Source organism: Cantharellus anzutake (assembly GCF_015039405.1).
Source record: "Cantharellus anzutake strain C23 chromosome Unknown EI90scaffold_151, whole genome shotgun sequence".
Lineage (NCBI taxonomy): Eukaryota > Fungi > Basidiomycota > Agaricomycetes > Cantharellales > Hydnaceae > Cantharellus > Cantharellus anzutake.
The window spans coordinates 92,713-163,420 of record NW_024067101.1 but is presented as its reverse complement, the minus strand read 5'-3'; the positions used below and the strand labels follow the sequence as shown (position 1 = coordinate 163,420).

The 70,708-nt window shown below is 49.5% G+C and overlaps 8 protein-coding genes across 8 annotated transcripts in view; 3 read left to right on the top strand and 5 right to left on the bottom strand.

Moving 5' to 3' along the window:
• EI90DRAFT_3090397 (uncharacterized protein) overlaps positions 1–638 on the top strand; it is a 648-nt gene extending 10 nt beyond the window's left edge. Inside the window, exons 1-5 of the mRNA XM_039062329.1 lie at positions 1–10; positions 48–242; positions 263–305; positions 361–403; positions 550–638. The exon at positions 1–10 is cut by the window's left edge and continues 10 nt beyond it. Of these exons, the coding sequence (XP_038908590.1) occupies positions 75–242; positions 263–305; positions 361–403; positions 550–574 (279 nt within the window). The 5' untranslated portion in view covers positions 1–10; positions 48–74 and the 3' untranslated portion in view covers positions 575–638. The remainder of the gene's footprint in view (positions 11–47; positions 243–262; positions 306–360; positions 404–549) is intronic.
• A 2,158-nt stretch (positions 639–2,796) lies between these two features.
• On the top strand, positions 2,797–6,975 carry EI90DRAFT_3022348 (uncharacterized protein; the record flags this gene model as incomplete). The annotated part of the gene is made up of 5 exons (XM_039057760.1): positions 2,797–2,967; positions 3,027–3,172; positions 3,221–3,377; positions 3,432–6,815; positions 6,853–6,975. The coding sequence occupies 5 exons, from the start codon at positions 2,797–2,799 to the stop codon at positions 6,973–6,975; spliced, it is 3,981 nt and encodes a 1,326-aa protein (XP_038908589.1).
• An 11,125-nt stretch (positions 6,976–18,100) lies between these two features.
• Positions 18,101–18,388, bottom strand: EI90DRAFT_2835652 (uncharacterized protein; the record flags this gene model as incomplete). Its single annotated transcript, XM_039053652.1, has 1 exon — positions 18,101–18,388. A coding segment is annotated over one exon (288 nt), but the record flags the coding sequence as incomplete, so codon positions are not given.
• A 6,015-nt stretch (positions 18,389–24,403) lies between these two features.
• On the bottom strand, positions 24,404–25,039 carry EI90DRAFT_2830623 (uncharacterized protein; the record flags this gene model as incomplete). Its single annotated transcript, XM_039053615.1, has 1 exon — positions 24,404–25,039. A coding segment is annotated over one exon (636 nt), but the record flags the coding sequence as incomplete, so codon positions are not given.
• A 144-nt stretch (positions 25,040–25,183) lies between these two features.
• EI90DRAFT_2835868 (uncharacterized protein) lies at positions 25,184–25,627 on the bottom strand (the record flags this gene model as incomplete). The annotated part of the gene is made up of 1 exon (XM_039053653.1): positions 25,184–25,627. A coding segment is annotated over one exon (444 nt), but the record flags the coding sequence as incomplete, so codon positions are not given.
• Positions 25,628–25,651: 24 nt separating this feature from the next.
• Positions 25,652–26,168, bottom strand: EI90DRAFT_2948382 (uncharacterized protein; the record flags this gene model as incomplete). The annotated part of the gene is made up of 2 exons (XM_039055371.1): positions 25,652–25,901; positions 26,101–26,168. Coding segments are annotated over 2 exons (318 nt in total), but the record flags the coding sequence as incomplete, so codon positions are not given.
• A 744-nt stretch (positions 26,169–26,912) lies between these two features.
• On the top strand, positions 26,913–28,534 carry EI90DRAFT_3022345 (uncharacterized protein; the record flags this gene model as incomplete). Its single annotated transcript, XM_039057759.1, has 7 exons — positions 26,913–27,135; positions 27,189–27,352; positions 27,409–27,481; positions 27,550–27,593; positions 27,654–27,797; positions 27,844–28,269; positions 28,322–28,534. The coding sequence occupies 7 exons, from the start codon at positions 26,913–26,915 to the stop codon at positions 28,532–28,534; spliced, it is 1,287 nt and encodes a 428-aa protein (XP_038908584.1).
• A 38,731-nt stretch (positions 28,535–67,265) lies between these two features.
• On the bottom strand, positions 67,266–70,010 carry EI90DRAFT_3090375 (uncharacterized protein; the record flags this gene model as incomplete). The annotated part of the gene is given in 8 exon segments (XM_039062328.1): positions 67,266–67,414; positions 67,427–67,470; positions 68,583–68,584; positions 68,622–68,627; positions 68,699–68,714; positions 69,065–69,078; positions 69,769–69,895; positions 69,922–70,010. Coding segments are annotated over 7 exon segments (200 nt in total), but the record flags the coding sequence as incomplete, so codon positions are not given.
• Between the last annotated feature and the right edge of the window lie 698 nt (positions 70,011–70,708).

The window sequence follows — 70,708 nt, the reverse complement described above, 5'->3', positions numbered from 1 at the left end:
CGATCTTTCCCTGAAGCAATGCTGCTAGTGCTTTGGACTTAACTTACTGCAGAATGTGGGACGTTCGAAAACTTATGTTAATCGAAACTGGTGCACTTGTTGAGGGTGATGATGACGGCTCCAGCTCGCTTAAAGTGAAACCGCCTCCTGTCCTAGAAGCAAATCAGGAGGCTGTCGCAGATTTCCTTTCGTCAAAATCTGGTCGGGGCTGTATCCTCGGGCAATTTGAGCATAAACACAGTGTCAGCTCAGCTTTTTGGAGGGAGGAAAAATAGTGACAACGTGGTATGATGATAATTTGACAAGTCAGTTTTATTCATATCCGGAGCCACCATTTCTCACTGACCTGCGCGGAATAAGTTTGGAATCTAGATGCTTGGCTCTCATCGGGGGAGAAATTAAAGTTTCCCCAACCAATACAAAAAGCTCATACCTGTCAAACTGGACGTTGGTTGACGGTGCTGAAAGCTCAGTGGAGTCAGAATCCGTCCCACTTCGCTGTTAATTCATACAATATCCCCAGAATGACTGATGTCGAACGTTTTCTAGGTCGGATCGATGGACCATTCATTAGATATCATTGCGTACAACGGAGAGGAGATCGGGAAGCTCGCCGATCGCTCAAAGTGATGACGTGGTTCTCCGAGTGTGGTTACTCTAACCAATTGTAATTTCTTATTAAACGTACGCTGGCCATCCGGCCTAAACTAAACGCAACACTGCATCCTGCATCCCGAACGGACCAATCGCGGCGGCTCATACTGTATGCGCGATGGAACTCTGGAAGCCTTGATGTCCTGGCTATATAGGTTGAGTTTTCCTACTCCTGCTCGAAACGTTGGGATCATCTAGTTGATGTGCCGAATTAGCCTGATTGTTCAACAGCGCTCAGTGTCCTTCTCAGCCACAACCTCTCTCGATACGTTTCTATCCTGCACTGTACCGATCTCTGTCGCCCATTGTGGTATCAAGTCCAGATTCCAATGCTATCACCGTACTGTTGGGCCACATCACCTACTCACCATAATTGATGGTAGGATCAATCAGGGCCACATTGCGCGCCTTCGGACATCATTGTATTATTACCTTCTAACGCTGTCGACGTCCGAATCCTACTGAGAGTTAGGAGCGTCTTCTTGTGGGTGGTGCCTGGAAGTAGGCATTGCGCTGCTCATTGCAGGCCATATTCACATGGATCCCCACTTTGCCGTCTACCCTTATGTAAATAACCAGTCTCCAAATTTGACAAAGTCTCTTTTCTTGCCGAATAGCCGGATTCCGCCACTTGAATGATGTTCGACTCGATTCGGATATGCGTTATGTAGCGGTGCTTATGACATCATTTCATCCACTCTTGGCCCTTCCTTTTCAGTACTCGTACTCTCTCATCTCCTAAGTACACCGTGGCCGCACGGCGTCCCACACCCGTGCACTAATTAATTATAATTGGCACTTGGAAACTAGCTCGGGACTCCAAAGCCTGATTCGCGGCGTTCCCTATCCAGCACAGTATGTGGCCGCACTGGAGTCGAATTCGCACTCAGCTCTTGACTTGATGTAAAACCGATAAAGGACCGTTATCGATACACAATGATCGCCAAGCCAGTTGTAAAGATGGCACCCAACGGTTAGCGCCAGCACCATCATCTCCTAAACGCGGGACAGAACCAAGGAAAGATAATGGAATTAATGGATCGTATGAAGCTCACGACTGCAACGCTTGAAAAAATGAAAATGGAAAAATGAAGATTGTCTATTGGTGTACGACCCGGTAATGAGCAAGAGTTAATATGAGGTAGTGGTGTTGGACGACATGCATGCCACAACGACGCGCCAGTATATATACGCCCATTACGTTACAGTTCTCCACGCAACGCTACAGTGTTTCACGGGTAGCAGCGCGTGCCATATCTTATTCACGATTCCTTTCTCTGGTATTTCGTTGTTACCTTGGCTACTTATACTGCCGCGCGGCTACTTGTTATCAATCAATCTTTCCCCTTCGTACGAGCATCATGAGTGCTACGTAACGGGAGGTACGTAGTGCGTGAGCCCATAGGTGTTCAAGTTGACGCTACAGTTCCACGAGCCTGGAACCAGTGACCGTGGGACATGTACGAACCGTCACTACTGCTGTGACCTTATAAGGCGCTATCTAGTTGGCCCTAATCAAAAGGGAAAGGAAATTGGTTGCGGAGAACGATTTTAGCCGGACTTGAACAAAAAGGCCTGTATACTTGTCCAGGGCCCGTTTTTTTAATCAACGTGCACAATGCCAGCGGCCCAGCGCCCGGTCGCTTACCGGCATCCTACTAGTATAGCTCGTGTGAAAGCTCATGGCTGCGCTCCTGGACCCGGATGGGATGCTCCACTGACGCACATACGTTGCGAACGCGTGCCCTGGCACCGCTTACCGCCGGCTCTCTGTACGAAGCGAACGCCGTGACCAGTGCCTCGGTATGACGCCCCACAGTCCTTTATTTAATTCTCATTCCTAATCACATTCATCCTGCTTCCAGTTTCAGGCAACGCTGTAATACTGGCTCTCATGCAGTAGACTTAAAGTTATGTCATCATCCGCACCAATTGCCTAGCTAGTCCAGGTCATGCCGCCGCTAGAATTCGCCACTGATAGCACTGGATCAGAGGTCCGTGTGGCGTCGACCAAATAGTCTGTATATCATATTCTTCCATAACCAGACGGACGCCTCGTGGCTCTAGCTTCCGGGCCTTTAGGGGCTTGCACGTGCATTGGGCGCCCAAAGTTCTCCTCCATCCACTTGTCCACTATCAATCATGTCGTTGCGGCAAAAGGCTGAAGCCCTCAGGCAAAAGATCGATAATCTCCTCATGACTGGAGGCGACATAGCGGTCCCAATTCTCAGGGTCGTCAATTCTACCGCTGATTGGTGTCCCCCCCTAAAGATGGCGACTGGCGGTGCACTCTCCATCTTCGACGAGGTTAAAGTTGGTACTGATTCAAGCTTGATCATGAATGAAAGCTCACGCTAGTTTACCCCACGTAGAAGTTCAAGGAGGACAAGGAGCAATGGATTGGTTTTGGTGAATCCGTGGCTAGCACTATGGCGAAGGTAGTTTCAGCCATAAAGTCTTATGATATGTCAGCGGGGGAGGCAGGGTCATGGGTAGAGGGTGTCGCGGAGCTTGGGAGGTACGTTGTATTGGTTTTGGTGGTTTCCGATATCATACTTACGTCCAGTACCAGCGCCCTACAGGAGATCCAGTCTAAAATCCAACAAAGACTTACAAAATTGGAGGAACGGTCAGCTGTAAGGAATGCACTGTCCCACTATCGAGACCCTGGAAGAATTGAGGGTCTAAAGAAAGATTTTGACAAGGCGTTGGCATCATTTCAGGTAGCTTTCCTCATGGCATTGTTCCTTAATCATTCTAATCTTCGAACGGTGCAGCTTAGGACGAATTTAACAACTGGTGTCGAATTACCGACTATAAAGGACGGCTTAGACCGTCTGGAGGGTACGATTGACGTTAAAGTGTCGACCATAGAGAGCAGTCTAGGCCATATGGAGGGTGCGATTGGCGTCAAATTGTCGACCATGGGGGACAGCTTAGACCGTCTAGAGAGTGACCCAATCATCGATAATCTCCGATATCCTCAAATCGCCCACCATGATTCGACAGAGGCGTGCCTAGAAGGTACCAGGGTCGATCTCACGGAGCGTATTATGAACTGGTGTCGTAACACCGGGGATAACGAGAACCGGCTGATGCTACTGACCTCGGTCGCTGGCGCTGGCAAGACTTCGATTGTGCACACGATTGCAGATAGATGTAACAAGGAGGCTGTCCTATTGCTATGCTTTTTCTTCAGAGCAGGCGAACAGCCACGGCCGGACTGTTTATTCAGCGGCATTGCACGAGCTCTAGCAAGCCGTGACGCAGATTACCGTACCTTCATTATCTCTGCCCTTCGAAGAGACCCCACCCTCTCAACAGCTCCATTCACGATGCAGTTCCAGGAATTGGTGGCTTCACCTCTCCTCCATATGCGTCGGTATCCAAGCCGTCCTATGGTGGTCATTATCGATGCTTTGGACGAATGTGATGAAGAAGCGTATCAACCCCTTGCTAAGATTCTTTGCGAGGAAGTACCCAAGTTACCGTCTTCCATAAAGTTTTTCGTTACTTCGAGACATGTTGATCTTGTTAATCGGTCCCTCTCACGCCATTTTCCTATCGATCACCTCACCATTGATCTCCTGGGTGACACAAATATGCACGATTGTGCTGCATACATCCAATTCCAGCTACAAGATCTTAAGAAATGGCATCCCCACTTGTCGCATAAACTCCAAGACGAAGACAGTGCGGTGCAAGAGATCCGGGAACAAGCAGGTGGTTTGTTCATTTGGATCAGCACCATCTTTCGCTATATGAAGAAGCCTAGGAAGAATCCTATGAGAACACTGGAGAGCCTGCTCGACACCGGGACCAAACGATCAAAGGTGCCCACTCAGAAGATGATGGATGACCTATATACGAGGATTTTGAAGAAGTTTGATTGGGAGGATGAAGATTTTGTGCATGACTACCCGATTGTGATGGGAGCGATCTTCGTTGCTCAGCAGCCTCTGTCCATCACAGCCTGGGATGCAATTCTATCACCTTTTCTCAATTCTTCTGTTCAATATGCTTTGGCCGAACTTGCTCCTCTGCTGTCAGGAGTTGAGGATTCCCACATTCCGGTTCGCATCTTACACCAATCTTTCCGCGATTTTATTGTCGATCGGATCGATCCCCAAACAATCAGCTCTCATTTTACTCTGATAACGGTGGGGGTGGAGAATGCCAGGGTCGCCCTGAGATGTACCGAGATTTTAAACAAGGATCTCTGCTCTGTGAATGGCTTAGGACAGATTGAAAACTTGTCTGAAAAAGATGAAATGCCGCGCATTCCTCCAAAGGAGCTATCTGAGCACTTTCGTTATGCATGTCGCCACATCATCCATCACCTCAGTGGAGTCCAGGGACGGTCTGAGGAGCTTGCTGGGCCAGTCAGTATGTTTCTGAGTCAGGAAGCAACTCAGTGGGTGGAAGTCTGTGTGAGAATGGAAAACTACGTCAGTATCTCATTACTCCCTGAGTGGGCTAAGGTATGGGTCATGGATTGTGTTAAAGAAACTGGCCTCATGGTCTTCCAGTTGGCTGTTGACCACAGGGCTGTTAGCACACTGGCTGAAGTGCTTACCCGGCTTCCGTGGAACCTGAAATTTTTTTCAAGATTCCAGGAGGCATATGAGGCAGCAAACGATTCTGTTGAACTCTGCCGTTACCTTTTTTCTGTGGACTCCAAATCCTACACCCTAGATTTGGCCCGTTCACTCAGCAATCTATATCATGCTCTTTCGGATCTCGGACGGCACTCAGAGGCGCTCCCATTCATCGAAGAAAGTGTCAAACTCCGTCGCCAGCTAGTTGCCATTAACCCAGGATCATACACCCCAGATTTGGCTGGGTCACTCATCAGTCTACGTAATGCTCTTTCCAATCTCGGACAGCACTCGGAGGCACTCCCATTCATCGAAGAAAGTGTCAAACTCTATCGCCAGCTAGTTGCCGTTAACCGAGGATCATACACCCTGTATTTGGCCATGTCACTCAACAATCTATATTGTACTCTTTCGGATCTTGGACAGCATGCGGAGGCACTCCCATTCATCGAAGAATGTATCAAACTCCATCGCCAGCTAGTTGCTGTTAACCCAAGATCATACACCCCAGGTTTGGCTGGGTCACTCAACAATCTACGTGATGCTCTTTCCAATCTCAGACAGCACTCGGAGGCACTCCCATTCATTGAAGAAAGTGTCAAACTCTACCGCCAGCTAGTTGCCATTAACCCAGGATCATACACCCCGGATTTGGCCAAGTCACTCAACAATCTATATCATGCTCTTTCGGGTCTCGGACAGCACTCGGAGGCACTCCCATTCATCGAAGAAAGTGTCAAACTCCGTCGCCAGCTAGTTGTCGTTAACCCAGGATCATACACCCCAGATTTGGCCATATCACTCAACAATCTACGTTTTGCTCTTTCCTATCTTGGACGGCACTCAGAGGCACTCCCATCCATCGAAGAAAGCATCAAACTCCATCGCCAGCTAGTTGCTGTTAACCCAGGATCATACACCCCGGGTTTGGCCCAATCACTCGACAATTTACATGGTGCTCTTTCCAATCTCGGACGGCACTTGGAGGCACTCCCATTCATCGAAGAAAGCGTCAAACTCTATCGCCAGCTAGTTGCTGTTAACCCAGGATCATACACCCCGGATTTGGCCAGCTCACTCAACAATCTATATAGTACTCTTTCCTATCTTGGACAGCACGCAGAGGCACTCCCATTCATCGAAGAATGTATCAAACTCCGTCGCCAGCTAGTTGCTGTTAACCCAAGATCATACACCCCAGGTTTGGCTGGGTCACTCAACAATCTATGTGATGCTCTTTGCAATCTCGGACAGCACTCGGAGGCACTCCCATTCATTGAAGAAAGTGTCAAACTCTACCGCCAGCTAGTTGCCATTAACCCAGGATCATACACCCCAGATTTGGCCAAGTCACTCAACAATCTATATTATGCTCTTTCGGGTCTCGGACAGCACTTGGAGGCACTCCCATTCATCGAAGAAAGTGTCAAACTCCGTCGCCAGCTAGTTGTCGTTAACCCAGGATCATACACCCCAGATTTGGCCATATCACTCAACAATCTACGTTTTGCTCTTTCCTATCTTGGATGGCACTCAGAGGCACTCCCATCCATCGAAGAAAGTGTCAAACTCAATCGCCAGCTAGTTGCTGTTAACCCAGGATCATACACCCCGGGTTTGGCCCACTCACTCAACAATCTACATGGTGCTCTTTCCAATCTCGGACGGCACTTGGAGGCACTCCCATTCATCAAAGAAAGTGTCAAACTCTATCGCCAGCTAGTTGCTGTTAACCCAGGATCATACACCCCGGGTTTGGCTAGCTCACTCAACAATCTACATATTGCTCTTTCCTATCTTGGACAGCACTCAGAGGCACTCCCATCCATCGAAGAAAGCATCAAACTCCATCGCCAGCTAGTTGCTGTTAACCCAGGATCATACACCCCGGGTTTGGCCCAATCACTCAACAATCTACATAATGCTCTTTCCAATCTCGGACAGCACTTGGTGTCAGGGCACACCCGCCTGACCCGGGTCCACCCGGACCCACCCGGCCACACCACACCCGCTCCCCGCTGTCCAACCCTCTCCCTCCTCCTTCCTCTGTCTCTCCTCCCCTTTTCCTTTCTCTCTTTCTTCCCCTTTTCTTTATCTCATTCCTCTCATCTTCCTTTTCTTGTTTATTTCCTTCTATCTACATGGACCACCTTCCTTTGTATCAATGTACTATTGACCCGTCTGGCCCACACACCCCGGACGGCTCCCCGCTGTGCCCAACATGTGCGCATGCAGCGGACGCTCTCGGGATCCCCCACGGGGATACCCGGATGCCTGCGGCTGCCTCCGAGGGCGACGTGGCACTCATCATGTGACTCAAGCCACATGTACATAAATGTACCTGAAGTGGGAACCGAAGAAGTAACCTTCTTCTCACATTCTCCACTTCAGGTAAGTAGTATAGTTTTCCCTTTTAATAACAATAACACATTCTCCACTTCAGTCTGAGTGGCCAGGGACTGCTGTCCCTCCCCGGACCCGCCAGCATGCGCGCCCGGTTTGCACCCCATGAGGGCCCTTCTGCCGGGCGATACATCCGGACCCCCTCTACCCCGGACGCATCCCTGACACTTGGAGGCACTCCCATTCATTGAAGAATGTGTCGAAATCCGGTGCCAGCTAGTTGTTGCATCAGGAAACCTCCAAGGTCGATTGAGCTGATTGAGAGTTGTAAATCCCCCAAATCCACTCAATCTGTGCAATCTGTGTGACGGTAGAGTCTCAATCAGTTCAATCACACCAATCTGTCATGTAGATCCTGAAATGATATTGAATTTATGAACTAGTGTACAAAATATAATAATGAAACAAGTATCCTCAACCACCAGGCGGTGTTGCAGGGTGTCAGGAACGTGCCAGAAGCGTATCCGGGTGACCCGCGAGGCGCGCGAGGTCGTCCGGGCTCGTAAGGTCGGAGGGGCGGGACTTTAGCTTCAGCGACTCGGGTGGAGCGCTGCGCTTCGTTCTTACGTTGGTGTCCCAATTTCAGACAGAAGCCTTACGATGAGGATAAGAGTTCAGAGGGGGAATCCAAGTCGATATACGAACTGAGGTACATCCGGTGTAACCTACACGCGTTATAAACACAAGTAACTAAATGAGAGCGGCCCGGAAGGAGTGGCGGATCAAGTGCGATATTAATGAATGAAGAAAGGAACAAATAATCAATATCGGCAAACTTGGTCAACAAAAGGAAAGCAAGGAACAATAGGAGGAACAATAGTCCGCAAGCAGACAAAAGAGAAAAGGCCATCTGGCCGTCTAGCAAGCCGTCCAGCTGGGGGCGGACAACAATGAAGCGGGCAACCTAGGTTGGAAGGTACGCGCGCGAGGGAGGAAGTGCGGATGAGGGTGACGGGTGGACGGATGGGTGGACGGATGATGATGATAGCGGGAGGGACGGGCCAAGTGACACTAGGACGCGTAGAGGGAATTGTCGGATATGTCGGGTCGTGACACAGGGGTAGCGTGACGATGTTCTTGGGGTCGAGTACATTCAACGAATTAAAATTCTCCCTGTTGTTTCTGCCCAACCGCAGGTGTATACTACAGTTGATTTGGATGGGTTAGGTGTCAACAGAGCATGCCTGCTATCCAACTATTTCGTTAAAACCGTGTATAACTGTTTTCTGTGCTCGGGCTTCCGCTATAAATGATCACCTCCCTTGACAGTATAAACTGAGTTGGCCACAACTGATTCACTCGTTACGTGGGACTGAATGCTAGACATGTGTTCTTGAGTGAGACACCGGCCAGGCAAAAAAATAGAAACTACTTACATAGACACCTTCACTCAACAATGCATAAATCGATAGATCTCCTCTTCTTGGGTTGGTTTGAACCGATGCCCTGATTGATCAACCATGTTGGCGCAAGTAATGGATAGGCCATCTTCAGGATTGCACCGACCTCATCGACCTACTCCCTGAAGCCATCCCAGTCGATTTTGTCGTCGTAAAGTTGAACGAAAGCCCAATCTTCCATAAAGCATTCATCACCGGTACTGACGGAAATTGGAGGATGTGTCCCAAGATGCGTTGGCTTTCTGTGCTCCAAAACCTCGTAATCTTACGGTGGAACTTTGTCAGGGACTCGTCCGGGGTCGAGGGGGTCCGGGTATAGCGTCCAGGACCGAGAGCCTGGTGGGGGGCGGATCGGGTGTGCGTACTGACAGGCCCGATGTGGGACAGTGGTCCCTGGCCACTTAGACTGAAGTGGAAGGTTGAGAAGAAGGCTACTTCTTCGGTTCCCACTTCAGGTTCGTTTATATACATGCGGCTTGGATCACATGATGGGTGCCACGTCACCCTCGCACACAGCCATAACCACCCGGGTGTCTCCGTGGGAGATCCCGAGGGTATCCGGTGCAGGCGCGCATGCTGGGCACAGCGGGAGGTCGCCCGAGGTGCCCGGGCCGGGTACATGGTGGGCGCGCTGCAGATGGGTCAATTGTACAATGATACAGAGAAAGTCGTCCGTGTGGAATAAAGGGAGAATAAAGAAGGAGTAAGATAAGGAGAAACTGAGGAGGGGAGGATGAGGGGGGAAGAAGGAAAAGGGGGAGGAGGTAAGGAAGGGTGGACCAGCGGGGTACCGGGTCAGGTTGGGCCGGGTGGAGCCAGGTCAGGCGGGTGTGCCCTGACATCACCCCCCCCTTAAGCCGCTTCGCCTCGAAGCGGCCAGGTGGTTCTCCCTTTCTCTCCCTGGGGCTTGGGGGTGCGTCCTGTGAAATTCTTCGATTCGGTCGGGGGCATGGGTTAGGTGGTCCCGCTGGAGCCATTGGTTTTCAGAGTTCGGCCAGCCAGTGAACTTTACCAGATACCAGAGTTTCCGGCGTAGCCACTTAGAGTTCAGTATCTTCTCGACCTCATACTCTTCCTCTCCTTCTACCAGTTCCGGGCCTGGGCGTGGGTCAGCGGGTCTTTCTGCGATACCGTCCGGGAGGTGTGGCCTGACGTTCCTCACGGACACAACTGGGTGGATTCCCTTCTGTCGGGCGGTGAGCTGGAGCTTAACGGCGGCCGGGGAAATGACTTGGGTGATCTTAAAGGGGCCAAGCCACTTGTGGTCCAGTTTCTTAGTCGGACGGTCGGACGTGTAGTTGTAGGCATTGAGCCAGACTTGGTCACCCTCTCGATACTTAGGGGCCGGGTCACGGTCCCGGTTGTAATATTGTGCCATCTCGTCCGCTGCGTGCTCTAGGGCTGCCTTTGCCTCCTCTTGCATTTTCATCATCCTTGACGAGAATGCATCGGCGGCTTCCACCTTGGATGTGCACGTGGGTTCTGTCCCCATCCTGGGGTGTTGGCCGGTGTCGAGTTCAAAGGGGGTTCGGTGAGTGGAGGAGTGAACGCGGTTGTTGTAGGAGAATTCTGCTAGCGGGAGCCAATCCGCCCAGTCGTCTTGGCGGTGGTTGATGAACACCCGGAGGTAGGCCTCGATCTCTTGGTTGACCCGTTCCGTCTGTCCGTCCATCTGAGGGTGGTAGGGCGTTGAAGGGGTCAGCTTGACACCTAGGAGGTCTGCGAGCTCCTTCGAGAAGCGGGAGACAAAGGCGCTCCCTCTGTCGCTGAGGATCTCTTCCGGGAGCCCGTGGTGTCTCCAGACATGCTCTAAGAAGAGTCGTGCGATACCCTCCGAGTCCACAGTCGTCACGGTGGGGACCGCGTGGATGCGTTTGGACAGCCGGTCCACTACGACCAGGATGGCATTATATCCTCTGGACTCTGGGAGCTCCCCTATCATGTCCACTGAGATGACCTGCCAACGATGGGTGGGGATCTTATTCGGGGTAAGTTTCCCAACCTTTCGTGAGGGGAAGGGTTTGACGTGATTGCAGGTGTCGCATCCGCATACATATCGCCCGACATACTCAGCCATCCGGGGCCACCAGTAGTCACGGGAGACGAGTTCCAGGGTTTTCCATCGCCCTGGGTGTCCCGTCGCCCGTGAGTCGTGGTGTAGCCATACCAGATCATGGCGGAGCTGGGGATCTTTTGGGACATACACCCTTCCCCGGTATAGGATCAGGTCACCCTGCTTCTCCCATTCGTCCGACCTTAACGTCCCTTCACCCAGTTCTCGCATGGCCTTCACTACCTTCTCGTCATGATCCCTTGCCTCACATATCCTTCCCAGAATACCCGCCTCTTCACCTTCTACCGAAACTGCCTCTGTCGCGCGGGCTTCGAACCAGGCAGGTTGGAGAAGAGTTAGCCCCTCATTGTCGTCTCTCCCCTTCGGGTGGTCAGCACGACGGGAGAGTGCGTCCGGCTTCCCCATGAGCTTCCCAGGACGGTGGACGAGGGTGAAGTGGAAGCGGGAGAGGAAGAGGGTCCATCTGGCTTGGCGTCGATTCAGCCTTTGGGCTGTCCGGAAATAGCTCAGGGTGATCGGTGTAGATCTCAACCCTCTCTTCAACGCCTTCTAGGAAGTGCCGCCACTCTTCAAGGGCTCGGACGATCGCCAGCATTTCCTTGTCGTACACTTCGTAGTTGCGTTCTACGTCCGTGAAGCTTTTGGACATGAACGCTACCGGGTGGAACTCCCCATCCGACTGGAGCTGGGAGAGGACTGCACCGGTTGCGAAGTTCGAAGCGTCGCATTCGAGCTTGAAGCGGCCGGTGTCTGAAGGGAAGGAGAGGACGGGTGCAGTGGTGACGGCTTCTTTAAGGGCTAGGAAGGCACCGTCCTCATCCGGGCCCCAATTCCAGGCTTGGGTTTTCCGGGTCAGCTTGTGGAGGGGGCGTGCTTTCTCTGAGAAGTCCTTGATGAACCGGCGATAGAAGTTCACGAACCCTAGGAAGGACTGCACCTCCTTCACTTTGGTTGGGACCGGCCAGTCAAGAACTCCACGGACTTTCACAGGATCCATCGCCACGTTGCCCTCCGAGATGACGAGGCCCAAGTACTCAATCCGTGTCCGCTCAAATTTACATTTTTCGGGCTTCAGGAAGAGCTTCCTCCTTCGCAGCGTCTCCAGGACCTCCCGTACTACCCTCCGGTGTTCCTCTAGGGTCGCAGTGAAGATGAGGATGTTGTCCATGTAGCAAATGACGACTTCCCGGTCGATGAAATCCCGAAGGATGTCGTTCATCATGGTCTGGAAGGTCGCGGGGGAGTTGCACAGGCCAAAAAACATCACCATGGGTTCAAATAACCCCCGGTTGGTCGTGAACGCTGCCTTCCACTCGTCCCCATCTTTGATCCGGACGTTGTTGAACCCCCAACGTAGGTCTAGGGCCGAAAAGTACTTGGCGTTGCGAAGGTGGGCAAGAATGTCCGAGATGAGGGGGAGCGGGTACAAGTTCTTGACCGTGATTTCGTTCAGTTTCCGATAGTCTTGGACCAAGCGCAACGACCCGTCCTTCTTCTTGACAAAGAAGACTGGCACCCCCATTGGGGATTTGGACGGGCGTATACGTCCGTTCTGCAAGTTTTCCCGTAAGAACTCGTCCAGTTCTTTCTGCTCGGGTCGCGAGAGAGGGAAGGTCTTTCCTCTGGGTAGCTTCGCGTCTGGCACCAGGTCTATGGCATGGTCCCAGGGCTTCCGGGGGGGTAGCTGGTCAAAGGCTTCCTTAGAGAACACGTCCCGGAAGTCCTGGTAGTGCTCTGGTACCAACATCTCAAAGGGCACGGGCTCTGCCCCCGGGTCGTGGGCCTCCTGGGCCATCCGCTGGGATGGCATCGTGGTTGCTCTCAGGTCATGTCCCCACCCCAGGGGGAGGATCGCAGCATAGATCCCGTCCCCAGGCTCTACCGTGAGGTCTTGGTCGTCTCCCACTCACGACCCCCTGCAGGAGGATGGGCAGCGGGACATGACGACCTTCTGTCGTACCCAGTCCACCTCTGGATTGTGATGCAGCAACCACGAGTGCCCTATGATGAGGGATTGGCGTCCCAGGTTTGCAACTGCAAAGCGGGCCCGTTCTGTATGTCATCTGAACGTCAGGAGGGCTTCCAGTTCTTCCGTTATGGCCCCATTCTCGTTCGGGGTGCCATCAACATTGCGGACGGGTATGGGTTGTGGGAGCGGGGTGGTCTCGAGCCTGTGCTTCCGGACGAACTCAGGGCTTACGAAGTTCCCGGTGGCCCCTGAGTCCAGGAGGGCTGACACTGATACAGGGGCGAGAGAGGTCAGGGCGGTCAACGTCACCGTGAGGTTGAGTGACCTGGGGGATTGTTTGGAAAGGACGTAAATGGCGGGTGGAGACACCGCTACTTCGGGTGTTAGCTCTGGGCGTCTCTCACTTCTGTGGGTAGAGGATGCACTTTTCCTCTTTTTCTTTGCGATAACTCGATGGAATTTCTGCAGTGGCGTTGACTCGCGCACGTTGCGGTATTTACACGGGTTATCTTCTACAGGCGGCCGGGGCGCATCCCTCACCAGTCGCCTTCCTGAAAATCCTCTTCCTGGGGGTCTGGCCCTGTCTCTCCCTCTTCTGCCTCTGGTCCTTCACCCAATTGCCTCTTCAGCCCTTCCATCAACGCTCGTAGGTCCTCCGGATGCAGGCGTCGGACTCGGTGGACCTTAGGGTGCGGGCACTCTCGTGCGACATGGCCTGGGGCGTTGCAATTGTAGCACAACCCCTTCCGTCTTTGGTCAGTCCTCGATCGGTCGAGGTCCATTGGCTGTGGACCTGTTCCTGGTGTGGGACGGGTTGCGGGGGTTGGGGGTGCAGGTGCGGGCGTAGGTCGTGAAGTGGTGGGTGTGGGCCGCGCGTAGGGGGGGGTGGTGGCTAGAGGGGGTCTGGTTGATGGGAGTGGGGGTCTAGGTGGGGGTGCTCGTGGCTGGGTGGCTTGGAAATGTCGCCACTGGTTGTCGAGGAGGGTGGCCTCGCGTTTCCATTCAGCCCAGGTGGTGGGCATAGGGCGGAGACGGTAAATGCTCTCGCGGAGCCGGGTGTTGATCGCTTGCTCGAAGTGGTCGACCAGCCCTACGTCACCCAGTCTTGAGGCAGGCCCTAATATCTCGAACTCCTGGATGACCTTGTCCATGGAGTCGCTCCCCTGTCGGATGGCCGCCAGCTTCTGCTGGGTGGTGGCTTCCTGATTTGGGTCCTGGAACATGTCGTCGAGTTCCGTATTGAACTCGTCCATGGTGAGTGCCGGAGACCCTGCGGTCAACAGCGAGATTGTGCGTTGCGTTGCCCATGCTCCTGCTGGCCCTCCCTTCATGTAGGACAACACGAAGAGAATCTGGGAGAGGGCGGTGGGGAACTCGGACGCGTGGACGTGGAAGTAGATTCCACATTCGGCTTTGAAACGGTCCAGGTCCTCACTGGCTCCTGAGAAGGGCGTGGGGGGGGCGACCTTAGGTGGCTTGGGTCTGGGGGCGGGTGTGGGAGCGGGTGCGGGGATAGGTGTCAGGAACGTTCCAGAAGCGTATCCGGGTGACCCGCGAGGCGCGCGAGGTCGTCCGGGCTCGTAAGGTCGGAGGGGCAGGACTTTAGCTTCAGTGACTCGGTGTCAGAGATCGGGATTATTGTCGGAGTCGGAATACTGTCAGAGATCTGGGATGCTGTCAGAGACTGGGAATATTGTTGGAGTCTGGCAGACTGTCAGAAGACAGATAGACGACGGATTGGGTTCTGTCTGAGTTGAGGTCGGAGGTGATGCAGAGGTCTGTTGGAGCGCGCGCGCGGATATGCAGGCGGAAATATGCGGCGCGTCCGGAAGTGCTGTTCAAGGTTAGCAGAGTGGGATCGCGGCCTCAGCGACTCAGGTGGAGCGCTGTGCCCTGAGCTTGACGTTTGGGGGAGATCCCATATTTACGGACTGACACTTACAGCGGACTTCAAACAAGACTTGCAGGCGGAGCGGACCTATAGGAGGAGCGCGGACTCCGCGAGCACAGACTCAGAGGGGGGAAGCCCCCTTTGCAGAAGGAGAGACTCAGACCAGACAGGGGGGTACTCTAGTTGATTTCAGACTGAGGTCCCCAAAAGTATTTACAAGGTATATAAATAGGCAAGAGGGAATATAGAAAGGCCGGTCAGTCCGGCGCGGTCCGGCGCGGAGATAAGCGGGGATTGTCAAACTAAATAAGGACAAGAGCCCGGGAACTGGAAATGAGGAACAGATCAATAAACAATAAGTGGCAAGGGTTATTGATGAATAACTGAATGAGATCAATAACCTAGTGCCAATAAAGAGGGGATCAAATGCCAATATTGGCAGGGAAGCAAACAATGAATGGCACTCGGCAAAGAATGAATGACAAGCTGCCAAGTGACAAATGGCCGGAGGAAAAGCGGAGGTCAGTGCGCGGCGCCGATACAAGTCCGCAAATAAGCGGGGTCGGTGCGGTGCCGACACAAGTCCGCAAACAGAGGTTGATCTGCCAGCACTGTCACACAAGGACAGCATGAAGGCCAACAGAGGTACAGAGGTGTTGACCTGACCAGAGGTGTCAAGGGCAACCAGAAGTGGCCAGAAGGTGCAGAGATGGGCAGAGGGTGCGGAATGCACGGAAGCGGGGCATGGCTGTGACCACATAGCGGGAAGTGATGAGTGTGGTTCGGATGGAGACATCGGATGGAGACAAGGCAGGCATGACTGAATGCCGGGAGCGCCAAGGGCTCAGGAACTGGAGGTAAGGTCGGAATACCGGCAGGGTCTAGGTTCTGATTACTGGCCAAGTCTCATGCAGTAAGACAGGAGGCCAGACATGGGGTTGGGGGCTGGTTAGGATGGGTTTCGGGTCGGCGGATTCGCCTATCGGCATTGGTTCGCCGCTGACAGAGCCCCGGGATTTGTCGGTCGTGACACTCGGGTGGAGCGCTGCGCTTCGTTCTTACGTTGGTGTCCCAATTTCAGACAGAAGCCTTACGATGAGGATAAGAGTTAGAGGGGGAATCCAAGTCGATATACGAACTGAGGTACATCCGGTGTAACCTACACGCATTATAAACACAAGTAACTAAATGAGAGCGGCCCGGAAGGAGTGGCAGATCAAGCGCGATATTAATGAATGAAGAAAGGAACAAATAATCAATATCGGCAAACTTGGTCAACAAAAGGAAAGCAAGGAACAATAGGAGGAACAATAGTCCGCAAGCGGACAAAAGAGAAAAGGCCATCCGGCCGTCTAGCAAGCCGTCCGGCTGGGGGCGGACAACAATGAAGCGGGCAACCTAGGTTGGGAGGTACGCGCGCGAGGGAGGAAGTGCGGATGAGGGTGACGGGTGGATGGATGGGTGGACGGATGATGATGATAGCGGGAGGGACGGGCCAAGTGACACTAGGACGCGTAGAGGGAAGTGTCGGATATGTCGGGTCGTGACAATAGGCGCGGGTGCAGGCGCGGGAGCAGGTGGGGGATGGTTAAGGACTTGGTTCTCCACAATAGCCTGCAGTTCCTGGAACCGGGCTAGGAGGTCGTCGTACTGTTCTTCCGTCACCATGGCAGGAGAGGCAGGGGAGGCGGGGGAGATGAAGTTGAAGCCTTCTTCTGCTGTCAGGGACTCGTCCGGGGTCGAGGGGGTCCGGGTATAGCATCCGGGACCGAGAGCCTGGCGGGGGGCGGATCGGGCGTGCGTACTGACAGGCCCGATGTGGGACAGTGGTCCCTGGCCACTTAGACTGAAGTGGAAGGTTGAGAAGAAGGCTACTTCTTCGGTTCCCACTTCAGGTTCGTTTATATACATGCGGCTTGGATCACATGACGGGTGCCACGTCACCCTCACACACAGCCGTAACCACCCGGGTGTCTCTGTGGGAGATCCCGAGGGTATCCGGTGCAGGTGCGCGTGCTGGGCACAGCGGGAGGTTGCCCGAGGTGCCCGGGCCGGGTACATGGTGGGCGCGCTGCAGATGGGTCAATTGTACAATGATACAGAGAAAGTCGTCCGTATGGAATAAAGGGAGAATAAAGAAGGAGTAAGATAAGGAGAAACTGAGGAGGGGAGGATGAGGGGGGAAGAAGGAAAAGGGGGAGGAGGTGAGGAAGGGTGGACCAGCGGGGTACCGGGTCAGGTTGGGCCGGGTGGAGCCGGGTCAGGCGGGTGTGCCCTGACAAACTTGTTCAGGGTCTTCATCGACTTCTCCACCTCTAACTTTCCCTCAAACATCTTCCATGCCCCAGCTATCGTGGTGTCCTCACCCTCAATAGCATCCCCAAATCCTCAAGCTTCTTGAGTTTGTTCTGGTAGGCCTTGCTCCTGAGGAGGATGAGCTCGCGACAAGGCAGGCCGGTAGTTTTGCAGATGTAGAGACCGGTGCCTTCAAAGTGAGGGAAGCTTTGGGGGCGATCTGGAGGCCAGGTGCGGGAGTGAATGGGCTGCGTATGTCGGCAGTTGGATCAATGGGGAGGACATAGTTAAGGAGCTTTGGACCGGCCGACCGGGTGCTTTTCCCAGCCCTTGGAAATATTGCTGGTTCCCACCAATCATATGAAAAGAGGCTTAATGATGATGGGAATAGATATCAATACCTTAAAGGTGAGCTCTTCTCCACGCTTGTTCCAGAACAGATACCGATCCACGCTCATTTGTTCAATTTTCTTGATAACATGTTCCTTCTTCATCCCACCTGCAGTGCACCGGGTGCACCTGGGATGGTTTTGGTCCATAATTAGATGTTTGTCTGTTTAACTGCTTTAGTTTTACATCGGACATATACACTGGATTGAGGATCGATCAGACGTTGACATGGCCTCTTGAGTGTTCGTCAAGTAAGAGGTCAATGCATACATCGAGCAAGGATCCTGCTTTGATCCTGGACGAGAAACCTTCCATGAGCTCAACTTGGAGAGTTTCAATGAAAAGTACATACATAACAGCATTCGCGGTATCGATGTTGATGACCATTTTCCCAATTGCTGGATGAACACTTCTGCTGGTGAAGACTGACTTGCGGAATGTGATTTCGATGCTGGTAATCTGAGACTCTGCAAGAATCTGCTGGCAGCGTGCCGCTGCGTCCTCAGCGTCATCGCGGGAGAGAGTGCCAGGAATCACGCCCACCCAAAGGAAAAGAGGACCGGCTTCCTTTCCAACTTCAGTGAAGCAGGCAGGATCAATACTCGTCCACTTGAGGTTAACGGAATTGAAGTATTTGTAAATCTGTTGACCGAGTTTATGCCACAGGGGTGCAATCGGGTGGATACAGATGGGTCTAGCCTCCTTTGGTGCACGTCAGGCCTTGGGGCCAGTGCGCCTCAGCCAGGGGTCCCCCATGTGGTAGATGGAGACAGGGTTGGAAAGGAAGCCATAGTAGTCGGAGTAGGCCTCAGAAGAGGGGTCAGAGCCCAGCGGCCAATGAGGGAGAATGCCTCCAGGGTCCTTGGTGAGATCGAGGTTGGCAACCGCAGTGGTGGTGGGAGAGAGAGGGGATCCGATGCTGTCTCGCTCAATGATGACAATGCACTTGTTGAGGAACTCTTTTTCGTCTTCAAGAGTCACTGCAATGGGAGAGAAAAACGAAAAGGTGAGTGCGAGGAGATAGCAAAAAGCTACAGGGCTGACTCGTAAACAGTAGCTGAGGAATAACGAGAGGAAACCTACGTTCGTCAGAAAACACCTCCATAGATGCCGAGAGCCAGCCTTCACAGGTGTGTTTTCAGGAGCACTGCCAGGTATGCTTTGGTTGGCGACTGGCTTAGCATCCTCTCTGTTTCGCTTCAGCTCTGCGGGGACAGTACTCGGACTCCCTGAATGGAGCGTTGCCTTGTCGGGTATGTATCTGAGCCGATTTGTACATTGTCTGTGCACTGCCCAGAACCCATTCTGTTCGATTGAAATGGTGACATTATGCACGGTGGCACCAAAGATGATCAAGTGATGACTGAAGGATTTCTGAAGTGATGTGCCATGTGTTGAAAGTCTTCCCAAGGTATTTTACTACGAAGGGTGGGAGTGCCAATGGAGGTCAGCAGGCAGAAGCACCTGTGAGTAACGACTGTACCACATTACAAGGAGTATGGGCTTACCTCAAGTGGTATTCCTTCCCAATTATAGTTAATGATTGAGCGACATCGGCTTGTTCTTTTCTCGACATCAATCACAGCACCAAGTACGGAAATCCAAGTGAGGTGTGCCATTTCAGGATCAAACGGTAGAAGCTGTTGGGCTGGACGAATGGAGTCCCCAGTAGCTGTAACGTGAGCTCTAAATGAAGCATTGTCATTGTTATCCATATCAATGTCATTGGGCCAAGAATCACCTCATTTTCATGTGCCGCTCCAAGAAGCAGATCTAGAGCCTGAGGGACCCGATAGTGGTCCGCGAGATACTCCCAGCTTTGCGACCCTGAAATATTCTGCATACACTGGCTAAGTGACCAAGGCAGCGGTTGATTGAAGAGAACAGAACGCAAGGCCGGGTCTCAGTAGCACAGTCCAATTAGGGATCATGCAGGCTCCAGTTTGGTGGTGAGATCCATTTGATAGAGGCTGGGTTCTTTGTAAATGTCATAGATCAAGTTGAGGTAGTCAATGAAAAGCACCTCATCCCGTTCATACTCCGAAGGATGCCTGCTTTCTCCCCCACCGTTGGTACGAGATCTTGGCAATCAAAACCTATTCCTTGCAAATGTTCAGAATGAGGCGACAAATGCTGACGAGAGTGGACTTATCGACTGAGAGAATAGTGGATGTAATAAAGGACTTGCGAGCTTCCAAGGAGACGGGTGCTGTTAGAAATGGGCGGAAACAGACGACTCCGGAGTGGAATCGGAGACTTAGCGTGGAGGGACCTTGGCCTCAGCGACTCAAGTGGAGCGCTGTGCCATTGCTGTTTGTCCATTTGGTCCTTAATTTCACAGTAGGTGAGCAGGAAGTCTCTAGGGGGCATTTCAGGTTGATTTCGGACTGAGCCCCAAACGAGTATGTACAAGCGCCGATATATATAATTGTCAGGGCACACCCGCCTGACCCGGTTCCACCCGGGCCCACCTGGGCCCACCTCACCCGCTCACCCGCTCCCCGCTACCCATCCTTCCTCCCTCTTCCCTCTTTCCTCTTTCTCCTTTATTTTACTCTCCCTTTCTGTTTATTCTTTCTATTTACACGGACCACCTTCCCTTGTATCATTGTACTGTTGACCCGTCCGGCTCGGACACCCCAGGCGACTTCCCGCTATGCCTAGCATGCGCACCTGCAGCGGACGCCCTCGGGATCCCCCGCGGGGATACCCGGATGGCTGCGGCCCTCTCCGTAGATGACGTGGCACCCGTCATGTGACCCAAGCCGCATGTACATAAATGTACCTGAAGTGGGAACTGAAGAAGTAACCTTCTTCTCACGTTTTCCACTTCAGTCTAAGTGGCCAGGGACTACAGTCCCAGATCGGGCCCGTCAGTACGCGCGCCCGCTTCGTCCCCTGAGAGGGTCCCTCCGCTGGGCGCTACAGCTGGGCCCCCTCCACCCCGGATGCGTCCCTGACAATAATGGAGGGGGCAAAAGCACAAGGGATCCGAATCGGAACGAAGATGTCCGAACGGGAACAAAGGGTAGACAGAAGCGGAATGGTACCGAAGGTCATAAGACAGGACCTGTGATATGTCCGAAAGGAGGTAGGGAGGGCGAGGCCCAGAGGGGCAGGAGGATGAGGAGAAGTGGGGATGATGACTAACTGGCTAGAATGGGAAGAAGCAGCAGTCCAAATAGGGATGAGGGGAAAACGCAAAAGATACATTACAAGCGGCGAAAGTGCCGAAGGCGATCTGCGAAGCTCGGAGGTTGCGGAGGTTACGGAGGTTACGGAGGTGGGGTTGAAAGTCCGAGGAATATTGGCAATGGTGTTTACGTAGTATGAGGTCACCAATGCAATGGACTAAGACCGAGGTGGAGTCAAAGTCCGAGGTAGGGACTATGACGGAGGCTCGGAGCAAAGATACAAGCGGTGCCCGAGTACGAAGTACGGAACAGCGGTGGAAGGTCGTAACTTGGCAGGGGGTCAGCGGAAGAGTACCAGAGAGAGGAGAGAGGAGAAAGGTAAGAGAGTGGCGAGAGGGGTGGTGTTCGGTCCGAGGTGAGTATCAGAGTGGACGGAGATAGGGGAGGAGAGGGAAGGAGGAGTAGAGGTGGCATGGGGGGGTAGAAGGAGGTGTGTTGCCAGGACCGAAGGTGAGTATCGGAACGGGCAGCTGTAGGGTATGACTCCGGAGGTGGGGAAGGAGGAGGTCCGGGAGTCGGGTCGGGATCGGGTATGCACGGATATGACAGGTGCTTGGATACGCGAAATCTCCAGCATATTTTTGATGAGGCGACTCATGACATCAGAGTGCTAACAAACAAGAGGAACTCTTGTACATCTGGAGGGGGGTCATTGAGGGTGATGGACATCGAGGTGATGGTTTTATCCATTGTGGGAATGGCAATCTCATGGATTGCAGCTTTGGATCTGCTTGAGCCAAGGGCGTAAATTCTTCAGATTTGTCGGTTTATCATCGATAGAAACAGCGAGTAACCTGAAAGCATTTGTTGTATGTGGCAGAGCTTCAGGCATCGACTCACTCTAGTGGTTGCGTGTGTTAGAATGTGTGGATTCGGACGACTCCGGAGTGGAATCAGAGACTTAGCGTGGAAGGACCTCGGCCTCAGCGACTCATGCGGAGCGCTGTGCCATTGCTGGTTGTCCTAGGGGTCCCTAATTTCGGATCTAGCAGAGGGAAAGTCTCTTGGGGGGAATTCATGTCGATTTCGGACTGAGGTTACAAGTTACTAGGTACATTGTATATAAGGAGGGGTCCGGAATCAAAAGGAACAAGGGTAGGACAAAAGGAGACAAAGGGAGATGGAAAGAGGAACAACACCGAGGGTCAAGTGTTTGACTCAATGGTGTTTCCCAAAGGAGGAATGAAGGGCCAAGGCCCAAGAAGGAAGGAAGGAGGATGGGAGTCGGGAATGGCTAGCTGACTGAATAGAAAGGAAGCAGCAGCCCAAATAGGAATGAGGGAGAATAGCGGAATTGAAATGGACAATGCAATAGTTGCAAGGTCCGGAGTAAGTCCGGAAAGTCCGAACTCGGAGGTTAAACTCCGGAATATTGGCAAACATAATTAAATGGAATGAGCTAACCAATACAATGGGTATAAGCGGAGGTGGGGTCAAAGTCCGAGGTCGGAGCTAAGACCGGAGGTTCCGGAGACGGAGACGCAAACAGGATTCCGGAGCAGAGGTCCAGAGTCGGGAACATAGGTGTTGCATGCTCGTCTGGAAGGTGTCGAGGTTGGGGTCGGACCCGGAATGTTCCGGAGTCGGACCGAAGGTGGTGTCCGAGCTGGAGGTGGGATAACCTCTTGGGAGTTGGCAAGGAGAAGGTGATGGAGGGGGAGTAGGGCTCCGGAAGTCGGAGTTCGGAGTTCCGGGAGCCCGGAGCGGAGGTCGGGATTGTATGGATATGACAGCGTGCATCAGCCGCTGTTGCTAGATAACTCACCTGGGCCCGAGACCTCTCGAAGAATGCAGGTTTAATTGTCGCATCTGACCACCTAGGGACTGCTAGAAGTTCTCGAAGAGTTCAGAGCACCCTAAGTACAATCTGAGGCTTTCCAGATGCATCGCCCCCCAGGGGCAAACATGTTGACGGCCTGACGAATGAGGTTCCGACCCTCGTTCTGCATTTGTGGTTTGAGCAAGCCCACACATACCTTTCTCGCCAAAAAGAGTGAACGGGGGTAAGCTTTAATGGCATGGGCAGTGACCAAATTAGCAGTTTGCTTGACGATCGCGTCTTTGAAAGTCATGAACACCCAGGCGAATTTCTGGATATCGCCATGCACCTCACTCAAGAAATCCTAGATCAACATGCGCCACAGTCCCTCCATCACCTCAGGCAAGGGGTCGTATGTTCAAGGTATAAGTGACTGCATCTACATGACCATTTTCGCAAGGAGTACGAATGGACACCACACTAAGTTTGGGTTGGTCCCAATCAGTCCCCACACCAAGCATACAGAGTGTAGGGCAAGATCACACCAGGTTTGGGTCCACCACCAACAACATCTGGAGAAATAATGTGATTATTTATCTTCTGTCTCGTTCTAACAATCAAGTGAAATGGTGATGAGCGCAGCCAAGGTGGATGCGGACTGCTTCAAAAGTGAGTGAGCAAGTGGTGGCATGAGTGCGGAAGTTGCCCTATCTGGGATGGGGACATGGACTGGATGGAGGCAAGTGACACTAGTTGGGACAGATTCTACCACCGGAAACGATGGAAGAAAGAGTGGCTGGAGTAGGGGTTGATATGGTATGTACGAATTTTTTCGAAGCAGGTCTCGGAGGTCACAGTCAGGTCACAATTTTCCCCAAAAATGGGCACAAGTGGACATATGCCCTTGATGTGAGAAAGATCAATCACACCAGCCTTGCGCCCTCCATGCATGTCAAATTCTTGAGTGACTTGATACATCGCTATGTCTCGGCTCGGTCGCATGGGGATAGGTGAATACCAGAGCACATGCGCAAGTAGCCTGGCATCAGGATCGCGACGATGCTCATTGATTCAACAACGAAATACGAGACGGAGCTCTGCTGGATGGAATCCTGGGGAGCCAGGCGGTACAACAGGCTATGTGAGGACTCATCCCTATTGAGTTAGGAAACAAGGATAACTCACGATGTAATCCATCTGAATAATTCATCTCGACCAGGATTGGCGAGAACTGGGAATGGGGCTTATTTTCGATTTTTGCCTTGCAACTGATTGTCACGGATTCTTCTTCAGAGAATTTATCACAGGGAGGCGTCATGAGTCGGAAGTGGTCCCACACATCGACAAATCGATACTCCTTTGGGAGTCTCTCAATCCCATACTCCCACCGTTGACCAGCTGATGATCCATCATAACCATCAAGGTCTAGCATTCGGCAAATTGACGAAACTAAATCTGGAATGCCATGCGATTCCATTAGTTGATCAATAGGACAAGAACGGTGATGTGGGTCTTGCGTGATCTTAATGCTGACTCGAACATTATTGACACCAGGCCCGATACAAGCGCTAACGACAGTCGGATTGGTAGATAGACTCATATCGCTTTGTTGATCTGTCAAAGCAACTTGAGTTTGGATTGCGGGATTCTATCCATGAAGATCACCATTTTGTGACAATGAAAAGCTAGGTCACTACTCACGAATTGTGTTTGACCCAACTTCCTGGCTCGGAATGCCTCATATGATTGCCACAAAGCTAGCTGATCATGAATCCCTAGGTAGTTGATAATCTGCTCACCATATTCGTGACGATTTGATGCACAGTAGGGGTCTTTGCACATTTCTACATGCAGAGATTCAGGAGTCTCTGTGGAGAAGTTATCAGGCGTTCCTCCCGAAATGGTGTCATCGATGAAATGTCGCAATCCATGTAATTTAGGTATTCGAAAATGTCCTGCTTGGCATGCTCCTCTGTGGATAAAGATGTCCTTGTTGTCGTGAAACATAGAAAGTAGGTCACCCATCTTGTCGAGGTCAGTCTCTGAAAGCAAAGGATACTGTGCCATGTAGGCGAAGTCCAGAAGGGATTGAGTTGAACGAATGACCTTGTTGTCAATGTTCTCATGGCCCGCGATCACTGGCAATATGGATCGTTGATATGTCCGATGCTCCTGTCCAGATGCCTGTGAGATCTTTGATATCCCTCCAGTGAAGACGCGGTAGTGAAGTGGGGGTTGAGCAATGAACCGACGGTCAAGTTCTCCAGGACCAAGTAAGTTTTTGAGCCACTCACCAGGATGGTCCCAAATAAACTTGTGTATCCCATGTAAAATATCCTGCTTGATGAAGACATATGGGTCTACCCCAAGGCCTTCCCAGCATGGGTCCTCGATTGCACCAGAGAGTCCTAGCCCAAGCTTCTTCACCTCGAGTTTGAATTCATACAGAGAGGCAGTAGGAAACTTCTCACAAACGCTCCTGAGCGTGGACGTAATCATTTCGCCTGTACGAATGCCAAAACATCTGTGTTGTTCCAAATCCTCAAATTTCGCAGAACAAACTGGACAACTGAAATTCTGCACCCCAACGATAAGCAGCTGTTCCTCCAGATCCGCTATCCAGGCCATCAGAATGGCGACACACAGTCGGAGTTTGCCATCAGGTGATTGCACAATCTCATACAACCTCCGATCTACCCTCAGCAGTGCAAGTACTTGTTTCATGCACTTATGGAATAGACGATGAGAAGAAATCCCCGGCATGGATTCCCGTTCTGACTTGTTTCCAGTGAAGTGAGTCTTGGAAAACTTAGAAATAGGTATTTTCGCAAGGAGTAACCACGTGTGGGCACTTCGCCGTTTCCGAACATTCTTGGAGATATTCCCCAGCGATATATACACAGCATGCATCTTTTGGTCACCAGTAAAGTTTGTTAGGTGCGTCCGGTCTGATGCCAGGATTATGCCAAGGATTGTGGTTCCTGTGTCGAGTGACAACTGATCAGGTATGTTGCTAATGTGTGCTTACTCAATTGAAGGATGCTTACTCACCTGTTGGAGGTGCCATTCCTCTGCAGTTGTCATTTCCGTGTATACCCTTGTTCCATGTTGATCATATACACGAGAAGGAGCATACGCCATAGAGCCATCAAAATCCGGATTCTGGAATAAGAAGTGGGCACATTCCACCGGGTTGTGCCAATATAAGGTTTGTGGTTCATCTGGAGCCTCATCCAGGGTGACTATTTCTTGAGGAAATTTGTATCCGGTGCGACTACTGGACTTATCCGGAGCTCCAAATTCTTATGATGTAAACCAGCATGACTGGACAAATGACATAATGGACAAGCCTGGTATCGAACCCAGGACTTCTAGCGTGCATCCATACACTACTCGCCCGTTATGCCAGGGGGGGGTACCCCTTCCCTGATGGTTTGGGAGATCACTTGATCCCTTCCTCCAACATTTCTGACATCCAAGATGGAGGTCCTGGCATTTCTTTGACCTGCTCATACATCGCTGAAGCATTGCGCCAGCTTGGAGGGTCAGGATGTTTGTTGACCTGAATCCAAAGTTTTGTGCTAATAGTTTATAGAAGACATGCTCACATACTCATTGCAGTTTTAGAAAGCGATTTATGGCACCTTGCGACAGGCCTTCTGTGCTTAGCCAATAACACAGTTCCCATTCCTGCTTATTGCGAAATGGTGTGTATGGCTGCCCTTCATCTTCATTTCTGGACAGCATGTCCCAAAGCGTCTCTGCCTCTCCTGGGAGGGGTTTCCCAGCGCAAGGGTCAACGATTCCGGTTAAATTTGAATGGAGGTCTTCACGTTCTGAGGTCGACTCCTCAACGTTTGTCACTCCAGGTCTGAGTCCAGGAGAGTTTCTTTGTTCTCCACCCGTGATGCTATCCCAACCTTCCTCCATTCCGCTGTAGTGAGCGTTGTTGAAAGCTTGATCTGCTGGGCCATTAGGAGAGTTTTCCCCATCAGACTCAGAATTTCCCTGGGGTGCAGTGAGTCCTTGGTATTGTCGGGCCTGTCTAGTAACACGCTGCAGTTTTTGCTGACAGGAAGAGGTCCGACACAAGTGGTTTGCCAGCCCACCCCTGCGTTGACAAGTTTTGAAGCAAGATGGACAGAGCTCATAATCCTTATGAACGAGCATGGATGCTGAAGACATCGTGTCAGCGGACTTAAGGAATCTTCGATAAATATGGAGAATCACATTTAGCTTAAGTCCGCAAGTCCCTTTCTTTCAAACTCAATTTCCAACTCAAATCATGACTCATGGCACTCGCTCCTCATCTGGCATTTCAAAGCCCAAGAAAAACGATTCGGTGAATGTTGCTGACCCTGCCATCCCTCCACCCCAATCCCAGGTGCGTAGGAGCAACCGAAGTAGTGCTGCTTCGAAGGCATGGGAAACACGTCGTGTGAAACAAGCTGCTGCAGCCACCCAACCTGAACCCAGGACCATGGAATCTGCCAGCACAGAGAGCACTGGTAAGCACAATCTCTAATTCCCCTGGATGCTATCCATTTCAAATTAACCATAGCAGTTGCTGTACACCCGGTTTCAATTGAGGATAGGACAGCATCACCCGAAACACAACTCCCTCCAAATCAAGATAAACCCACCTGCCTGAAAACTACCCGTGCTCGATATCCCACCATCCCCTTCACAATTCATGAACGGTATAAGGGTAGCACTAAGGAAACGGTATACTTATCACTTTCCTGATAAGTCTCGACTGACATATACTTAACCCTTTTAAGGTTCCCAACTGCGAAAATATTACTCCATCTGTCCAAATCAATGGGGTGCCCCTTCTTCCAGAAGCAACCGAGGGTAAGCTGACAGTTTACAAGTCAGGTGTCCAAATTACATAATGATGAGTTGCGCCCCAGTCAAATCAGAATCCCCACTCTCCACCCCTTCCAGTGTTTTCACTGAAGGACAGGTGTGGTAAAGCCTAGTCCCATCTTGTGTCAAGCTGAATTTCGCCTGGTGCCATTTACAGCTCGAGGAGCTTCCCAGGGGCGTGCAAATGTCCAGTTACCAACCATGCGCTCAGCAACCCACCCTTATGCTCAGAGCTCCAGATGTGGGACCAGACAGCTCAGGATGGGGTGATCTGACGCCACCTGTTCTGATGAATGATAGAGTAAGAAATACCTTGAAATGCTACTCTACCACTAACCTGTTGTTAGAATCGCTTATCACCTGCTCTGACTCAGCTCAGTGCAAGCAGCCGTCAACCATCACCCCTCAGTTTCAACTCCAGCTATGATGACGACAGTGAGACCACCAAAAGCTCAGGAGGACTCGCCCAACACAACGGTGTCAACAGTGGTAGTTCACGTCTGTCACCATTTAGCCAAATTGATGCCTGTGAGGATACCAAGGAGGAAAAAGTCGGCCGCCCCAAGACAATCCTGCGGAAGGACATGAAGAAGGACCCCCAGCTGAATAAGGTTTTTGAACATATCCATGCTGATTTCTACTTGCACGCGATCACTGAAAATCTTTTCATCGAGAGTGCCGAATGTAGAGCTGTTGTCCAGAGGCTCACTGATGATACATTCCGCAGATCCGAAATTGCGCCATTTGACATACCAGAGTGCATTGTGAACACCGTGAGTTATTTCCCAATATTGGAGCAGTGCCCTTAGCTGAGTTCTTTTCCAGCTTGCTCGCGACATCAAGTCTTGGAGGTGCAAGCTCAAGAAGCACCTTGTGACTCTAGTCCCCGCTTTCTATGGGGTCGGACCCAGTGCAGACAGGAATACCGTGCAGGAGAACATTCAGCTGGCACTCGACAATTCAAATTTTTTATTTCGCTCATACAGTGCGGATGACAGTCAGGTAAGGCAAATATGTCCTCCTGTGCATACTAGCTAAAATCCTCACAATTTGTAGGCCCGATCTGGCACATTGGAGCATCCTGCCATTGGGGCAGTTCTGGATTACACTTTTGCGCTGAAGGAGCTACGGCCAAGTTTTCCAGTGGCCCGTACCGAGTTGAAGAATAATTTGCAATGTCTTAGCCTTGCAACATTCGCATATGCACTGACAATGGTGAGTTTTGGTTGGTGATACTTCACGGGTTTCTGACTCTACGTTGTTGCTGTTAGAACCGGGCGGAACAGACAACTCCGGAGTGGAATCGGAGACTTAGCGTGGAGGGACCTTGGCCTCAGCAACTCAAGCGGAGCGCTGTGCCATTGCTGTTTGTCCATTTGGTCCTTAATTTCACAGTAGGTGAGCAGGAAGTCTCTAGGGGGCATTTCAGGTCGATTTCGGACTAAACCAAAACGAGTATGTACAAGCGCCGATATATATAATGGAAGGGGCAAAAGCACAAGGAAAACAAAGGGTAACCGAATCGGAACGAAGACGTCCGAACGGGAACAAAGGGTAGAAGGAGCGGATAGGTACCGAAGGTCATAAGGCAGGACCTGTGATACATCCAAAAGGAGGTAGGGAGGGCGAGGCCCAGAGGGGCAGGAGGATGAGGGGAAGTGGGGATGATGACTAACTGGCTAGAATAGGAAGAAGCAGTAGTCCAAATAGGGATGAGGGGAAAATGCGAGAAATACATTACAAGTGGCGAGGGTGCCGAAGGCAATCCGCGAAGCTCGGGGGTTGCGGAGCTTACGGAGGTTATGGAGGCGGGGTTGAAAGTCCGAGGGATATTGGCAATGGTGTTTACGTAGTATGAGGTCACCAATGCAATGGACTAAGACCTAGGTGGAGTCAAAGTCCGAGGTAGGGACTATGACGGAGGCTCGGAGTAAGGTACAAGCGGTGTCCGAGTGCAAAGTACAGAACAGTGGTGGAAGGTCCTAACTTGGCGGAAGGGTGGCGGAGGAGTTACGGAGGGAGGAGAGAGGGGACAGGTAAGGGGAGAAGGAGTGGTGGAGAGGAGAGTAGTCAGGTCCGAAGGTGAGTATCGGAGCGGACGGGGGAAGCGTAGGAGGATAACGGGAGGGGCGGTGTTCGGTCTGAGATGAGTATCGGAGCGGACGGAGATGGAGTCGAAGAGGTAAGGAGGAGGTGTGTTGCCAGGACCGAGGGTGAGTATCGGAGCGGCAGCGGTAGGTTATGACTCCGGAGGTGAAGAGGGTGGAGGTCTGGAAGTGTCAGGGTTCAGCACCCTGCCTTAGGGTGCCCCGGACTCCCCACCTACTTTACCCCCTTTTATTCTTTGACTGTTGCCTTGTTGTTGCCTTTGTGTGTTGTGTACACGCGCGCGCACGGGATAGCGTGGGAACTTTCTGAGCGAGCAGCTCACCCAGAATGTTCCCACGGGTCACAGCCACAGTTCTGGGCGAGCAACTCGCCCAGAACGTTCCCACACTTACTGGGCACTGCCACCTGGATGTTCCCTCCGGGTCACACTACACAACTCTAGGAGCTGTATAGTTGTGGGCATGTGACCCATTCCTTTATATAGCAACCATGCAGGGAGATGAGACCTTTACCCTTCTTCTCATCTCATGCCCCACATAGGCAAGTGTATATATTCCTTTCTTTTACTATACATCTCATGCCCCGCATAGTGTGAGGACAGGTTAGATGGGGGATGAGGTCAGGGAGCCTCCGAGTCCGAGGCCGGGCCCTGACAGGAAGTCGGGTCGGGGTCGGGTATGCACGGATATGACAGTTGCAGGGATAACCCTTGCACTACAAATGTTATGGAAATGGGAATTTCCCATTTCTAGCCTCTTATGGGCTCTGTACAGTACAAAGTCACGTGATATGTAAATAAGAAGAACCTAACCAACAATTACTACCCAAAAACCCGATGTCAATGTTACTGTAAACACCTTTGTTACAACACCTGTTACATTAATTGTAACATCTTCTCAATGTCACGGCCCCCTCCTGCACCCGAACGCTATAGAAATGGGCCAATTAGGCCCCATTTTTATAACAACAAAAGAGTGCTCTTTCATTCTTTCATGTACATACATTGGCAAGTGTAGTTGGGGTAGTCCCGTGACTGCACAGCCACAACTATACAGCACCGTACTACAAGGACCTTTAGTGAGATTGAGAGAGGCAGGCAGGAGATTACTGTCCCCCCTGTGAGCCTGTGTGACGTTGGGATAAATTCCCTGTTACAATGTGTGCAATTTTAGATTAAATTTGCTTTGAATCAGTATGTGACTGGGACTCTTGCAGATCCCCAGCAAGAGTTCACGCACTCAGAGTATTTTGATGAATGGGAACAACTTCTGGAGTCCCTTGGAAAATGGCGGTCAAAACCAAACCGTGTGAATGATTGGAACAGGATTTCACAAGAATATGGCTGCAGAGCACTGTGGGCGATACCTCCTCATCTCATGCAGTAATTTTGACTAATTCTGTCTCTAGCCTAAAGCTTGGCCTCAGCAATACCACCTGAACTTTCGTCGTCCTGGACACTGATTAGCTTGCGACCTTTTTCTACTCCATGCACATGTAAATAATCCTCGACAAATTCATTGATTTCATCGAATCTGCAACTAGACGTGATTTCCCTGTACACATGCTGGAGTTGATTGTGAGACTGAGCTACTACCCATGGTGCTTCAATATCATCCAAATCATTTCCATTACCTCAATGATTACACCGATAATGCTTCTGGTAATTAAGGCACTTCATAGAAACGATTCACACAAAATAATGAATTGAAATGATTACAATCACCTAAATCAACTGTGGAGGTTTGCTGATGTGTTAACCCAGGAGCAAACACCCCTGAATTGGACAACTCACTCAAGAGTCTACATTAAACTGTTACCAATCTCAGACATCATTCAGAGGCATAAATGGGCCCCACTTAAGGATGTTCTCCTCATCATTACATTCCCCACATTGGTGCTCACACATGATGGGCAAGCTTGAAGTGGATATTTGTCTGGTGCACACCAATAAATCCCCCCTTTCTTTCTTTGTTTGCCCACTATTGGTCCAATATTCACAGACTTTACTGATCATGAATCCCTGGTGCATCATGGTCTGATTGTTTCCATTTTACAATCAAGAATACTTATTTCTTACTCCCATCACTCATTGCTGGACTTTGTTTCTGCATGTCACCATAAGCAATGACATGATGTTGGGGTCTGGGTGGATGAGGAATGTTGGTGCCTTGGGCAGATGGAATCAGCTGGAACACACTGTTTGATGTATCAGGTTAGGGGAATGAAAGTCAAAAACCAGGAAGGGCATGCATGGGTATGTCCACCTCCAACATGTAAGAAGAGCTCTGACTTGATACTGTGACCTTGATAAGCAGTATGTGACATATCTGTACAATCCCAACCTCCACTCCAGGCTCCGGGAACTCTGAAACCAACTCCAGAGCCTGCATGTCAGGGCACACACCCTGACTAGCCCGGACCCGGACCCGCATCCGGACCCGCTTCCACCCACTGCGCTTCCTGCACGTTGAAGGAGGGAAAAGCCAGTAGTACCCTGACACTGCTATATCATGGCCTGCAGACATTACCTAGTGCCTGACACACAGTCCCCCAGTCCCCCAAAGCCCATTGAATCTCCCCTATCATCTTCATATTTTTTGATAATTTTTCAGACCAGGTTATGGCCCACCCGGACATGTTACCGGGCCGCTTTCCCAGTAATTTCACCATATCTCCCCCGGTTCTTCTCCGATCCGGACGCACTTGGCATCGTTGGAAAGATACCATCAAGACGAGTAGAACGAGTCCAATATCGGGAGATTTGGTGCAGCCGTTGCGGAGATCGTCGGAATTTATCGATTGTGTGGCCGTTCCTATATATTTTTCATGTTTTCTGTTGTTTTCTTTGTTCTGTGTTGTTCCATCCGCTTCTGTCCATCCCTAACACCATTGGATTGCTCGGACTTTAGTTTGGATGACCATGGTTTATATACAACATGTATCTAGTATGATACAGGGATTCTCCCCTCTGCTCTGCTAAGTACTAGGTCTGTATGCCTGGGGTGGTGTCTGAGTGCTTGTAGTCTTGGGGACAGTGCTTCACAGGCAGTACTGCTAGCTTGTCTTCCAGGGAGGTCCACCTAGTGTGTTGAGATTTTTAGGCTGAGTTAGTCGGGACTGGGGTCACAGTGAGTCCGAAACCCTAGGTGCCCTTTCCACCCCCCCCCCTTCTTCTTTCCCTTTGGTGAGGGAGCAGCTGTGAGAGTGGTGACGCGACCCTTGACTGTGGTCTAGCCATCCTCCCCACTTGCAACATGCGCATGCTCCAGGCCCGGTTCCTACCCCTTCATGTGACTTCCGGGTATCCCCGGAAGTTTTCCTGATATGGTGGCCACTGTGGGAAGATGAGGAGTTAGCTTCCTTCTCATCTTCTTACCCACAGTAGGTTGTGCCCTGGATAGGGCTGGTTACACCATAGGGCTGTGGACCATAGGGGAGGGTCATGGGGACCCAGGAGTTGTCCCCTGACACTGCATTATCCTACTCCTCTACATCACCGCCCTGCAACATTACTATGCCTTGTCTCTGCCCTCCCCAGTGTTCCACCCCATTGTCAGGGCCCAGCCTCAGACTTGGGGGCTCCCTGACCTCAACCCCCATCTAACCTGTCCTCACACTATGCAGGGTATGAGATGAGAAGAAGGGTAAAGGTCTCATCTCCCCGATGGTTGCTATATAAAGGAATCGGTCACATGCCCACAACTATACAGCTCCTAGAGTTGTGTAGTGTGACCCAGAGGGAACACCCAGGTGGCAGTGCCCAGTAAGTGTGGGAATGTTCTGGGTGAGTTGCTTGCCCAGAATTGTGGCTGTGACCTGTGGGAACATTCTGGGCAAGCTGCTTGCTCAGAAAGTTCCCACACTATCCCATGCACACGTGTACACAACACACAAAGGCAACAATGAGGCAACAATCAAAGAATAAAGGGGGTGAAGTAGGTGGGGAGTCTGGGGCACCCTAAGGCAGGGTGCTGAACCCTGACACCCATTTCTGCTCCCACCATCCCTGTTCCAGACTAGCCTTCCACATCAGCACCCACCCCAGATACTCGGACCTGAGCTGGAACCTTCGGAGCCTCCAGACTGCCCCACTCCCTACTGGAATCCTGACTCTTTTATCATATCCATTTATATCATTCCCCTATTCTTTTCATTTATTCGAGTCACCCAATATTCCTTGGATGTGTAACTCTGGCACCAGAGCTAGCCATGTTCATTCCTGACTCTACCCTTCACTTCTATTTTTGTCATTCCACTATTCTCTCATGACTGTCTACTTCTTTTAATTCAGTTGGCTAAGTTTAGTTACCCATCTCTTGTTCCCATTTACTCTCAGCCTTCTATTCCACTACCCTTGACCTGACACCAGGGTTTCCTGTTCAGGCTATTCACTTAACCTGCCCTCAGTACCTTTTGGTATCTTTCAGGACCTTTTGGACTTAGTCCAAAGTCCACTTCCCCACTTTATATAACATGTAATTTAGAAAACCTGTACCTTAGTTCTGATTTTGACCAAAACACCCCCCTTGCCAAACTAATATGTTTTCCACATACAAGAAACCTCTGCCATCCGAAATTAAGGACAACTGAGTTCATAGCAGAGGCACAGGGCTCCCTTCCAAGTCACTGAGGCCGAGTCCCTCATGGATCTTGTATCCATGCAGACTCCAACACCTCTGGAGAAGCCTCGGACCACTGTTGGGCTTCTGGAAACCTGTCAGAGATGGGCAGGATTTCTGTTGGAGTTGGGGTCGGAGGTTGTGGCAGAGGTCTGTTGGAGTGCACACATGTGGATGTGTGGGCAGAAATATGCGGTGCATCCAGAAGTGCTGTTCAGAGTTAGCAGAGTGGGATCGCAGCCTCAGCGACTCAAGGGGAGCGCTGTGCCCTGAGCTTGACATCTGGGGGAGATCCCTTATTTACAGACTGACACTTGCAGCAAACTTCAAATGAGACTTGCAGGCAGAGTGAGCTTGTAGGAGGAGTATGGACTCTGTGAGCACAGACTCAGAAGGGGGGAAGCCCCTTTGCAAAAGGAGAGACTCAGACCAGACATGGGGGGTACTCTAGTTGATTTCAGACTGGGGTCCCTGAAAGTATTTACATGATATAAATAGGCAAGAGGAAATATAGAAAGGCTGGTCAGTCCAGCATGGTCCAGCACAGAAATAAGTGGGGATTGTCAAACTAAATAAAGGACAAGAGCCCAGGAACTGGAAGCGAGGAATGGATCAGTAAACAATAAGTGGTGAGGGTTATTGATGGGAAGAACAATAACTGAATGAGATCAGTGCCAATAAAGAGTGGATCAAATGCCAATATTGGCAAGTTAAGCAAATGAATAAATGGCACTCAGCAAGGAATGAATGGGAAGCTGCCAAGTGACAAAATGGCCAGAGGAAAAGTGGAGGTCAGCATGTGGCACCAATACAAGTCCGCAAATTGGGATGCGGGGTCGGTGCAGTGCTGACACAAGTCTGTGAAGGGATGTGGAAATCAGCATGGCACTGATAAGTCCACAACAGAGGGTGGTCCATCAGTGCTGTCACAAACAAGGACAGCATGATGGCCAGACATCGGATTGAGGGCTGGTTAGATTGGGTTTTTGGTTGGTGGATTCACCTATCAGCATTGATTTGCCACTGATGGAGCCCCAGGATTTGTCAGTTGTGACAAAACCCCCAGTTGAGCTCATCTGCACCAGTCAACCCTTTCCCCCTCTTAGGCTTTCTGATAGAGCCCCACTTCCCTTTCACCACCCTCTCCTTGCTGACTCCCAAGAGGTTATCCCACCTCTGGCTCCAACACCACCTTTGGTCCAACTCTGGACCATACTGGGTCTGACCCCTACCTCGACACCTTCCAGATGAGTATGCAACATCTACACTCCTGACTCTGGATGTAAGCATGGTTATAGGTTGAGTTCATGAGTGATCTAGCGATAGTCAGGTTGCCTCACTCCCAGTCCATCAGATATACACTGTATGAAGATATATTATCAATGAGGAGTAAAGGCTGAGGAAGCCTTTACCCCCTCACATGTAGGTCATATACATAGTGGTAATTACATGTGATGAATGCAGCTTGGGACCACATGGTAAAAGTGAAGGGTTTGGGAAGAAGTCTCACATCGGGTACAAACCTGACACTGCAAGCGGGCTAGAGATCTAAATGCAAGCAAATTCGTGGGGAGGGAGTCTAGGATGTCCTCAGCTCGTCCGAGGTTTGGTCTGGGTGCTAACAAAACAAAAACAATCACAAAAACTCTTTAAGAATTACGTACCCCTGGTCCGTCTTGGACAATCATCAGGGATTCCTTATAATACTCAAGGAGTCAAGCTTAGGGTTTCTTTTCTTCTTGGATCTCTCAGCACTACAGTCTCCTTTGTAGTCAAAAGGGAGGTCGCTTTTCCATTCCTACATGTACAGAGCTTTTAAACACATGGAATGGCAATAATGTGGAAAAACAAATGAAAAGAAAATATAAAACGAAAGATTGTTGTTATGGACACCATATGGACCATTAAGTATGGCCGATAAGTCCAACAGCTGATGTGTGTTAGAGACCGGATGCGAGATGAAGGAGATGTCTCCGTGGCAGAGGGCTTCGGCCTCAGCGACTCAGACCAGGAGCACTGTGCCTAGTTACACATCTGTGCCCTAATTTACTTACTGGCAGCGAGAACTAAAAAGGGGGATTAACTCTAGTCGATTTTATCACTAGGGTGTAACCTATCTACAAGTTATGTATATAGATGGTTACAGCAAGGGCGGGCCCATGAATGGTGGGACTGAGTGGAGCAGAGTGTCAGGGCAACCACACCTGACCATACAACCCCAGAACCACCTTCCCTGACCTCCCCCCACTTCCCTGATCTTCCCATCTTTACATACCTCTCACAACTACAGCCCACATGTGAACCCATGGGAAAAATCACGTGGGTCAAGGTGAGCAACTCGCCTTAACCCATGTGACACCTTTTCTGTATCGCAGGAACATGCTCAGCTTCTACCCATAGTCATGTTATGAACTGTACAGTACATTTCCCTTTTATAGCAGCCAAGCGGGGAATAGGGAAACTTACCCTTCTTCTCAACTCAATCCCCACTTAGGCAAGTTGTAGCTACCTTCCATAATACATGACAACTCAATCCCTGCTTAGTGAGTTTGAGGAGCTTGGGATAGGATCCAGCACCTGGCTGCCTGGGACACCGCAAGTGTCCAGCTCTGAGGTAGGGCCACCCCTGGATGGAGGCCAGGCCCTGACACGGAGCTAACGGGGTTAAACATTAGCCGACTGAATATTACTGATGAGTCGGGTTACAGGGTTAGTGGAATGGTGGGCTATAACCCATAAACGGAAAGGAGGGACAGGCCTGAAGGTAGACTTGCAGGGCAAGCAAGTGAATTGCCCAGCAGGGGCAGGAGTACGCTAGTGGATGTTGGAGCTGTCTGGAGGCCTTCGGGGTTCTGTACTTAGGGAGGTGTAGGTAATATATTGAATTGAGGGGGTGATGACCATTGAGGGAGTCGGATGTGGTTGCGGAAACCGGAGGCTCCGAGGTTAGTGACAAAGGAGCGGAGGGAATCCAGAGGACTGGAGGTGGTTGAGGATGATGGCTGTGGGTGGATATGACAATGTGGAAGTTCAATAAAAGAAAAACAGGAGTGATAAGCGGGCCATATCCGCTAATAATTGCTGTCCTCCACCAATTTCCACCATCACACCACACTGATCCATCTCTTCCTACCTGTAGTGTCATATCCATACCAACTCTGCCTAACCTCCGACCTACTCTGCCACCATTCCAGTTCACCTCCAGTTCATCCTCTCCCTCACCTCCACCATACCCTCCGGTATACCTCTGGTCCACCTCCACCTCCAATCTCTGGTACCTTCTCTGGTACCTCTTATCCTCATCTTAGATGTTTATTAATATTTCTACCTACCCAATATTACTACGGACCTCCTAGGACCTCTGCCAACCCTGCAAAGGTTTTCCCACTTTCCAATAGCTGTCACTAATTCCACCCTTCACCTACCCACTCCACGATGCTCGATAAGGCAATTCTCTCATGAGCTCGCTGACCCGGCAAGTGGGTAAGTCCCTCTTGGGTTTTCCCTTTGTTCCAATTTGTCTTGTATTATGTATATAAGTCATGTACTGTAGTTGATGGCACCTCAGTGCAAAATGACTATTCCCCCAGAGTTCATGCCCCCCTCATTCTGAAGTTAAGGACCAGACACTAAGTGTTACTGAACGTAGGCACAGTGCTCCCCTCCGAGTCGCTGAGGCCACGGTCCTTCCACCCATCCTGTCATATCCACCCACAGCCATCATCCTCAACCACCTCTGGTCCTCTGGATTCCCTCTGCTCCTTTGTCACTAACCTTGGAGCCTCCGGTTTCCACAACCACCTCTGACTCCCTCGATGGTCATCACCCCCTCAATTCAATATATTACCTATGCCTCCCTAAGTACGGAACCCTGAAGGCCTCTGGACAGCTCTGACGTCTGCTAGCGCACTCCTGCCCCCGCTGGGCAATTCACTTGCTTGCCCTGCAAGTCTACCTTCGGGCCTGTCCCTCCTTTCCATTTATGGGTTATAGCCCACCATTCCACTAACCCTGTAACCTGACTTGTTGGTAATATTCAGTCGGCTAATGTTTAACCCCATTAGCTCCACTCCACTCAGTCCCGCCATTCATGGGCCTGCCCTTGCTGTAACTATATATATACATAACTTGTAGATAGGTTACACCCTAGTGATAAAATTGACTAGAGTTAATCCCCCTTTAAGTTCTTGCTGCCAGTAAGTCAATTAGGGCATGGACATGTAACTAGGCACAGCGCTCCTGGTCTGAGTCACTGAGGCCGAAGCCCTCCGCCACGGAGACATTTCCTTCATTTCGCATCCGGTCTCTAACAGTATTTTATCACTCCCTGACAGTACACATCTGTCAGGGCACGCCCTGCCCGACCCTCGCTCCGCTCCCCACTCCGCACCACTTCTCCCTCTTCCTTTCTCCTTTCCCCTTTCTTTCTTTCTTTCTTTCTTTCTTTCTCACATGGACCACCTTTCCTGCTGCTCAATGTATCACTGGCATGCACGCCCATTTCCCCTCTTGTATCTCACTGTTCCTATATCGCCATCATCGCCGCCGCACTTACCCCACACCCACAGCGGGCCCTCTCGGGATCTCCCACGGAGCCACCCGGAGAGCCGTGGCTGTGTGCGAGGGTGACGTGGCGCGCCCCACGTGACCAATCCCGCATGTATATAATAACAGCTGGAGTGGGAACCGAAGAAGTAGCCTTCTTCTCACATTCCCACTTCAGACTAAGTGGTCGGGGATGCTCACCCCGTGACAAGATCGCTGCTACGCACAGCCGCTACTCATCCCACCGAGTCCCGCACGCCGGGACCTCGCCGCTTTCGGAGCTGTCCCTGACAACATCTTGTATGGCACCCAAAGTCCCTCGCACTTGTTTGCAACTACACACATTGGTTCCTAACTCTGCCTCACCTTCTCCTGAACTCTCTCAGCCTGGTCCTAGTCGTCTGGCAAGAAACCCAGTTGAGTTTCCCAGCTTCTCTAATTTAGAAACCCCTCTCCCGTTGACTCCGATCATGCATCCTGTTAGAAATCGATCACCAGTTGCAGATTCCGACTTCGGAGATGCCACGGAACAGCCCATAGATCCAGTCCACTTCTTTGGACTCGGCTCCTGTCAGGGCACACCCGCCTGACCCCGCGCTGTACTGTTCTACTCTGCGACCCCCGCTATCAGCCCCGTCCCTCCTTCCTCACTTTTCCCCTTTTCTCTCTATTTCTATTCTACGGTCGACTTCCCTTTTCTCCATGTACCACTACATACCTAACCCCATTTCCCTGATCGCCGCACACGCCGTGCATACTCCTGCCTACTGAACGGCCGCCTCCGGGATCTCCTGCGGAGACACCTGGGGAGGTGCAGCTGTGCGCAGAGATGACGTGGCCTCCTCCACGTGACCCTGACCGCATGTATATAATAGTGCCTGGGATGGGAACAGAAGAAGCAGCCTTCTTCTCAACTTCCCACTTCAGCCTAAGTGGTCGGGGATGCTCACCCCGCGACGGGATCACCGCTACGCACAGCCGCTATCCGTCCCACCAAGTCCCGCACGCAGGGACCTTGCCGCTTTCGGAGCTGTCCCTGACAGCAGAAGAAGGCTTCAACCTCATCTCCCCCGCCTCCCCTGCTATGGTGACCGAAGAGCAGTACAATGAACTGCTGTCCCGATTCCACGAGCTCCAGGCCATCGTAGAGAGCCAAGCCCAGAACCAGCCCCCAGCCGCACCTGCACCGGCGCCAGCCCCTGCACCAACACCTGCACCCGCCCCTAGACCCAAACCGCCTAAAGTCGCCCCCCCCACTGCCTTCTCTGGAGCAGCCAAAGACCTTGACCGCTTCAAGGCCGAATGCGGCATATACTTCCATGTCCGAGCAGCAGAATTCCCCAACCCACTTTCCCAGATCCTCTTTGTCCTGTCCTATATGAAGGGAGGGACTGCAGGGGCGTGGGCGACGCAGCGCACCATCACGCTACTGACGATGGGCTCCCCCCGACTCACCATGGACGAGTTCAACATGGAACTCGACACCATGTTCCAAGACCCGAACCACGAGGCCACAGCCAGACAGAAGCTGGCCACTTTGCGACAGGCCAGCGACTCCGTGGATAAGATCATCCAGGAGTTTGAGATCCCTGGACCCGCCTCGCAGCTAGGGGATGTGGGGCTAGTGGATCGCTTCGAACAGGCGATCAACTCCTGGCTCCGCGAAAGCATTTACCGCCTCCGCCCCATGCCAACCACCTGGGCCGAGTGGAAACGCGAGGCCAGCCTCCTTGACAACCAGTGGTGGCGTTTCCAGGCAACACAACCCCGCTTAGCCCCCACCAGGCCCCCACTCTTGCCCCCAAGACCCCCACTCCCCGCCACTCTCCCGCAGCCACGCCCCACACCCATTGCTGCCGCACCTCAGCCCTCCGCGCCCCGCCCCGTGGCAGGAGCAGGGCCACAACCCATGGACCTCGACCGCTCAAGGATCGACCAGAGGCAAAACGGGCTGTGTTACAATTGTAACACACCAGGGCACATCGCGTGGGATTGCCCGCAACCGAAAACCTGCCGAGCCAGACAGATGCACCCTGAGGATCTCAGAGCGCTCATGGAGGGGCTGAGGAGACAGTTGGTAGACGGACCAGAGGCAGAGGGAGAAGGGCAGGAAGCGGAGGCCCAAGAGGATTTTCAGGAAGGCGACTGGTGAGGGACGCATCCCGGCTGCCTGCAGGCGATAGTACCAACTCGTGTAGATACCGTGAGGCACCTAAGTCGGCACCGACGTCTAAATTCCACTGAGTCATCGCCAAGAAAAAGAGGAAAACCGCATCCTCAAACAAAGAGATACCAAGCGCAGCGCCGGAGGTAGCGGTCCCGCCACCCGCTATCTACGTGCTGTCGAAGCAACCCCCCAGATCCCTCAACCTAGCCGTAAAGCTAACCACCTTGACCTCCCTTGCTACCGTCTCTGTATCAGCCCTCTTAGACTCAGGAGCCACCAGGAACTTCGTGAGCCCTGAGTTCGTCAGAAAGCACGGGCTCGAGACAACCCCGCTCCCCCAACCCATCCCCGTCCGCAACGTTGATGGGACCCCAAACGAGAATGGGGCCATAACTGAGGAGCTAGAGGCCCTCCTGACATTCAGACGGCACACAGAGTGGGCCCACTTTGCCGTCACAAACCTGGGGTGGCAGTCCCTCATCATGGGCCATTCGTGGTTGCTGCACCACAACCCAGAGGTAGACTGGACACGGCAAAAGGTCAGTATGTCTTGCTGCCCATCCTCCTGTCGGTCGATGCGAGGACACGCCGACCAGGACCCCGTAGTGGAACCAGGGGACAGGATTTACGCCGCTATCATCCCTCTGGGGTGGGGACACGAACTGAGAGCGACCACGACTCCATCTCAGCGGATGGCCCAGGAAGCCCGCGAACCAGAAGCAGAGCCTGTGCCGTTCAAGGCGCTGGTCCCAGAGCAGTACCAGGACTTCCGGGACGTATTCTCGAAAGAGGCCTTCGACCAGCTGCCCCCACGGAAGCCCTGGGACCACGCAATAGACCTGGTGCCAGATGCCAAGCTCCCAAGAGGGAGAACCTTCCCCCTGTCACGACCAGAGCAGAAGGAACTAGACGAGTTCCTGCGCGAGAACCTGCGGAACGGGCACATACAGGCGTCCAAATCCCTGATGGGAGCCCCAGTCTTCTTTGTCAAGAAGAAGGATGGAACGTTGCGCCTAGTCCAGGATTACCGGAAGCTCAACGAGATCACGGTCAAAAACTCGTACCCCCTCCCTCTCATTTCGGACATCCTCGCTCGCCTCCGAAACGCCAAATACTTCTCGGTGCTAGATCTGCGCTGGGGATTTAACAACGTCCGCATCAAAGACGGCGACGAGTGGAAGGCGGCGTTTTCGACCAACCGCGGGCTATTCGAGCCCACTGTCATGTTCTTTGGCCTGTGTAACTCCCCAGCGACCTTCCAAACAATGATGAACGACATCCTCCGGGACTTCATCGACCAGGAGGTCATCATCTGCTACATGGACAACATTTTGATCTTCACTGCCACCCTGGAAGAGCACCAAAGAGTCATCCGAGAAGTTCTGGAGACGCTGCGGAAGCGGAGACTCTTCTTAAAACCGGAGAAGTGTAAGTTTGAGCGGAAATGGATCGAGTACCTCGGCCTCATTATCGCTGAGGGAAGCGTCACGATGGATCCTGTGAAAGTCTGCGGAGTTCTCGACTGGCCAACCCCAACCAAGGTCAAAGAAGTACAGTCCTTCTTGGGGTTTGTCAACTTCTACCACCGGTTTATTAAAGACTTCTCCGAGACCGCCCGCCCCCTCCACGTGCTGACTTGCAAAACCAAGGCATGGGCCTGGGGACCAGACAAGGACCACGCTTTCCGTGCCCTTAAAGACGCCGTCACCTCCGCCCCGGTCCTTGCCTTCCCTGCCAATACAGGTCGTTTCAAACTCGAGTGCGATGCCTCCAACTTCGCCACTGGAGCAGTACTGTCCCAGCTCCAGACCGACGGAGAGTTCCACCCCATAGCCTTCATGTCCAAAGGTTTCATGGATGTGGAGTGTAACTATGAAGTGTACGACAAGGAGATGCTCGAAATAGTGCGCGCCCTTGAGGAGTGGCAGCATTTCCTACAAGGAGTGGAGGAGAAAGTCGAGGTCTACACCGACCACCGCAACTTAGGATATTTCCGCACCGCGCAATGGCTGAACCGACGCCAAGCACGGTGTAGGAGAAATAACGGCCACACTATGGAAACCCATTATGAAAATATGCCAGATAAATCACAAAACCTCATACGACAAGTAGATATGAGAACATAGAAGGACCTGAATTTTTACGAATTATTACGACTATACACGATAAATCGAAAGAAAGAAAAATAACAAAAATACTTCAAGCTTACCATCAACGAGACGGAATTCTCGGGGGAATTTATAGCAAATATTAAACCAAGAATTAGGACAATTGACCAAGATTTGACTATAAAAATAATCAGAGAACCTCCACGGAAACTACTTTCCCACGTCCGCACACATAGCAAGGATGGAAGTACCACGGAACAAAGATTCCTCAGGAACTAATGCAAAAGTCAAAGTCGTGTTTATAATAGGAAATGTAGATGTCACCCAAACGGAACCAATGAGAGTAATTATAGGGGAAACTACCCATAAACGACGGAGATATGACTAAAACTCCTGCAAAACGAGGACAATGTCTAAAAAGCAAGCGCGAAGATTAACTAGTAACGACCGAGACAAGCTTGATAGCCCATTAGAAAGGAAAGGATCTACTCTTAATCCTCCCAAATTTCCATAATAAAAGGATCATGCGTTAATGAGAAATCCAATAACGGGAATAGCGACATCAAAAGTCCGAGCTCAGGGACAAGACGATGATTGCGTAGGATCCATAATTAAAACATACAACGAAATTTACACGGAAATTATGAAAAATAGGAAACTATAGTTATGCAAATTCTCAGCCCAAACGGTCCAGCCGTTGTGAAGTTATACCCATGATGGGAATATAGGAATCCGCATCATGTGTAATGACACGTGAGGGTGGCGATGCGCAGGGAACCGGCCGTCGGAACCGAGATCCGCACTTCGGCAGATTGCGAAGACCGATTTCCGTCCAAATAAGGAAGAGCCCGGTCAAAACAAAGCACGAAAAGTGCAAAACAACCTTAGATCATGAGGGAAAAATCTGAAATAAATCACAGAAGCCCATATGAAAGAAATAAACACCTGCGCATATCATAAATCCCGAACAACTAAACGAAAACGGCTCCTGCATACGAACAACTATGGGAACGACGCACGTGATTACCGAATGTGCGCGCGAAACTTTGCTAACTCAACGAATACAGGGAAATAGAAAACAACCTTAGTACCATTGGAAAGGTGGGAATAAATGGAAATTTATGATACCAAGAACGTGAGAAAACATCCAGAAATGAATGAGATACAAGGACATGAAGTTAGAAACCTGAAAACACGCGGGAAGACAGCTTCAAGAGGTCTAGAGCCCTAAATAAAATACATAAAAATATGATATCTTCGAGGACGACCTACTATAACAACAAACAATACATAGGGAGGATTAGGATGTGATAATACAAAGGGGAATCAGGGAATATGAACGAAATTCACGAAAACTACTAAACTACGACGGACCATGGCGGGAATTTTAGGGAACGATGTTCTAATGAAGTAGAGAGCTATAACACATTCGTTTGAGTAATTCTTGATTACTAGCAACTTTTTCTTTCAGTTTTAAACCTGAATAATTCACTCATTTATCATTTCAGTCTCATTTTAACTAAAATGTCACTAAATAAAATTGGAATAAATCAGCTGAAGGTCTCAGCACAGTCGCACGCATAGTAATGCGAGGTTTGAATTCAGTATGACCGAGTCATAGCGAACTTAATGGGAAATATGGGGAATTTGAAATAGGGAACTGCGGCAAATGCGGCGCAGACAAATTCTAATTAACCATTAAAATAGCTTAGGCGAGGAAGGACAATAAGGATTCCAGGCGCAGTCTGACCGCAGTAGACCGCAGTTCAGCGCAGCAAAGCGCAGCAAAGCGCAGCAAAGCGCAGCAAAGCGCAGCGGAACTATAGCGTGAAAATTTCACTTTTTATTCAGTTTGAGAAAAATACACTGTAAATAAATCCTGTAAATAGAAGGTAGAGCGTGAAAAAGGAAGGCGACCCAAGGAGTATAAAAGGGAGACCCTTTCTGCGACCTTTCGCCCCCCTCAGAGAAGTAAGAAAATAGAGTATTATTTTTCTCAAGCATTTCTGGTTGTCACTCCAGTGCGAAAAAGTGATATACAGTTAAGATTGCCACTGTAGTAAAAGGCAGCAATTAAGGAGAGAAATATTAAGTAGATATTTCAACAGGAGAGCTGGTTAACACTCCAGATTTCAAAGTGTAAACACAAAACAGTTATCTTGCTACTGTTAAAACAAGCAATAAAATAAGACAAAAATAAAACGAACTCAAGGGACACTCCAGACACCATCCAAATTCATTAACTGAATAGAATCTTTGAAACTTCACCAAGTAGAAGATTAAATTCAAGTTTAAATCCAAATTAAACAAAGCTACACAGAATTACACCTAGACAAATTAAGAAATTTCAATAAAGGAACAGCTCTGCAGGGCTCGGTTTATCTGTAAGTCAATTCCCAGGAACTTTAAAACTAACCCATAAAAATAGAATTAGCCAAAACACTCGGATTGGTACTATATTTACAATAAACAACACTAGTACACTTCCCCATCCTAACTAAAGAACCAGGGAACAGCTTGGTGGTGGTCTCGTTTGAACCTCCCAACTGACCTTCCTTCGTTCTCTCCTTCAACGGTGGTCCCTTTTCCTCTCCCAATTCCACTTCACCCTCATCCACCGCCCCGGGAGACTCATGGGAAAGCCGGACGCGCTCTCCCGCCACGCGGACCACCCGAAAGGCAAGGACGACAATGATGGGCTGACCCTCCTCCAACCTGCTTGGTTCGAAGCCCGTGCAGCGGAGGCGGTCCTGGTGGAGGGTGAGGAGACAACTATCCTCGAGAGGATTAGCAGGGCAAAGGACCTGGATGAGAAGGTGGTGAAGGCGATGCGGGAACTTGGGGAAGGCATGCTGAGATCAGACGAGTGGGAGAAGCAAGGAGAGCTGGTTCTGTATAGAGGAAAAGTATATGTGCCGAAAGACCCGCAACTCCGCCATGACTTAGTGCGATTGTACCATGACGCACGGGCGACGGGGCACCCGGGGCGGTGGAAAACCCTGGAACTCGTCTCCTGTGACTACTGGTGGCCACGGATGGCAGAGTATGTCGGGCGGTACGTACGCAGATGTGACACCTGTAACCGTGTCAAATCCTTCCCCTCCCACAAAGTGGGGAAGCTCATCCCAAACAAGATCCCCGCTCGCTGCTGGCAAGTGATCTCGGTGGACATGATCGGAGAACTCCCTGAGTCAAAGGGCTACAATGCCGTGCTGGTCGTAGTGGATCGCCTATCCAAACGCATCCACGCAATCCCAACGGTGACGATGGTGGACTCAGCGGGAATCGCGCAGCTTTTCCTCGAACACGTCTGGAAGCACCACGGCCTCCCCGAGGAAATCCTCAGTGACAGAGGGAGCGCCTTCGTCTCACGCTTCTCGAAAGAACTCGCAGACCTCCTCGGTGTCAAGCTCACCCCTTCGACCCCTTATCACCCCCAAACGGACAGGCAGACGGAACGAGTAAACCAAGAAGTGGAAGCCTACCTTCGGGTATTTGTCAACCACCGCCAAGATGATTGGGTGGACTGGCTCCCGCTAGCGGAGTTCGCCTATAACAACCGCATCCACTCCTCCACCCGCCGTACCCCTTTTGAGCTTGACACCGGCCAACACCCCAGGATGGGGACAGAGCCCACACGCACATCTGAGGTGGAAGCTGCTGACGCCTTCTCATCGAGGATGATGAAGATGCAGGAAGAGGCGAAGGCAGCGCTAGAGCACGCAGTGGACGAGATGGCCCGCTACTACGACTGGAACCGCAAGGCAGCCCCTACGTACCAAGAAGGCGACCAGGTCTGGCTCAGCACCCAGAATTACACAACCAATCGCCCAACCAAGAAGCTAGACCATAAATGGACTGGCCCCTTCACGATCGTTAAAGTCGTCTCCCCCACCGCCGTCAAACTCCGGCTCACCGCCCAACAAAGGGGGATCCACCCAGTTGTATCCGTGACGAACATCAGACCACACCGCCCTGATGAAATCGCGGAACGCCCCGCTGACCCCCACCCGGGCCCAGACCTCGTAGATGGAGAAGAGGAGTATGAGGTTGAGAAAATCCTGGACTCTAAGTGGCTACGCCGAAAACTCCAATACCTGGTAAAGTATACAGGCTGGCCACACTCAGAGAACCAATGGCTCACGCGCGACCACCTGACCCACGCCTCCGACCTAGTTGAGGAGTTCCATCGAACGCACCCCCACGCCCCGGGGAGAGAGAAGGAGAACCGCCCAGCCGCTTCGAGGTGAAGCGGCTTAAGGGGGGGGTGATGTCAGGGCACACCCACCTGACCCCGCGCTGTACTGTTCTACTCCGCAACCCCCGCTATCAGCCCCGTCCCTCCTTCCTCACTTTTCCCCTTTTCTCTCTATCTCTATTCTACGGTCGACTTCCCTTTTCTCCATGTACCACTACATACCTAACCCCATTTCCCTGATCGCCGCATGTGCCGCGCATACTCCTGCCTACTGAATGGCCGCCTCCGGGATCCCCCACGGAGACACCCGGGGAGGTGCGGCTGTGCGCAGAGATGACGTGGCCTCCTCCACGTGACCCTGACCGCATGTATATAATAGCGCCTGGGGTGGGAACAGAAGAAGCAGCCTTCTTCTCAACTTCCCACTTCAGCCTAAGTGGTCGGGGACGCTCACCCCGCGACGGGATCGCCACTATGCACAGCCGCTATCCGTCCCACCGAGTCCCGCATGCAGGGACCTTGCCGCTTTCGGAGCTGTCCCTGACAGCTCCGAGGACCCCAACTTCGTTGACCCCCCTCCTACTGATCCTCCCATCCCTACTGTCCCAGCCACTGACAATGCTGAGCCCATCCCCAATGTAGCTATCACACAGCTAGCCCAGGCCATCGCCAGTTTGGCTCATCACACTGGACACCCACCTCCTCCACCATCTTCCACTCCCCGGACCAAGGTCCGTGAGCCCAAACAGTTTGACAAAAAAGATCCCTGAGAACTCCGAGTATTCCTGGTCCAGTGCAAACTGAACTTCCAGGACCGCCCCCTTGCTTTTGCTAGCGACCATGCCAAGGTCATCTTCATGCAGTCCTACCTCAAGGGGATGGCTCTTGATTGGTTCGAGCCGGACCTGCTGTTCGATCAAAGTTCTTTACTTCGTCCTTGTTGGATGAATAACTACTAGGAGTTCGTCAATGAACCTCAGACCAACTTTGGTCCTCACAATCCTGTGGGCGACGCCAAAGTCCAACTTATGACCCTGGATATGAAGGACAGGCACCATATCAACAAGTATGTCATTGAGTTCAATTGACATGCTTCTCAACTTCATGGTTATGGAGAAGCCACGCTCCACCATTTTTTCTATAATGGATTGCCGGAACGTATCAAAGATGACATTGCCAGGGTAGGGAAACCTTCTACCCTTTCGGAACTTTGCACCTTATCACAGACTTTCGATGTGTGCTATTGGGAGCATAAATCCGAAGTAACTTGTCACACAAAACCCTCCACCTCCAATGTCTTCGACAAGACCACTACTGCTTCCTGCTCCAACCCCATCCCTTCCTCCTCGTTCAACTCCGCTTCTGGCAGCAAGCCTCCGAAGGACAACAAGAAGTCCGAGGCCAGCTCCGCTAAGCCGGATCTTTCATCAAAACTCGGAGACAACGGCAAGCTCATGCCACAAGAGCATAAGCATCATCTTGATGAGAAACTTTGCATGTTCTGCAGTCAGTCTGGCCATATGGTCAAGGACTGCCCTAAGTCTTCTTCTCGTGCATCTAAGGCCCGCTCAGCCCAGACCGAGGAGCAAGGATCTGCTTCCACAGAGGCAAAAAATTAGTCCGCACCCCCGTGGACTCCACACGGACTGGGGGTTGTGATTCTTCCCTCCATGCACTCAAAGAAGTACACCTAAATGCATCTTCCATTTCTGACTTGTCCTCCCTCCACATTCCCATTTCTTTTTCTCTTTCTGATGGTCTATTTTCTCTTTTTAATGTTGACCCTTTGGTTGATGTTCTACCCGTTGTAGATAGTGTTGCTGATGTTTCACTCTCTCCTCCTCTTCCACCTCCGACTACTTCCATAGATCGTTCCACCTCTCTTCTCTTCTCTTCCCTCTCTTCTCTTCTCTTCCCTCTCTTCTCCTGTTTCTAGTTCCCTGTCTGATGATAGGACAAAAAATAAACTCTTCTGCACCTATGAGAATGTTCCTGCACTTGTAGACTCTGGCTCTTCGGACTGCTTCATCTGTCAAACACCCGGATTGTAGGGGTAAATGCGTGAGTCCGAATGCAGGCAGGGCTCAACTAGAGGGGGAACCCGAGAGCTCCGGTGGTGGACCGAAGCTTCTCCAGGAAGCCCGGTTCTGCTGGATGTTACAAGAGGCTCTAAGAAGGACGTGGCCTCAGCGACTCAGAGGGAGTGCTGTGCCTCCGTTATGTCTCAGTTAGTCCTTGTATTTCTTATGTCTGAGGTATCTTGTAGAATGGGAATGGGATTCACTCAGAGGGACTTTGGGTAGCATTTTAGTCGAGATTAGAACTGAGGAACTACAGGTTCTAATCTACGGGTATTTTATAAAGGGGAGTGGAAAGGACTTAGTCAAAGTCCGAATAACAATGGGACGACACTGAAAGGTGCCGAATGATACCAAGAGGTACTGAAAGGTCCTGAACAATATCTTTAACGGGGAACTGAGGTGTCGGAACATAGAGGGCAGAGTAAGAGGCCGGAAAATGAATGGGAACAAGAAATGGGTAAGGGGGGGTTAGCCGACTGAATGGTAAGAAGAGGGTAGTTGTGCTAAGAATGGAGGGTGACTAATAAGTGATGACCTGAGTGAGATCACCGAAGGATGCGGGTAACTCTGAAAGCGGAGTTGCATATCCGAAGGATGTTGGGTGACTCAAATAAATGAAATGGGTGGAGAAATGGTTTAAGGGTGTGTCACGGGATGTCAGAGGTCCGTCAGGGTATCGGAGCAAGTCCGGAGTCTCCGAATGTTCCGACTCAGGACCGAGCTTCCGGGATGGGAGTGACCAAGGTTCGGTGTGCCGCAACCAGACCGGAGCTGAGACAATCAGGAGGGAAGGTGACTTGAGGAGTGGGGAGGCGTGGTGTAGGGGATGGTGAAGTTGTTAGGAAGGTGTGATGTGGTGGGAGTGTGCAGGGTCGGGATTCCGGGATATGACATCATCGATGACAAATTCGTGAAGGAGCTGGCCCTGAAGACATATCAGATTAAACCTCTACAATTATGCCTTTTTGATGGTAGCACTAACTCAATCATAACCTGTGCTGTTGATATTCCCCTCTGCTTCGCTTCCGGAAACATCACCCCCACGACTTTCTTTGTCACATCGCTGGATGGATCTTGTTCTCTAGTCCTAGGACACAACTGGCTTACCCGCTACAATCTGTTGATTGACTGGGTCTCAAGCAGTATTACGTTCCGAACTTCCGAACCAACCAAGACAGTTACTCCGAGCTCTCCCCCATCGTCTCCGGCACCACCGCCGTCATCTGACATCCAACCATCTGATGTTCTGCTAGTACCTCAGCCCCAGGCTCCTATTCCTCTGTTACCATCTATTGAGTTCGTCAGCTGTTCCACATTCGCGAAGGCTTGTCGACTTGAAGGATTGGTATCCTTCAGCCTGACTGTTAGAACTGGGCGGATTCGGATGACTCCGGAGTGGGATCGGAGACTTAGCATGGAAGGACCTTGGCCTCAGCGACTCAGGCGGAGCGCTGTGCCATTGCTAGTTGTCCTGGGGGTCCCTAATTTCGGATCTAGCAGAGGGAAAGTCTCTTGGGGGGAATTCAGGTCGATTTTGGACTGAGGTTACAAGTTACTAGGTACATTGTATATAAGGAGGGGTCCGGAATCAAAAGGAACAAGGGTAGGACGAAAGGAGACAAAGGGAGATGGAAAGAGGAACAACACCGAGGGTCAAGTGTTTGACTCAATGGTGTTTCCCAAAGGAGGAATGAAGGGCCAAGGCCCAAGGAGGAAGGAAGGAGGATGGGAGTGGGGAATGGCCAGCTGACTGAATAGAAAGGAAGCAGCAGCCCAAATAGGAATGAGGGAGAACAGCGGAATTGAATAGGACAATGCAATAGTTGCAAGGTCCGAGGTAAGTCCGGAAAGTCCGAACTCGGAGGTTAAACTCCGGAATATTGGCAAACGTAATTAAATGAAATGAGCTAACCAATACAATGGGTAGAAGTGGAGGTGGGGTCAAAGTCCGAGGTCGGAGCTAGGACCGGAGGTTCCAGAGACAGAGACGCAAAACGGGATTCCGGAGCGGAGGTCCGGAGTCGGGAGCATAGGTGTTGCGTGCTCGTCTGGAAGTTGTCGAGGATGAGGTCGGACCCGGAATGTTCCGGAGTCGGACTGAAGGTGGTGTTGGAGCTGGAGGTGGGATAACCTCTTGGAAGTCGGCAAGGAGGAGGTGGCAGAAGGGAAGTAGGACTCTGGAAGTCAGGTTCGGAGTTCCGGGAGCCCGGAGCGGAGGTCGGGATTGCATGGATATGACACTGACCATCCCTTCCGAGGACAGCCACTTAAGGGCTGCCTCCTCCCACACCGATTCCGTTGACCTTTTGGCCATTCTGAAGGAGTACCACGAGTTTGCAGATGTGTTCAGCAAGAGCAAAGCCTCAACGCTAGCACCGCACCATGAGCACAACCTGAAGATCGACCTTGAGGAAGGCACTTCACCACCCTTGGGAACTATGTATTCCCTCTCTACTTCGGAACTTGAGGCTTTCTGGGTGTTCTTAGATGATCACCTAGCCTCTGGGTTCATTCATCCCACTACTTCCGCTCACGCGGCACGGTCCTCTTCGTCTGCAAAAAGGACAGATCCCTCCATCTTTGTGTTGACTTCTGAGGGCTGAATAAGATCACCAAGAAAGATCGCTACCCACTTACTGTCTATACCAGACTTGACCTCCGGCATGCTTACCACCTGGTTCGCATTGCAGCAGGCGATGAGTGGAAGACTTCCTTCCACACACGCTATGGTTCCTACGATTGGCTTGTCATGCCATTTGGTCTCATGAATGCACCTGCAGCCTTCCAGTGCTTCATCAACACAATCTTTGCCGACCTCTTGGACGTTTCTGTGGTAGTCTACCTAGACAACATCCTTACCTGCTTGGAAGACATGGCTTCACACCAGGAGCATGTCCAAGAAGTTCTTAGGAGACTCCGCAAACACGGCCTATATGCCAATCTGAAGAAATGTGAATTTCATATGGACACTATGGAATATCTCGGATACTGCCTCTCTCCCTCCGGACTCACCATGTCCATCGAGAAGGTTAAAGCTGTCCAAGATTGGCCTGAGCCGCGTAAAGTCAAGATGTCCAGTCCTTCCTTGGCTTCGCTGACTTCTATCGGCATTTCATCCACCAATACTCCGACATTGTGGTCCCTTTGACACACCTCACGTGTAAAGGAGCCCCCTGGTTATTCTCTGGCGACTGTCATTCTGCGTTCAACACCCTGAAAGAGGCCTTCACATCTGCTCCCATCCTGATGCATTGGGTACCCGATGCCCCTCTCATTGTAGAAACTGATGCCTCCGATTATGCGATCTCCGGAATCCTGTCCATCCGTTGCGATGATGGAGAGATTCGCCCCATCACTTTCCGCTCTAGAACACTTTCGGTGCCGGAGCTCAATTATGACACCCATGATAAGGAACTGCTTGCCATTCACAATGCGTTCTGATCGTGGCATCACTACCTTGAAGGTTCAGGAACCCCAATCAATGTCGTCACTGACCACAAGAACCTCGAGTATTTCTCTACCACCAAACTCTTGACCTGGTGGCAAGCCCGCTGGTCAGAGTTCCTCTCCCAATTCCACATGACTGTCTGATTCCGTCCCGGAAGACTCGGAGTAAAACCAGATGCATTGACTAGATGCTGGGATGTCTATCCCAAAGAAGGGGATATGGACTATGCTCATGTCAATCCACAGAACTGCCGACTGGTCTTCACTTCGGAGCAACTCACTGCGTCCTTACGAGCCACGTTTCTAGCTGCCACAGTAATCCAGGCAGCCGTACTCGTCGACACAGAGGCCCTCCATCAAGACATTCTATCATCCCTCTCCTCCAACACCACAATCTCTTCTCGCTTCCCCCAACCTCCCCAATTCCTGCTGGTCCGTTGATGCTGAAGGCCTGTTAAGGCTGGACAACCGCATTTACATTCCGGACTCCAATGATCTTTGTCTCCGTGTATTGTGAGACAAACACGACCACCAGCTCTCCGGACATTTCGGTCAAAACCGGACCCTGGAGCTAGTCCATCGTGATTATACCTGGCTGGGTATCTGTAGCTTCGTCAAGAACTATGTGTCCTCTTGTGCTTCTTGTGCCCACGCCAAAGTTCCTCATCACAAGCCTTACGGCTTGCTCAAACAACTCCCTATCCCCAAACATCCTTGGAACTCCATCTCCATGGATTTCATCGAACAACTTCCCTCCTCTTCCGGATTCACCTCCATCTTGGTCGTCGTGGACCACCTGTCCAAGCAGTGCATCTTCATCCCTACCCATGACACCATCACCTCTCTGGAACTGGCCAAGTTATTCCTGCTCCACATGTTTTCCAAACACAGAGTTCCTTCCCACGTCACCTCTGACAGGGGTCTGGAGTTCGTTTCTCATTTTTCCGTTCACTTGGTAAAGCCCTTGACATCTGCCTCCACTTCACCTCCGGTTATCACCCAGAAGGAGATGGACAGACCGAACGGATGAACCAGATGCTCGAGCAGTACCTGTGCATCTATAGTAACTACCAGCAGGATAATTGGTCTGAACTCCTACCTCTTGCGGAGTTTGCATACAACAACGCTCTGAATGCCACCACAGGTGTCTCTCCGTTCTTTGCCAATAAGGGTTACCATCTGAACATCACCATTCACCCAGAGCGAGACCTGACATCAGTACGTGCCCAAGAGTACTTGGTAGGTCTCGACTCCCTCCATCACTTCCTTTGTTGTTAGAACTGGGTGAGGGTGGACAATTCCGGAGGGGAACCAGAGACTTAGCAAGGAGGGACCTTGGCCTCAGCAACTCATGTGGAGCGCTGTGCCATTGCTGTTTGTCCATTTGGTCCTTAATTTCAGAGGTGTTGAGCAGGAAGGCTCTAGGGGGCATTTCAGGTCGATTTTAGACTTAGGGCCTAAAACGAGTATGTACAAGTGCCGGTATATAATGGAGAGGGCGAAAGCACGAGGAAACAAAGAGGGTCCGAATCAGAACAAAGGTGTCTGAATGGGACAAAGGGAAGATGAAAGTGGAGCAGTACTGAAGGTCATAGGTCAGAACCTGTGGTACATCCAAAAGGAGATAGAAAGGGCGAAGCCCAGAGGGGCAGGAAGATGAGGTGAAGTGGGGAGGATGACTAACTGGTTAGAATGGGAAGAAGCAGCAGTCCAAATAAGGATGAGGGGAAAGTGCGAAAGATACATTACAAACGGCGAAAGTGCCGAGTATGATCTGTGGAGCTTGGAGGTTGCGGAGCTGTCAGGGCAATAGCCCCGAACCCCGAGTCACATGTAAACTAGATACATATAGTCACGTGGGCAAGCGGGAACCTCCGAGTAACCGCTTACACACCACCGTAAAATACACTATCTTGTATCACTTATGGCCTTGTGTGCTGAGCCACCCTAAGACCTCACACTTTTTTAAGTGCAGGAGGTGTGTTTTACAACACAACCCACAACTCTACAATCTTAACATCTGACTCGGAAGCGCCTATGGCGCCCAAACACGCCCGCAAGGGCAAGGTCACATCTGCAGCGACACTAAAAAGAAACGAGCGGTTTATAAAGAAACTGCAATCTCCCATCATGGGAGATTCAAACCAAAAGCTGTCGTCAGACGATGACGAGGATCAACATGATCCGGCATTAGCAACCACCTCAGGGCTGGTCCCTGAAGGTTTTAGAAACTTACGTGGAGTAAGTGCGGGGCAAAATACCCCCAGAACTCCACAACATACCGATCTAACCCAAGCTGGGGAAGATCTCTCACCTCCTCACGAGGTGATCGACTTGCATGAAAAATGCGTAAGCGCCAAACGATCAGCCCAAAAAGCTGATCGGATAGAGTCGCAGGAAACTCCAGGGCCCCACTATCCCCTGGAGCCCCCCCTCATGTCCCCAAGTCAAGCCCCAAAGGCAGACAAAGGGAAACAAAGGGAAGAGCCCCCGCATCGGCTATCCGAAAAACTACTGGACTTGTTCCAGGTTCTGTCTGAATGGAGGACGGAAAGTGAAGATCAACTTCTTCTCAGGCTGAAAGCCCGAGAAGGTGCGAAAATACACCCAGAGAGCAGGATCTCCCTGAGCACGGAAGCTCCAAAAGAACTTCCGCTGTTTACACTCCCACACACCATGCCAGACAAGGCAAGGTCGCCAACCTCGGAGGAGGTCTCCGAGATAATGAAGAGGAGGCGAACTGAAATGAGGGAGTTCGCTGAGGAAGCCTTACGTAAAAGTAAGGAAAAACCAGCGAACAAACCCTTCTATGAAAGGGAAGCACCCTCCACAATGGCCTCGCCTAAATAAAGCGAGCGTGGAGTGTTCACTCCAAGAACCCATTCTGGAACCCCCAGAAGCGGAAATGTCAACTGGGGAGAGTCTCTGCTCACCCAACCAAACTTCCTCCTGGAAAACCAGGAATCGCGCATAATAAATGCAATAAACTCGATCCAAAAAAAGATCGAGGAAACCAACCATAATAGCACGGCTCGTCTAGAGATAACTCTAGAAAGAATGGCCAACGCAATCGATGCGTTGACTGAAAAAATCAGCGAACAAACAGATTTGCTGAAGGAAATAAATTTCTCACAAAAAAGTGAGGAAACAATAAACACCCCTGGACCACGGTCCAGGACATAAATAGAACTCGTGAAAAATTCACGAAAAGAACCACCAGTGAAAGCACACTGGAATATCATCAGCGACTCAACAGAGACGCTAAGGAGATCCTTCTCCCAAGGATAGGAGAAGACGATGCCGAAAGAAGGCACCGTTCAGAGATTAGGAGGAGAATTGGCACGTACCAAAGGTTCGGCCAAACGTCCACTTATGACGGACCTCTCGAACAGAGAGGTAACTCATTCACACCCTCTCAAAACAATGAGAGAATACAAATACAACTTCAGGCAAATTCGCCTGAAACCAAAGAAACGCTGCGAGGAAGATTTCCCCCAGCAAAAACCCCCCAAAGGAGAGATCTCCATTGGATAGCGACCCCGCGAAGGCAGGGGAGCAAGAAGAGTACCTGGAGAAATGGTACGAAAAGGCCATAAGAATGGCCGAAGTGAGAATACTCACTCCCTACCCAGAAGGAGTGAAACCAGAAGCCCTAAAGAATGGGCCGGCATTCCCTGACAAGAAATGGTCAGGGGAGAACGACATGGAATCGTTCTGGCAGTGGTTCACAGAACTACTGGGATTCCTCGCCTCACGAGGATGCAAAGGTCCCCAATTTGACGAAGTCCACCTGGACTGCTTGATTCGTGGATTAGGGGGACCTGCGTTTGACCTCGGAATTAGACTCCGAGACGAAACTCTCCTCAGAGGAGACGAGGGCATGTTCCTCGAAGTTCTCAACATATTGATGAGAACCTTCATCAAAGCCTCCGCCGCGTTGAACGCGACAAAGAAATACCGCAATGTCAAATACGAAGCGGAAAAAGGCCTAAAACAGTTCTACTTAGAACTGTCAAAAGCAGCGTCCCAGATGGTGACGCCGCCAGACCAGGCGTCCTTCAACGCCAGGTTCCTAAACTACATTCCCCTCGAATGGAAGAGGGAAATGATTGCTCATGATAGAATCAGAGCAGACTTCTCCTCAAACGAGGAGATGTTAAAAGCAATATCTCGTGTAGACGAGATAATTGATGGGCTGAAGATGTCTTCAGCCTACAAATCAGGTTATTATACCAGAACAACTACCACAGCAACCACGAGCCGCGGCAGAGCCCTCCCATCAGGAAAGAAGGCAGAAGAGCTGAAACCCAGATGGAAAATAGGGCAAACGAAAGATTGCCCAAGACACAATATAACGAGTGATGAAAAACCAAGGCACATAGCTGCCATGGAGATCGTGAACTCAATGGATGAAGAGTCGAAAGGCTCATCAGATGAGAAACCAGAGAACAACTCTGGTAACTCTGAAGCATCAAGCTTCGAAGTAGAGGACCCATACAAAGGACCTCAATACTCACCCAACTCAGAGGGTGAGGAAGTCAACGTTGGGACCATAAGAATGGGCCCAATGTCAGTCATCGACCACGATGACATAAATTATAAAATCAAACTGGCTGTAGCACACCAGTTAGAAAACACGGCAGACGAAAAAGTCGCCGAAGCCTTGGTGGAAGCATCAAGAAAAGACGCCTTGGGGAAATACACCAAAGTACCCAAGGAAAACAAGGACAAAGGGAAGAAGGACCAAAAGTCCATCAAAACCCAGTCCCCCTTGTTTGATGCGAAATTCCGCATCTCAAAAGATGCGGGAAAATACCCCGCAAACAGACCGCTCTCAATGAAGAGAACGCTAACGGCTCACATAAAAATAGCAGGCATAAAAGCCTATGCGCTATTCGATAGTGGAGCCGAAACGGATGCGTTATCGCCGGACTTTGTCTGCGCGGTCCACATCCCAATTCTCCAATTGGAGAACCCAGTCGTCCTTCAAATGGGAACGAAAGGAACAAGATCACAGATCCTGTTCGGAACCAATGTGGACGTTGAGATCAACGGCCATGTAGAAAAACACTACTTCGATGTAATTAACATCAACAGATACGACGCCATCTTCGGCACCCCCTGGGTAAACAAAAACCAGGTAAGCTTAGACTTCCGGTCCCACAAAGTGAGAACGGTGAACAAGGGCAACATAGACACCCTTGGAATAAGCAAAGACCGTGTGATGAGATCACACGGATGGAAAACTCGAGCAAGAGCCCGAGAACAACCAAAAAAGAAGCCCCCCTGACAGGGAGGCGAGATTGAAACACACCTCAGGGTAATCACAAGAAAATACCCTGAAGGTTGGCCCAATCCTAGTCCGGAAGGACTAGAACTTCCAGACGTACCACACCTGGAAGGTCTCTCCATGAACAACCCCGAGTTCGAAGTACTCAGGGAGTGGTGGAGAGAAAAATTTGAAACCATAATGGCACCAGCACCATTAGAAATGCCTCCCTTGAGGGAGGTGAACCATCGAATCCCGTTGAAGGATCCGAACAAGAAATTTCGGGAAAACACCCCGAGATGTCCCACAGCACTGCAGGAAGCACTAGCGACCAAAATAGATCGCTATGTAAAAGCAGGATGGTGGTATCCTGCGAACAGCGAGCGAGCATGCCCGCTACTGTGCATCTGCAAAGCAGATGGATCTTTGCACACGGTAATAGACGCGAGGAACCGTAACTCAAACACGATCCTCGACGTCACACCAATGCCAGACATGCGACTGATCCAAGAATCAGTCGCCAGAGCAACATACCGATCCAAGATCGATATGTCGGACGCGTACAAACAAATACGCGTGGATCCAGAAGACGTCCATAGGACAACATTCTCCACGCCCCATGGGATGTACAACTCGAACACGATGCAGCAAGGAGACTGCAACGCTCCCTGCACCTTCCAGCGTGCACTGACCTGGGAACTACGAGGAGAAGTAGGCAGACGCCTACATGTCTGGTTCGACGACATATTCACCAGCACAAGCTCGGTGGAAAACCACAATAAAGCACTATTGTGGTTATTCACTCGCCTAAAAGGGGCGAAATTCTACATAAGCCGGAAAAAATTCCAGCCATTTGCCCCAATCCTAGATGTTCTAGGAAGCCGAGTGGACAAACAGGGCATCCACACTCAAGCGGATAAAATGGAAAAAATCCGCAACTGGCGAGAGCCAGTAGACCACACAGGAGTCCTAAGATTCCTGGGAATGGTAGAATATCTATCGATATTCATGCCAAATGTCAGTGGTTACACAGGACCACTGCAAACAATCTGCTCAAACAAGCAGACATTCAGGTGGACACCACTCCACCAGAAATGCTTCGACGAAATCAAACGTCTAGCATGCAGGGCTCTGATCCTGAAGCCTGTCCAGTGGAACCCACCGGAAAGCCTCTCAGAAGAAGAGAGGACCAAACTCCATGTCTGGGTCATAACAGACGCATGCCCAGCGGGCATGGGTGCATTAATTGGACAAGGCGAAAGGTGGCAGACTTGCCGCCCGGCCGCATTCATGTCCAAAAAGTTCACCAACACACAACGTAGGTACTTCGCCTACGAGCTCGAGGCACTGGGTGTCCTCAAAGCACTCATGAGATGGCAAGATGACCTCATGGGAGGCCGTGAATTCACAGTAATCACGGACCACAAAGCTTTGGAATATTTCAAAGCGAAAAACCACAACTCAGGGAGACACCTGAGATGGCAAGCTTTTTTCGCAAGCTTCAATTGCGAAATAAAATACGTGGAAGGCCACAAAAACAAAGTGGCAGATGCACTCTCACGATACTACGACTCGTCAACGGACGAGGATCTGCATTTCCACGATTATGTGTCAGCGGACATCCACCTGGACAAAAATGCAGAAGACATTATCCCCGACAGAATCGAGGAATACGAAGAACTGCTACTAAGCAGTACCCTGAGTAAAAACTCAGAGAGAAAGAGACTTGCAGCGATACGCGTGAGAAACACCCTAGAGGAAGCTCTAGGGGGGAGCGATAACCTAGAGGAAACTCTAGGGGGGAGCGCCCAAAATTTGGAAGAAATCATAACTCCAGAAGAGAACCTTCGAAAACAATTTGAAGAAAAAGACCTCATTGAGGCAATAAAATCTGGATACTTGAAAAGCCAGATCCACCGGGAAATCCTAGAGAACCCGGGGAATTTCAAAAACTTCTCCGTAAAAGATGGGCTGATAACCCGACTTGGAGAAGGAGGAACGACCCAAATAGTAATCCCGAAAGGAAACTACGAAAGGAAGTCCATTCGGGGAATAATCCTCGAGAACATCCACGAAACACTTGGACACCTAGGATCCAAGAAAACAGTGGAAACCCTCCGTCAACACTTCTGGTGGAAGTCGATGAGAAAGGATACCCACAAGTTCTGCAGGTCTTGCGGAACTTGTCAAACGACAAAGAAAAGCACCAGGAGAAATCCCGGAATGCTTCACCCACTCCCGACCCCGGAGACACCATGGTTGTCAATAGCCATGGACTTCACAGGTCCATTCCCAACAAGCTTGGGATATGATTACCTCTGGGTAATCATCTGTAGGTTGACGTCCAACGTCCACCTAATTCCAATAAAAACAACAACAAATGCATTAGAACTAGCATTCGTATTTCTTCGTGAAGTCGTAAGACTCCACGGTCTACCACACTCGATCATATCAGATCGAGACTCAAAATTCACGTCAAAATTTTGGTGTGAACTACACTGAATACTCGGTGTACAGTTGAAATTCACAACTGCATTCCACCTGCAAGGCGACGGCCAAGCGGAAAGAATGATACAAAAAGTAGTACAAATACTATGTGCGATGGTTAGACCAGACCAACGCGACTGGGCAGCGAAACTGTCGATGGCAGAATTCGCGATCAATGCGAGCTCGAACACATCGACAGGATTTTCCCCATTCGAATTAATCTATGGCCATATGCCAAAGATGTGCCTAACAGCACCACTCTCGGACTACCCGGGAGTAAATGACTTCGCTCAAAAAGCGAAGGAGAACCTCATGGCAGCACACGACGCGATAGCCGTCCGGCTCGGTAGCCCATTTAGAATTAATGATGGGAGGAGAACCCATATTCAAATTCGGCCAATCCAATTCATTAACGGAAGCAACAGATGAGGCTAATGCATACGAAGTAACTAAGACAAATAAAGCTGTCAAAAAGCAGAGATTTGATCCGATCAAGAGACCCGTCAAAGCGTGGATGAAGCCAGAAGTAATAATTACTATACCAGAGGTTAAGGGCAAATCAAAAGATGTGGAAGAGATCCCCATAGTCCTTAAATCATCCGAGAATCTGCCCGGACCTTCGGTCAGCCAGGATGTGGAAATGACAAATGCTGTCAAGAAACCAAGAATGGCCAAACAATTCAAGTATTCTACTGACGTCCAAGAATCCATCAAGATGGAGGGTGTCTTTGAGAAAATAATGTGCCAACCAGTTAGTTTAACCATGAGGGATGTATTAGGGTCATCTATTACATTGGCCAAACGAGTACAGGAAGCAACTAAGTCACACTGTAAACTAGTGGATGCCGAGGAAATACTAGGGAATCGGGAAGTAAGAGGGATATCATTTGAAGATGAAGAATATGATACAGACGATACAGAAGATTATTCGGTACAATTAAGTGAAATCCCCAAGGAGTTCCGACGGGATGAACAAATATCAATGCAGCAACAATTCGTAGCCATGGCTTCGGGAAAAGTTGCGGGACACATTAATAACTTTGAAGTAGAAATGTTACTGGACACTGGGAGTGAACTCAACCTCATGTCCGCGGATATTCAAAAGGAATTGAATCTACCAATGGATACTACAAAGTACCGGAAATTTCAAGTGAAAGGAATCAACAGATCATCCATTGGTCTATTAGGAATATGCAGGGAGACTCCCATCAGCATCGGAGGGGTCAGATTTGACCATAACTTCTTCGTTACGAGCAGGGATACCATAGGAGAATGGAAGGTAGTATTAGGACAACCGTTCATGAACTACCATACAATGAAAATAGAATATACACCGGGCGAGGGAATGGTAGCTCAAGCCTGGGTAGCAGGGAGAAAAGATGGACCTTCAATTAAGGTAGTAGTCGCAAGAGTATCGGACAATAGGAATCTACAATCTGTGCCTATGCAATGTTATTCATCTAGCGGGGCGTATCTAAACATTGAAGTACCATACAAGGGAATAATAGACGGACAAGGATCGGAAATTACTCGCTCAAAACGAGCGGAAGAAGATAAAATCCCAGCTGTGCCTAGAATAGGCAACCTGTTATATGAGTCACTCGGACTGGCAGGAATGGAATCCAAGCTAATCATGCCAGCCAATGACTTGATAAATCCAGAAATAATAAAGAGTGGAGGGAATACAGAATATCTTGGAGTATTACAACAAGTATGGGATTTAATGGGATTAGAACCAGTATGGGGATTTGAATATCTTATTCATTGGCTATTAGAAACACGAGGTTTAACAGCAACTGAGGCTGGAGAAGCTGCCAAGGATATAGCGAGGGTGGTAGAAGCAGCTAAGTACAAACGAGTAGATCAGAAAAAGAAGCCTGTGTCTGTCAGGGATCCAACCACTCCAATTCCCCAATATAAAGAGATTGTGATCGACTACATTGAGCCAATACCATTTACACCAATATTGGTGGAGAACTTTAAATACACCGAAAAGTTTACGCCCAAACGAGTCCAGGCCATGATAGACACTATACCTAAAGGGTTTCTCCGAACCACGGAGGTTGATCTTTTGGTTTATATAGTAGGCAGGCACCCGAATGCCTTTGCCTATTCTAGTAAAGAACGAGGAGTGTTTAATAGAGAATATTTTCCTGACTATGTGATATGTACAGTTAAGCACGATCCATGGCAGAAGAAACCAATCAGATTCCCGTTGGCAATGGAAGGGAAAATAGTAGATTTAATAAAGGAACATCAAGAGGGAAATGTACAGTAATTGACCACTCAATGCACTCGCACTTTCCCTCAACGTTCCCACGGCCCTCAACAACGAAGTGTACATCGGGTGGGTTCCAAACTGGCACAGTTTGTAGATTAGTAACCGAAGTAAATATATCCCAAACATGGAGACAAAATACGAAGAAATGATGGATGTAGAAGGATTTTTTGCGAGATCGTGATTTGAATACCAAAATAAGCAAGACCCAACAATGCAACGCTCAACTATTATCATCATCCTCGCCGTCATCCTCATTGCTTGAGCATTCTGAGGGCTCTAGATCATCAAGAAAGCTCTCCTCTGCTGACTCTCCTTGCTCTTCCCCACACACCAATGCCCACACCTCAGCACGCGTGGTAACATGTGGTTTCAGCGGCAATTTCTCACCATGAATGTGGCACTCTTCCTTCAACACCTCCCACCTCTCAAGCAGCATTTCATTATCCAACTTGGCAACTTCCCAAGCCTCTGCCTTCGAACTCCTTAGGTCTGCGGCTTTCTCTGCAACCTTCTTCTTCCGGCCTCTTTCCACCTTCTTAGCAGCAAGTTCATCAGACTTGGCTTGCCTCAGCGCTTGTGCCCTTTCAATCATATCAACGATTTCTGACTCGGTAAGTATGACAGCTTTGCCACTCTGAAGGTGGAGGCCCTTCTTGCACTTCTTGCCTTTATTGGCATTCTGTTGCAGGAATCGCTCCAGGTATGCAGCCAAGAGGAGAATCTGGGCATTTGCGGCGTCAAAACCATTCTCCATCCTCTTTTGTAGCTGTGCCAGAGTCTGATCTAGATCCTGGATCTCCTCTCTCAATTTTTTATTCTCCAAAAGTAGCTGACACTCATTTAGAGGAGCAAGCGCTGGGGGAGTGTTGGCTGTGTGTGTGGGAATTTTTCCATAACACATGCGTGTCTGGAAGATAGGAGGAGGGATAGTGACATTGGTTGGTAAGTTGCTAGGGCTGAGTAATATGGAGATGGCAGATTGGTGTGTGGGCTCATGGGTGTCTGCACTGGTGGGTGTGTGTGGGGTCATTGGGTTATCGGGATTTGAATCCTGACGGTGTGCCTCCTCGGTTTCATGCAAGTTTCGGAAATATGCCATACCCTTCTTGATCGGAGACGCTAATGCGAATGGGATTGCAGATACGGTATCTAGTGATGTGACAGTACTGGGTCCCATCATTTTTGATGTGATAACATTCGGGTTGAGTGGCCAGATTCCTGTCTTCTCAAAGGATTTAAGGATGTTCTCCTTAGTAAAGGCCCGAAGGTGAGCATTTCCATAGATACTAAGGAAGTTCTCTTTTGTGACTGTATGACCACAAAATTCCGCATTCAGGACTGCTTGTGACCACACATTCTTCAGAGGTGAGAAGAGCACAACATCGAGTGGCTGCAAGGCATGTGTGCAATGGGAAGGTAGGAGGTAAAGAATAATGTTCATCTCTTTACAGAACTGGATGGCAGCTGGACTCTCATGTGAAGCATGTCCATCAAGAATGAGTCGGTATTGGGATGGTGCTTCGAGTTTGTCTTTTGTCTCGGTATGGAAGATTTGTATTGCTTGCTCAAATATTTCCATGTTAACCCAACCCTTCTCTGAAAAGGCATATCTACATCAAGGTGTAACACTCTGTACTGGTTGCCATTAGGTGAGAGGTTGGACTTACTTCGCATTGAGGGGGTTTTCTTGTTTCCACCTCTCTTGGAAAGCCTTCCCAGGGAATATTACCACTGGCTGCAGGGCTGTGCCATCTGCGCAAATGAATTCTAGCACAGTAATATGTTCTTTGCTTGCACTAGAAACAGCATGGCCTTGTTTAGCAGCAGCAGACACAACAACCTTCTCCCACAAGGGCACATTCAGTGGGTACCCTGTTTCGTCACAATTATAGATATTCCATGGAATGATTCCATAACTGTGAATAGTTTGTGCAAGGAGTTCAAAGTGATGCTGAATATTCATGGGATTGAGTGCAGCAGCACGATTTTTTTCGAGGAGAAAACAAGTTTTTACACCAATTTGATCCTCAAACCTCCTAACAAACCTGTGTGCCCAGTTAACTCCAACCCTTGTAACACTCTTATCATGAATCCGAACAATAGCAAGCCCATACTCTGCTATCTTTTTGTATGTGAGTGGGAATCCACGATCTCCTATCTCAATGGTGAATTGAACAAGCTCGTGTGATTCAGCAGGAGTTAAAAGGGCCCGTTTAGAAGCAGCAACACGCTTGGAATCTTGTCCCTGAGTGATTTGCCTCCATAACGTTGTCCTATCAACTCCGGGGAACTGCAGAGCTATTTTGGCAATGGAGGGGTTGCCTGCCTTTCGGAGTGATGCCTCCTTGCAAGCCTTGTCCCAAGCCTCCAGTGCTGCTTGGTAAGATTGTTCCCTATCACGAGAAAGTTTCCGTTTCACTGCATCCTTGGAAAGAGCATGGCGACCCATTGACGCTATTTTTCAGTTGCAGAAATCTGAAAGTGAAGGCAGCCTCCGTTGAGTTGTCAGTAGTTTTGCATCCGGTCAAACCAAACTGTGTTTCATGTTGGACAGCAATGCAAGGGCTGCCTATGCTGCATCCAAACATTCTATCACTCTCTGCCTAGCTGTTTGCACATTCCAATGCCTATTTTGTGTTGTGTTGCTCCATAGTATCGAGAATATAAACCATTGGTTACATCTGAATCTGACACTGGTGCCGATAGGCATCCATCTCTGCAACTACCAGACGGAATTGGCTGAAAATTAGAATCTATAATGAATCTATAATGATCTATAATGAAGTCTATATATATATATAATATATATATAATATGTAATATCTCATAATGAAGTGAGGTTGAATGTATTGATCAATACAAATTAAATTCATAAGCAATTCAGTTTTGTGAGCCGTGGGAGCGTTTTCAATGTTAACAATTGTACTAGATAACCTGTCATGGTGTAATAATAAAAGATGGAGAGGTGACCATGACGCGCCCGTTGCAAAGAATCCGATGGAAAATGGTTGAAAACTGAGGGAGATACGAGTGGTGGCCCATCCCAGCGCGAGGTGTGTGCGTGGGAAACAGTGGCCACGGCCTCATACGGGCTATTTGACGACCAAGGCCAATAATAAGATATGTAGAGGTTGTTTGTAAGAGCTCATTGAAAAAAGCCCGTCGAAAAACGAATAGGATTTGACAGAGATATGCATGTACATGTCTTTGGTGTGTGAAAAAATGTGAAAAAACGTCCCACCGCCTCATAGACCCTCATCTGAGATGTACGACAATAATATGAAATAACAAGAACGTTGATACAAGCATGTACGAAAAGAAACGACGAAAAACGAATGATAATTGACAGAGATACGAATGTACATGGTTTTTTTGTGAAAAAATGTAAAAACACGTCCTACCGCCTCATACGCGCTCATTCGCGGCTTGCACCAATAATAGAAAATAACCAGGGAGTTGGTCCGAGTCCATTAAAAGAAACCCGACGAAAAACAAATGGGAATTGACAGAGATACTAATGTACATGCTTTATTTGTGGAAAAAACGTTCCCCCTCCTCATTTACGCTGATTCACGACTTGCACTAATGATACCAAATGAATAAAATGTTAGTACGGGCCCATTGCAACAGACCCGACGAGAAACGGTCAAGAACTGACAGAGATACCAATCCAGTGTCAGCTCCGCGGGTGATCTGTGCGTGGGAAACGTTCTCCAGCGCCTCACAGGTGTTTTAAAAATATGTAAAAATATGGAGTACTTGCGTTGATAATACTTAGAATAGCATGCAAATTTTCAGGACAATTGGTGCAGTATCAAGCGAGATATGATAAATTATTCCATTAAATTTTACTTGGCACCCTCAAGATCGCAGAATATCAGGTTGGGGTAATAATACACATTGTAGAGAAAATTAATACGCGCCCGTTAAAAAAACCCGAGGAAAAACGAATAAGAACTGACAGAGATACGAATGTAGTGTCTGCTCCGCGCGTGGTCTGTGCGTGGGAAACGTCTTCCAGCGCCTCACGGCATATCAAAGAAAATATGAAAAAATGTCAAAAACTTGCGTTAATAATATATAAATTAGTACGCAAATTTATAAAACATTTGGTTTAGTATCAAGCGAGATATAATAGATTACTATACAGTTTGTGCATGGGGAATGCGATAAATCGCCATAATCTCCTCAGGATCGCCGAACGACGAGTCGGACTAATAATACAGCATGTAGAGGACATTGAGACGCACCCATGGAAAAAAACCCGACGAGAAACGGATGAGAACTGACAGAGATATGATAGGTTTATGTGAAAGATCACGTGTATATGTTTAGTTTCAGGAAATTCACGTGAGCAATTGAGTGTAACCTCCCACAACTTTTTTCGCGCACAGACATATGCGAAAAAGTACTAATACCCCCACTCAAAACCGGTTTACACCCCCCATGGGAGCAATTCTTTTTTGTTCCCATGTGACTTTGGCATGTAAAATAGATGAAATAGATAGATAGATAGATAAATAGATAAAATAGGTAGATAAATAGGTCATAATAGTCGAAAATAATAATAATAATAATAATAATAGTAGTAAATAGTGAATAAATAAATAATTAATTAATTATAGTAATAGTAGTATTTTTGTTGTATAAGTTATTGTTTTTTTCTTTGTATTTTCGCTATTAGCATGTAAAATAGATAAATAAATAGGAAGTAAGTAAGTTAAAATCCGGAGTTTCCAACAACAGAACCAAATGAACTAAGGTTCCAGATAAGGTAAAAATTTGAAAAAATTCACGGCAATGTGGGACAACATGAAATAGAAACAACCAAAAATAAAACCAAGGTATTCTATATAGAATAAAATCTGAAAAAATTGCGGCAATGGGGGAAAACCAAGGAAAATAATACCAAGGTATTCTATGCAAATTAAAATCCAAAAAATTCACAGCAACATGGGACAGTATAGAATAAAAATAAAAGTAAGGTGCTCTCTATAAAATAAAATCAAAAAAAATCACGGCAACATGGGGAACACTGCTTTATAAATAACAGCAAAAAACCTGATAGAGAATGAACAAATTTCATGGTAAATTTGTGGAAATAGCCAGAAAAACAGCAAACAAAAATACACAAATGTGCTCAAGGGTGTAAGGTGGGTATGTGGTCCATGTAATTTGTGTGTAGCAGGCCCCACTTCCAGTGCATTGTCAACAGGGGAAAAGGCTTTTCTCATTTGTGTACATGATTAATGGGGGGGGGGGGGTTGGGGTGCAGCCCCAAGGCTCTCTGCAGGAGTGGGGTTTGGTAATACACATTGTAGAGAAAATTAATATGCGCCCATTAAAAAAAACCCAAGGAAAAACGAATAAGAACTGACAGAGATACGAATGTAGTGTCTGCTCCACGCGTGGTCTGTGTGTGGGAAACGTCTTCCAGCGCCTCACGGATGTCAAAAAGAAATATAAAAAAATATGAAATTTTTGCGTTAATAATATATAAGATAGGCCGCAAAACCATAGAACATTTGATGCAATATTCAGCAAGATATAATAGATTACCATACAGTTTGTGCATGGGAAATGAGTAAAATCACCATAACCTCCTCAGGATCGCCAAACGACGAGTCGGACTAATAATACAACATGTAGAGGACATTGAGACGCACCTATAAAAAAAACCCGAGGAGAAACGGATGAGAACTGAGAGAGATATGAGAGATTTATGTGAAAATCACGTGTAAATGTTCAGTTTAAGGAAATTCACGTGAGTAATGAGTTTAACCTCCCACAACTTTTTCCGCACACAGACATATGCGAAAAAGTACTAATACCCCCACTCAAAACCGGTTCAAACCCCCCATGGGAGCAACTCTTTTTGCTCCCATGTGACTTTGGCATGTAAAATAGGTAGATAAATAGATAAAATAGGTAGATAGGTAAATAAAAGTAGATAAATAGGTCATAATAATTGTAAATAGTAATAAAGTAATAATAATAAAATGAAAATAGTAGTAGTTGTTTGTTGTTGTTGTATTAGTTATTTTTTTTTTTTGGTTGTTTTCGCTAATTAGTTATTAATAAATAATGACAGTAGTAGTAGTAGCAGTTTTGCTGTTGTATTAGTTACTTTTTTTTTTCGTTGTTTTCGCTAATTAGCATATACAATTAGATAATAATAGTAATAGTGGTGTTGTATTAGTTATGTTTGGTTATGTTTTCGAAATTGGTGTCTTCCATAAATGGTTGTATTCTCTCTTTTTCTTTGTATTTTGCTGTAAAATAAATAGGTAAATAAAATTGAATAGTTAAAATGTGGAGCAGAATCAAATGAGGGGTTCCATATAAGGTAAAAAATTCGAGAAAATTCATGGCAACATGGCACAACATGAAGCAGAACAAAATAAAACCAAGGTGTCCTGTATAAAATAAAATCTGAAAAAATTGCGGCAATGTGGGATGACAAAGGAAAATAAATTTTATATAAAATAAAATCCAGAAAATTCACGGCATCATGGGACAACATAGAATAAAAGATAGAAAAATAAAAGGAAGGTGTGCTATATAAAATAAAATCAAAAAAATTCATGGCAACATGGGGAACACTGTTTTATCGACTTACAAAGGAATTCCATGTGATGGGAGGTGGTTGGGGTGGTGGATTTGGAGAAATGGCCAGAAAATGAAGAAAAACAACAAATAAAAAGGCCTCACTCCCAGTGGATTGCCAAAGAGGGGGGAAAGGCTTTTCTCATTCCTGTGCATGATTAATAGAGTGGGGTTTGGGGCTGCGCCCCAAGGCTCTCCGCAGGAGTGGGGTTCGGGGCAAGGCCCTGATGGCCCTCCGCAGGAGCAGGGGTTCAAGGGGCTGGCCCCTTGGTGCATAAATAATCACCATATATCTCATTATTGTTTACACCCCCCCATGGGAGCAATTCTTTTTTGTTCCCATGTGACTTTGGCATGTAAAATAGATAAAATAGATAGATAAATAGATAAAATAGGTAGATAAATAGGTCATAATAGTTGTAAATAATAATAATAATAGTAGTAAATAGTGAATAAATAAATAAATAATTATAGTAATAGTAGTAGTAGTAGTAGTATTTTTGTTGTATTAGTTATTGTTTTTTGTCGAAAATTGGCATGTACAATAAATGGTAGTATTGTTTTTTTCTTTGTATTTTCGCTATTAGCATGTAAAATAAATAGGAAGTAAGTTAAAATCCGGAGTTTCCAACAACAGAACCAAATGAACTAAGGTTCCAGATAAGGTAAAAATTCGAAAAATTCACGGCAATGTGGGACAACATGGAATAGAAACATCCAAAAATAAAACCAAGGTATTCTATATAGAATGAAATCTGAAAAAATTGTGGCAATGGGGGAAAACCAAGAAAAATAATACCAAGGTATTCTATGCAAATTAAAATCCAGAAAATTCACGGCAACATGGGACAGTATAGAATAAAAATAAAAGTAAGGTGCTCTCTATAAAATAAAATCAAAAAAATTCACGGCAACATGGGGAACACTGTTTTATAAACTTAGAAGGAATTTCATGTGATGGGGAGTGGTTGGGGTGGTGGGTTTGGAGAAATGGCCAGAAAATGACAAAAAACAATGCAAGGGCCTCACTCCCAGTGGATTGGGGAAGGTGTTTCCCATTCCTGTGCATGATTAATGGGGTGGGGTTTGGGGCGCAGCCCCAGGCTCTCCGCAGGAGTGGGGCTTGGGGCAACGCCCCAATAGCTCTCCGCAGGAGCAGGGGTTCAAGGGGCTGGCCCCTTGGTGCATAAATAATCACTATATATCTCATTATTTCTTTAGCACATGGGGAACAATAATAACAAGGATGTTGTTGCATGGGGCGGAGCCCCAATGGGGTCTGGGGCAACGCCCCA